This window comes from Bidens hawaiensis, unplaced genomic scaffold (assembly GCF_021521415.1).
Source record: "Bidens hawaiensis isolate Kalapana, Puna unplaced genomic scaffold, B.hawaiensis_p1.1 tig00023639_1, whole genome shotgun sequence".
Classification (NCBI taxonomy): domain Eukaryota; kingdom Viridiplantae; phylum Streptophyta; class Magnoliopsida; order Asterales; family Asteraceae; genus Bidens; species Bidens hawaiensis.
The window spans coordinates 174,034-246,122 of record NW_027493711.1 but is presented as its reverse complement, the minus strand read 5'-3'; the positions used below and the strand labels follow the sequence as shown (position 1 = coordinate 246,122).

The window sequence follows — 72,089 nt, the reverse complement described above, 5'->3', positions numbered from 1 at the left end:
CTCTGAAAAGGGTAGAATGAATTTTATGGCGATGTTCGCCGCGCGAACAGAATTGCGCCAAGGTATGTTTTGCACACTTGTCTTCTTTATTTTTCTTTTGGATTCAGTCATAAACCATTTTTCCTTGTTGATTTGTTCATAGGAGTTGTAGCTGGCGTACAAGTTGCTGGCGACACTCCTGGCGCCGTTGGCGGCGCCGCTGGTTCTGGTCCTGCTCCTGCTAGTGCTGATTCTCCCCTTATTGGGGTTACAAAAGAGCAGGAAGCCGTATTGCGCGCCGAACTGGCGGCGTCGAGACCTCCCTCGCCTCCTCCTACGCGCAGCCCTCTCCGCGAGGCTGGTTTGGAGCCCCCCAGGTCGCAGGAGAAGAGGCCTATTCAAGAAGATGAGGAGGATGAGGGGGCTCAAGCTGATGACTCCTTGGGAGACCGCGCCAGCCCTGCGATGCCACAAGTCTTCGCAGCGCATACTTCTGGTGGAGCTGGCGCTGACTTTTCTGCTTCATCCCCGCAGGTATGTTTTAATTTGTTGCTCCGCTGCGCGTACCTCCATATAAGTATGTTTTATGACTTAGAACATTTCTTGTGTTTTGTAGGAAGGTGACCACGTTTATCGCCCGAGATGGAATATTAATGAAGAAAGTTCCTTCCAATCCATGGGCGTATGCGAGGACTTCTGGGCTCATGCCGTGCCTCCTACTGAAAGGAGGTATCAGGAGGAGCGCACTCGCGCTGACTTGCTCAACGATCACATTTTCGCTGGGTCAGCTTTCTTTGCTGCCTCCCAAGAGCTTCATCGCGATTATATTAAAGTACGCGATGCTCTTGTGGCAGCCCAGCAAGAGGCTAAGGTGGCTGCCTGGAACCTTTCTGATGCTCGCGCACGAGCTGAGAAACTCCAGGCAGAGCTCAGCGAAAATAGAGCAAGTGCCAACACCGCCTATATTAAGCGCGGGCATGAGCTCCAAGCTGCGCGGGAGAAGCAGCAGTTGGCGGAGGCCGAAGTTGCCAAGTACGCGCGTAGAGTGCGTGTCTTGGAACAGCAGGCTGAGGCGCGTGACCAAGCTATCGTCCAGAGTATCACTGAAAAATCATCACTGGAGAGCGAGGTTGCGCGCCTGAAGAGGGAGTTGGCGGCCGCGCAGGCCGATAGAGATGAGGCCTTGGCGACGGCGGCGTCCAGCCAGGAAGCACTTGGTGCTGCGCAGGCGGAGAAAGAAAAAATCTTGGCGGCAGCAGCGTCTGATAAGGAGGAGCTACAAAAGACTAAGGAAACCGTTGAGTTATTAAACTCCCAGGTTCCTGTCCTCGAGACGTCTGTTGCTGGCCTCGCGCAGGATCGCCAATGGCTGGTGTCACAGGGCATAACTCGCTGCGATTTGGCGATGAAATATTCCGCCGAGTTTCAGGCCCTTGTGATGGACTGCAATGCCGCCGCGCGCTTGGTGGGCCGAGCTGAAGGGTTTACGGATGGGTATGACTATGGCATGTTGAAGAAGAACCCATCCGAGTACCCTTACAAGAGCGACGCGGCCTGCGCGGACATGGCCGCGGTGGGGGAAAAGTACATGAATACTCCCATCCCCATCCTTATGCAGGTACCTTGACCTTAATGAGTTTTACTTGACTAATTTTTCCAAGTGTTTTGTACTCAATACTTTTCTAATGATTTTGCAGATAGCTGCGCTTGCTGACCAGCCCGACCTCGGCGCGCTAAAGAAGTTGCTCGATGAATGCGAGAGGGCTGGTGGCGATGATGGTGGCGCGGGGGATGTTGCCCCTGCCAGCGGCTCTGGCGCTGCGAATAAATCTGCTCCTGCCACCGTCGTGATAGAAGACTCCAATGAGGAGGAAGAACTTGACTATGGTCAGTTCGGAGATGAGGAGCAGGCCGCGTCAGATGCTGCGGGAGATGATGAAGGTGATGAAGTGGCTGACGTCGACGTGGAGACTTGAGAAGCCCTTCATCAAATTTTACATATTTAATTTTTTATACTTGTAATTTGTAACTCATCATACTTGTAAATTTCAATCCAATGGAATGAAACTTGTTTTCTCTTTTTCACATCTTGCGCATTTCCATTCATCTCTTCATGTTTGCTTGTATAGATATAAGATATGCTTGCACGTTAAAATAAGAACAAGGTTGTAAGGAAATTATTCACTTAACCTCTGTTCTATTTTGTTTGTGGTTTCGCAGTATCTTGTTTATGCTGACATGCGCGCTAACTTTTCATTATTTCTTTTTTGCGCGTCGTTGTCGCGCGGTATTTATATGGAAGTATGAGTTTAGCCATTACATGTCAGCGTGTGTTATTCAGATATCCACTATGATTCCGCGCGCGACCTCGACCTGAGACCTTAACATGATATGGCATGTACTTTGCCTTAGTTGTGTTTAAGGATTTTTATGATCAGGCTGCGCGGGATGTAAGATGGATGTTTGTGAGTGTTTTGAGCTAAGGCTCTTTGTTTTGGGCTAAGGCCCTGACGTTTTTAGAGTTAAGACTCATTAACGTGTTTGAGCTAAGGCTCGTAAGTTTGGGCTAAGGCCCTGGCGTTTTAGAGTTAAGACTCGTTAACGCGTTTGAGCTAAGGCTCGCGCATGTATGTTTTACTTCGCTTTATTTTGCTTTGAAGTCAATATAGTGTTGTCATATTGTTCCAAATTAATAAAGGAAGTGTGAAACATGTATGCAAAGGTAATAGACCAAATATTGAAAGATAGCGCGACAAATATTGAAAGATAGCGCGAATCATCATTCATGATGGCTTAAAAGCCCTGATTACATATTTGAACTTTTTACATGAAGCATTTTCTAAGTTGTGCCGCGTTCCACGCGCGCGGTATCTTTTTTCCATTCAAATCTTTTAAAGTGTACGCGCCTTTCCCCAAATCTTCTGAAATTTGATAAGGTCCCTCCCAATTGGGGGACATTTTTCCTGGGGGTATTGCGCGACTAGCTTCATTATTTCGAAGGACAAAATCATTTTTCTTGAAGTGGCACTCTTTAACGCGCTGATTATAATATTTTTCCAGCTTTTTCTTGTATCTGGCTTCATTGATGATAGCCGCTTCTCTGCGCCCTTCAAGCAAGTTAAGGTCCAATCTTCTTTCGCGCTCGTTATCAGTTTTGCTCATCATGAGTACCCTATGGGATGGGCATCCAATTTCTGCTGGGATCATAGCCTCTGTCCCATAGGTTAGGCTGAACGGGGATTCGCCATTGCTAGTTTTGCTTAATGTCCTGTGCGCCCACAGGACATTAGGTAACTCTTCGACCCAAGAATGGGATTCTCCCTCCAACCTTTTCTTCAGCCCATTTAGCAAACTTTGATTCGCGCGCTCCACTTGGCCATTCCCCTGAGGGTGGTAGACCGACGTGAAGATTTGGTTGATGTGCAATTCTTTGAGCCAGCTTGATATCTTCCTGTCAGTGAATTGTTTGCCATTGTCGCTCACAATTTCCATAGGAAGGCCAAAACGGCAAATGATGTGGCTCCAGATAAATTGCTTCATCGCCTCAGCTGTGATTTTTGCTAGTGGCTTGGCCTCAACCCATTTTGTGAAATAGTCTATCGCCACTACCAAAAATTTCACTCGCCCTTGCGCTTGCGGCAGGGGCCCCACAATATCAATGGCCCATTTGTGGAAAGGCCATGCGGAGGTCACTGGAATCAAGTTGTTCTTTGGACGCATGGTGTTTGGCGCGTAGCTCTGACATGCCTTGCATTTTTGGATTTCTTTTAGCGCATCCAAGTACATGCCTGGCCAATAGTAGCCTGAGCTCATTGCCTTGGCAACCACCATGCGCGGACCAGCGTGTATTCCACAGATTCCTTCATGAATCTCCCTAATCACATAGCTTGCTTCTTCAGCATCCAGGCATTTCATGAGCGGTCCAAGATAAGAGCGCCGATATAATGTACCATCAAGTAGTTCATAGTTCTGCGCCTTGTGTCTTATCTTTCTCGCCTGTGCGCGATCATCCGGTAACGTCCCCTCCTTCAGGAATTCCATTATTGGAGTTATCCAGGATGAAGGGGTTGTATGAATTACAAGGACCGATTGCGTTTGCACTGACGGGTTGCTCATCAGTTCCACCCTGACATCTTTGCCAAAGTGATCAAAATTAGTTGATGCCATCTTACTCAACGCGTCAGCGGACTTGTTTTCGCTGCGCGAGATGTGTATGATTCTGAAGAAGTCAAACTGCTCAACGAACTTTTTTGCCTGCTCTAGATATAGAGGCATTGTGTTCTCCTTGGCGTCATATAGGCCGTTGACCTGAGCAGCTACCAAGTAAGAATCAACATGGGCCTCTAGCCTTTTAACTCCAAACTTGCGCGCAATGCGCAGACCAGCCAGCAGGGCTTCATACTCAGCCTCATTGTTGGTACTCTTGAAGTCCAACCTAATAGCATAAGTATATTCATGATTATCAGGGTCCACCAGTTTGAGGCCTGCGCCGGACCCTTCGCTGTTGGAGGCTCCATCAGTGAATAGCCTCCAAACATCTTCTTCATCATTTGCTCGCGGAGGGTCTACCTCGCGCTGAGCTTCTTCAATCTTTCCCTCTGGGATTTCTGTGATGAAATCCGCCAAAACTTGACCCTTTATCGCTGGACGGGGCTTATAAGTGATCGTGTGTTCACCTAATTCCAGCGCCCACTTTGTCAGCCTTCCGGAGAGCGCGGGGCGTCGCAAGACTTGCTGGATGTTGTAACCAGTCAGAACTTCAATAGGATGACCATTGAAGTATCTATGGAGCTTGCGCGACGCGTGTGTTAGTGACAAAACTAACTTTTCCATGATGGAATAGCACGTCTCAGGGTCTGTGAGCACCCGACTCACATAGTATATTGGCGTTTGGATCCCCTTGCGATCCACCAATAATACTGCGCCGATCGCGCGGTCTCCAGCTGACAGGTACAATGTAAGGGTTTCGCCAGGAAGTGGAGCTGTGAGCGCTGGCAACTTTATGAGACATTCTTTTATCTCAGTGAAAGCTTGCTCAGCCTCAGGCGTCCACTTGAATTGGCTCTTCTTCAAACAGTTCCTCAAGGTGTTAACGAATGGAGTAGATTTGCTGGCGTGGTTCGCTAGGAACCTGTTGATTGACACCAATCTACCATTCAGCTTCTGAACCTCTTTCATGGTGGATGGTGAAGGCATGTCAAGGATGGCTTCCACCTTTTCAGGGTTCACCTTGAAACCATCCTTAGTGACCATTACACCAAGAAATTTCCCCTCTTCTGCGCCGAAAGTACATTTGCTCGGGTTGAGCTTCATGTTAACTTCCGTTAGGCGCTGAAGAGTTTCCTCGATGTCTTTGAGCATTTGTCTCTCCTCCCTGCTCTTGATCACCAAATCATCAACGTAGACTTCTAGATTTCTTCCGATTTGTTCACTGAAAACCGAATCCATAAGTCTCTGATAGGTTGCGCCCGCATTCTTTAAACCAAAGGGCATTTTTGTGTAACAAAAAACACCCTTGTCGGTTCTGAAGGCAGTCTTGTCTTCATCCTGTGGTGCCATTTGAATCTGGTGATAGCCTTTGTAGGCATCCAGGAAACATTTGAGCTTGAATGGCGCCACGGAGTCCACCTTTGCGTCGATGTTTGGGAGGGGGTAACAGTCTTTCGGACATGCTTTGTTGAGGTCCTTGAAGTCAATACACATTCTCCATGACCCGTTGCTTTTCTTTACCATCACAGGATTGGCTACCCATGTCTGGTATCGGATCGGGCGGATGATGTTTGCGCGCAACAGGTCCTCCACTTGCTCATTCATGGCCTTCGCCTTTTCATCCCCCATGATTCTCTTTTTCTGAGCAATTGGCTCCACCGACTTGAACGTGTTAAGAGAATGTTGCGCCAAGTCTCGCGGGACCCCGGTCATATCGGAGTGTTGCCACGCGAAAACCGACGTGTATTTTGTGAGCAACTTTTTCATTCTCAATCTCGTTTCGTCTGAAATGGTAGCGCCAATTGTGACCGTTTGCTCTGGGAATTTTGGGTTTAAAATCCACTTCTCTGGCGCATTGTCAGCCATTGGAAGTTTCATTCTCCCTTCCCGCGGCGTGCTTGCACTGCGCACAAATGATCGCGGTAAACAAATGTTACGCCTGTTGGTGTAGGGAACCCCAATGCGCCGTGCGCTGGCGACGGTACAACATTAAATTGGGCAATCGTTCCCCTACCCAGGATCATATTGTGGCATGACGTGGTGGGCAAGACCAAGAAGTTGACAACTTCGGCTCGCTTGTGCTCATCATCCCCCATAGTTAGTTCAAACTGAATCTGGCCTAGGGGATGTATGATTTCATTTGAGACACCACAGATTGGTGCGTTCACAATTTCGAGCCGCGCTTGGTCTGCCGGGTCTAACTTTCTGAAACACTGCTCATACATAATGTCAGATTCGCTTCCAGTGTCCACCAGGACCTTTGACACTTCGTAATGAGCAATGTGTGTGGTGATGACGAGAGGACTGCTTATTGAAGGGCCTCCCCTGATTCTTGGGAAGATGACTTGCTGCTCGCGCCAATCTCCGTGGATTTGCGCGCTTCTCTTTTTTGACGTCTGCCCTTGTCGTCCCCCCTCAGCCACACAGATTCTTTTGTATTTCTTGCTGGCAGAGGCTCCTTCCGGTTGCTCATCTTCTATTCTTTGGTTTTTTACCAAGTGAGCCAGCCTGCCTGACTTTACATCCTTCTCGATCGCATCCTTTAAATGATGGCATGCGTCGGTGTTGTGGCCCGGGGACCTGTGAAATTCACAATATTTGCCACTGTTTTGCGGTCCCTTGTAGTGTAGTTGCTTGGGGGGCTTGAATTGGACATTCTCAGTACTTAACACCTGTGAAGGTGTTTTAGTGAGGGGCGTCCATATTCTTGGCAGAGGTCTGCTAGGATCTCTGCCGCCCTCCCTCTTGTCACCCTCCCCGCGATTACGAACTTCTTTTTGGGGCTGGGGTGAGGTTGGTTGCGCTTGTTTTTCCGCGGAAGAAAAACTTGTTGGCTGCAACCTGGACCATACAGAGTTCTGTTTGGCCCTCTTCTCTTTGCTGCGCGGTGATTCTGCCTGATGCGCTCTTTCTCTTGCCCTATCTTGGGCAATCTGTTTCTCATTTCTCGCGAAAACTCGCGATGCCTCCATTAACTTGGCCCACGTGGTGGGCATACCATCTTTGCTTACGAGAGCCCGGCGGAGTTGATCACTGCGCGCGCCTTGTATAAAGGCCACGCGCAGGAGCTGCTCAGTTATACCCCCGATTGCCAGGGATTCCTGATTGAAACGAGTGATGTAATCTTCAATCGTTTCATCATTCCTGCGTATGCAGTGCATGATGTCATCAGGATCGCGCGTGTGCCTGCGCTGCTGTACGAAGTGGGCTTGGAACTTTTCTAATAGTTCCTCGAACCCATCAATTTGCCCTGTCGGCAAGCTCTCGAACCATACCCGCGCTGCGCCCGTGAGGCAGCGAGCAAACATATGACACCATGTTGGCATCGTCCAGCTCTCTAGGTTTCCCGTGTTATAGAAACCTTGCAAAAAGTCATCTGGATCTGTTGTGCCATCATATTTGCCCAGACCACTTGGCATCTTTGTCTTGTGCTGGATGGGAGCCTGCGCGATGCGCGCAGTAAACTTTGAGTGTTTTACCAGGATGGCTGGTCTGTAGGGCGTGGTTACGTCCACTTGCCCTCTGACCGGTGGGCTGTACGGCATGTGCAGATCCAGATCTGCTCTGGCTCCAGGCGCCATGTTCACAGGCGCGCGGAGCTGTGAGCCTCCTGCATGAGTATCCCGTGTCTTCCTCATGCTATGCACTTCTTCATCACTGAACTCAGTGTGTGCAGTGTGAACAGAATGTCCTTCTTCCGGCGCGCGCGGCCTCTTTGTAGTCTGCTTATCAAAAGCTTGCCTTTGTGTTTGGTCGGCTAGCTTCTTCTGCTTGACCATTTCGTTGTACTTTTCAATCAGACGCCGCTGCTCGTTTATGAGCCATTCATTCGGATCATTTGCTTCATCTTCTGGACCCATTGGTCCTTTCAGCTTCGCGCCGGCCATATTTTGTAACGTGAGATCGTCTGGAGGAGTTTCAGTCTGGCCGTGAGGGGTTGTGACGAAGGGACGGTTGCTGGTGGTACGCGTAGAATCACGCGGAACCCTCAGAACCTGCTGTCCGTCGTTAACACCCTCACGTTCAATATCCTCCAGAGCTTGATCAACGTTACGAACTCCAGAAACCATGGTGATTGATTTTTTTTTTTTTTTTATAGATCTGATGAGATCTGATTGCCGTTTGTAACAGTGGATGGCGCCAATGAAGAAACGTGGATCTACTCACTGGTAGCAGATCTACTTTCCTCGGGTGTGATTATATTATTTCACCGATGGTTCTTCTGGATCAGTGTTCTTCCACCTACAAAATGAACAGCGCCGTTACTTACCCCTCAGAAAGGGACAGAGGGGTCCTCTTTGGGGTAACCCTCCGGCGTGAGAATCAGTATATTTGTGGAGAAGATAATAATGTGTGTAGGAGAATCTCAAGAGTATTGCTTAATTGCTCAATGCCCTTTGGTTGTGAGACTGTGTGATTGTATGTAACTGACTGTGAGTGAATGTGATTCAATATGATTGAATGTGTTATCACTGCTTGTAACTGTTAATGATTGAGTATGAATGTGTCATCAAAGTGGAGTTGATGCTGTATTTATAGTGCTAGGGTTACCACCGGTTGGGCTCAACCTCGTTGGCTTCCTCCAATCGCACTGCGCCACGTGTCCTCTGGGACACTTGGCGCTTTCTCGTTGGTTGTAATCACGTGGTAACACATGTGTCATGCTGAGTTGTCGACCTTTCATTTGGCAGCTATCAACATCAGCATATTCTTTCTCCTTAAAAAGATGCCTTCTGGAAGGTTGTCTGATGTGCACAATCAAGGTTGCCCTAATCCTGATTTGGATAAGGACGAGGTTGATTATGTGCACGTATGATATGCGCTCACCCTGAGGATGCGCGGGGTCTTCTCTTTATTCTCACGCGCAGATATTTCATGCGCAGATGTGATATGCACGAGCATGTGATATGCGCCGCGCGCTGATGCGCTGCGCGCATATGTGATGCGCGAGCATATGTGTGCCTGGGCAGATGCGATATACACGGGCATGTGATATGCGCCGCGCGCTGATGCGCCGCGCGCATATGTGATGCGCGAGCATATGTGTGCCTGGGCATATGATGCCTGAGCATGTTTTGTATGCGCCATGCGCATAGGTTTTGGCTTTGTGCCTTCATAATGTCTTTATCTTGTGGGTTGACCCGCCTTGCTCGGTGTTGAGGCGGGTACATACCTCTTCATATAGGTTGAATAGTGTTGTCTGAGGGTGTCTTTTAGCGACCGTAACACATGTGAGTAATCACTAAATATTGTTGTAGCTGCTAAATTATAGCACATTGATTGGTTCACTTATCTTGAAATGAATTCTAATGTGGCTTTTTAAAGCATACTGATTTAACAATGTTCACATAACTTGCCATGTGTCTGTTTTTTGGGGTCATTTTTTTCTCTCGGTTTCTGTAGTTTTAATATGACACTTGAATTATGATGTATCTTTTGAATTATTAGATTCTTTTTATGGGCTATTTTGAACTTTAATTAGATTTTTGGATTTGATGTTTGTTATTGAAGCTTAATTAACTGGACACTTATAATGAGCTACTTATCTACTCCAGTCAAGATGCAAAGATTTTTACCTTGCTTCAATACATATCCAAAAGACTTGAAAGAACAAAGATAAGTAACTCTTGAAATGCATAATTTTCCTTATGTTGATATAACCGTTATTCTATAACCTTTCAAATAGTGGTTTTTTTTGTTTACTGAATGTATAGTTCACATTAAGTACGCGCCATCTGAAAGTCAGCTGCAAAGAACTGGTTGTGGACCACGCAAACATAGATCCAGTGGTGCTGCCAACCGAGCTGCTATCGCAGATAGGAAAGCTTAAGCTGTTCAATTTGACAGTCAAATCTAACAAGTCAATTGTTGTCACTAAAGCAACAACCACTGTTGACAATCTTGAAGCGACATCTGACATTGGCCCGCATCTTGACGTGTTAACAACAGAAACAACCCATGCTCAAATGCCTCCAACAATTCCCGAAAGGCTTCAACATCAGAGCGACTACATTCAAGCACAGAAGGTAAAATACATTTAACTAATCACCGGCAGACTAAAACTTAGCAGTAAAACCTTCTTTGAGCAGGTCCAGATGAATGTACCAAAAGGATGAAAAGAACGACATCCGGCCAAAAAAAACCGAGAAAACTCTTGAGAAGTTTGTACGCCACCTTTAGGCACACCTGCTAGGCTTTTTTTGTGAAAAAATTGTAAATGTTTAGCAGATGATTATATAACTATGTACGAATGTATGCTTGCTGTATTTTAGTACCTTAACAATATTCTCTGGAGTTTTTCATTAATTAAGTTGACTTCTAATAAACCATTAGTTTGATCTTCCATTTCGCTTTTCCACTTTTATGTCCAAAACCCGTGCAACGCACGGGTTATAAAAACTAGTTTTCTATAAAAGGGAAAAGTTAAAATCCAACGGAGACAAAAATGAAAAGCGTGAAAAGACATTGTGGTCAAACAAAAAACTCTTAAAAAATTTTAAAAAGAAATCATAACTCAAAATATAAATAATAACAAAAAAAATTTAAAAAAGCAAATTGTTTCCCCCATCATCCAGTTCCAAAAAAAAAACGCCGTAAAAACACAATGTCGAGAAAAAAGACACAATGCGAAAATAAACAAACAACACAATGATAAATATAAAAAGACACAATATGTCACAAAATATAACATAATGCCGAACAAAATATAACACACTGTTAAGTAATATAACACAATATCAAGAAAAAAAGACACAATACTAAGGGAAAAAGACACAATCAATGACCAAAATAAACAAAAAACACAATGATAAATAAAAAGACATAATGATTTTTTCCCTCAACGTTGTGTATTTCTTTTTTTTTGTGAACGAGGAAGACGGTGGAAACATTTTTGTGTTTTTACATTTTTTTTTAATTTTGAGTTATGATTTTTTATTATTTTTTAGGTTTTTTTTTCTTTTTTTTTGATATAAATCTTTTTCATTATTTTCATTTTTGTCTTAATTTGTAAAATAACCTGACCTTTTCTATAAAATCTTGTCTTTTTAGAAATTTACATTATTTTTATATATTTAATTACAATTCTATAGATATTATATTTCGTTCGTCGTTAAAACAATGCCTCGTGTTCTTTTTTATATGTAAAGACCTACTTTATAAGTTATCGAACTTTATATTTTCTGGAAGGGAAAATTCTTAAAATGTCACATTAATAGAGAGATTCCATTTTTGTTTTCATAAATAAAAGTTTTTAAAAATGTCCAATACAAACACGTCTTTGACGACGTGCTAGGTCTCAACGCGCCTTTCACGACCTGTTTGGCCACCAAACGCGTCTTTCACGACCTGCTAGCTTCCAACGCGCGTCTTCACGGCCTGCTAGTCTCTAACTCATCTTTCACGACCTGTTAGCCTCTAACGCATCTTTCACGACATGTTTGACTTATTAATTTTTTTTAATAATACATTATTATAATTAATTTTATCCATATTTGGTTTTTTTATAACTTGTAATATTTAAATTTATATATAGTTTCGAATATGTCGCTGAAACGTGTTTATTTTTTCTACATGTCATAAATTTACTCAAAATCGAGTGCCAAATTGATATCGAAATGTTCAATAAATGTTTAATAAAATTTGATCAGGCTTGTTTTAAGTAAAGTTTATGCCAACATGTAGATAAAAATAGCACGTTTCAACGGTATATTTGAAACTTTATAAAACTTTATGCATTACATGTTATTAAAAAAACCAATTATAAGTAAAATTAATTATAATAATGTAATATTAAAAAAAATAATAGGGCAAACATGTCGTGATAGACACATTAGAGGTTAACAGATCGTGAAAGAAACGCGTTGGAGGCTAACAGGTCGTTAAAGACGCGTTGAGGTCTAACACGTCGTCAAAGACATGCTTGTAGGGGACATTTTTGAAAACTTTTATATATTGGGACAAAAATATCTCTACATTAATAAGACATTTTGAAATTTTCCCTTTGAGCTTTTTATTTTCACATGTGAAAACCCTTAATTTTGTTTATTTAAAAAAATTGACTTCGTGCAAAAATGTCACCATTTCATGTGTTTATACTTAAGGTTAGGCTTTTAATAAACATACACGGTTTTGTATGGTTTTTGTACATGGTCATAAAATGTTCACTTTAGTCATTTTAATCACATGGAAAGTGTCACTTAGTTATTCTTAGAAACTTAGGTTTAAGGTCAGTTTGTAAGTGTTGGTGCCTTACATGTGATGGTTTTCAAGTGTGTCAATAATGGATGATTACACAATCTTTTGGAGCTTCAAGGTGGATGTTTAAGAGCTTCAAATGATTGTGTTATACTCTTGAAATTTTGAAGACCAACGGGTTTTACATGGTTAAGAGTTAAGCTCCGTTGTTTGGAAGAAACGTATGTAAATAAGCTTGGTTGTCCATGGGTTTTAGCCACTTCAGAGTGTTTGAAATAATTTTATTACCTTGTAATAACTGGTGACAACCCGTGATATCCAAACAACCTTTAAACGTTATTTAAGCACATTTACACCACACTAATTGCCTAGATTGAATGCATGTATTAATCATCAAAAGTCTAGCAAAATTCATTCATGTAAATCATACAGATATATTAGGTAACTAGTGTTAACACCCTCGCGTTGCGGCGGAGGTATAAAACCGTGTATTTACACATCCACTCAACTCGAAAGCATGAAGTTACCACCACCGCAGTCACCGTCATTGGTCATCATCGCCTCTCCCGTGCCAGTAACTTTCGTTAACCATTAAGAAAACCGAACAAAAAGTAGACGTAAAAACGTTGAACCACACACGCTCGTTGGGTCGTGTTAGCACACAAAAATTAGACAGAAACATAAATATAGAACAAAAATAACTAAGTTAACTTAGTTAATTTACATTGCTACGTGGCCGATAAACGGAAAAACAGACATAAAAACGTGGAACCACACACACGCATTGCAGCGTGTTAACTCGTTAAATTTAGACCGAAACATTAAACAAAAAATTGTAAAAATGAGAAGTATAGGAAACCAAAGTTGAAAGTAAAAAAAATGTTTGATATTAAAACTAAAATATATTTGTGACATATTTGTAAACTATAAAAAATGTAGGGGCCAAAAGTAAAAAATATAGATAAAAATAATATCACTAAAGCATAATGTACAAGTATTGATGCATACTATCTCTCACAAATGTATATATATAAATTACATGAATTACCAAGCCACAAACGAAACACTCGACAAACCCGAGCGTTGGTGATAAAAAACAATTTAACAAAAAGCAAAATAAACAATTTCTTAAAGCATGAACTAAACTATCACATTTTTATCAAAATACAAACGTGACATATACGTAAAACTACAAGAACTTTTATTTTAAAATACCGTGTCTTTTATAACTTTATACAAACTTTGAACCATCAAAATAAATATAAAAACACAAATTAAGGCATGAATCACATAAAGGGACAAGCAAAAGACAAAACCCTTCAATCCGCCGCGGATTGAGTGGGTGTCTCCAAAACATCTTGGGTGTCCCAGCAGGACCCTATTCAAATCAAAGTCTTCACATTCGACTATGTCCTTTATTCCTTGCAGGAGGAATCTATAGCAATCTATTGTCACACTCCTAACCTAAGGCGGAAATGTCGGGGCGTGATCCGATTGCTCACAGCTCGAAGATACTATCATAAGTATAAATGGCAATATCTAATTAATTATTTTATTTCAATTATACACACACAATATCCAATACAAAACAAACCAATTCAAATAAACAAATATAACATGTTAAATTCATGTATGTCTTCATTACAACCCTAAAGTCTTTCTAAGTGTCCATACTTCAACTTCAAGCAACCTGCATATGCGTAGATAACAGAGTTTGTCAACAACACATGTTGAGTGAGATGATCACCAATTTTGAAACATTAAATAATAGCATATATATATATAGTTGATAAATGATAAATGATAAATACGCAAACCAACCATGTGATAATAATCAATCAAATCCTTAACAAACCAAACCAAGTTGTACTCGTGTGCCAATGAATCGTTGCCCAAGCGAATCGGGCATTGATTACAATGACTAAATTGTCGGTTTACCTTCGCCAAGCGAATCGGGCTCCGGTTACTAAGACGGTCGTATGATCATACTAATGAGAACCCTCTACAAGGGGATATGTTGGACCTCTCTGAAACGTTATCAAGTAAACAATTAACATGTAGCAATTAGCAAATAACATTCAACTGATATTCACACAATGATTATATTTGCGATTTTGTGTATATATATAGATAGAAAATATGAATAAAGTACGCATATGTCCCCATAACGTTGAAAATAGTGTATAAAAAGGGGAATGATCAAACTCACCTTTGCCATCCTACTAAGTGCAAGTGACGGTTCTACCCGCACAATCACGAAAGAGGAAGCAAAACTTCACACCTATTATCAACCACGTTCAAAGGTTAACTTATCCTCAAAGGATGAGGAAAACCTACACGCAGGTCAGATATGGGTAAAGTTTTGCCATCCTACTAAGTGCAAGTGACGGTTCTACCCGCACAATCACGAAAGAGGAAGCAAAACTTCACACCTATTATCAACCACGTTCAAAGGTTAACTTATCTTAATGCCTTAGAAATTTCGAAAAGGAAAACCTACACGCAGGTCAGATAAAAGTTAAAGTTTAGCCATCCTACCAAGTGCAAGTGACGGTTCTACCCGCACAATCACGAAGGAGGAAGCGAAACTTTAACCCACTATCAACCACGTTCAAAGGTTCTTATTCTAAACACTTGGAAAATTGCTAATTTAAACTAAGTATGCAAGTCATAAGTTTATAAAGCAAGGAACCCAAAGAAGGAATAACAATCTTATACGCAAAAAGATTAATATTTCAAGAATATATTACAAGAATGGCCGGGTAAACTACCCGCCTAAAAGAAAAAAAAAAAAAAAACTATACAAGTCTCTTAGCAATGGGAAGGGATCTTCAGGATCAAGCTTCAGGGCCGCTTCCACTTGGACCCGCTCCGTCAGAAGAACGGGGTGGTTCGAGGAACGCTTTGAGGACAGCTAACCCATCATCAGCAGCAGCTACTTCGTCCACCTTCTCCACCACTGGATGCTGGAAGGCGGCGTATTGGTTCAATGCTTGGTCATAAATGGCTTCGGTATCCACATTGAACAAAGGGAAGTTGGAAGGCGGGACGCCTTTCTCAACAAACCCTAGACCAAGCAAGAAGCCGGCCTTTTCCCCATCCTCATGAGAAGCGTTGAGGGCTGCGGTCATAGCATCATCGTAAGAGGTCTCTGAAAAGACCCGACGCACAACCTACAAAGAAAACACAAGTATTAGAACCTTTTCTTACAAAAGAAAAGCGTGAAGATAAAACTAAACATACCTGAGGCAACGCTTCTCGAAGAAGCCATTGGAGGGCAGCTTGAGCTTCGTTATGGGCGCGTTCGGCTTCGCTCTTGTTAAGGTTGGCAAGTAAAACTTCCTTTGCGGCAGCCTCTTCGACGCCCTTAAGTTTCCGCTCGGTGTGGTCAAGCACCCCCCTCTGGTCCAGGATTTCCTGGAGTTTCTTGGCATCTTCCATTGCCAAGGCATCATGAGCGCGTTGGAGAGCCTCTAATTTGGCCTTGAGCTCCTCATTCTCCACACGCAAAGGCTCAGCAACGGCTTCAGCCTTGGCAGCCCTCTCGGTTGCGTTTCGCGCAGTCTCCCTGGCCAGCCGAAGCTGTTCATTCACAGCTTGGGCAGCCTTGGAGCGGGCCTCGAGTCGCGCCTGAACTTCAACCTCGAGGGCCTTGAAGGCCTTCTCCTTGTCGGCGGCAGCTGCCGCCAGCTGTTGGTTCTCCTCCCGAAGAGCACGCGCCTCAGATATGTCCTTGGCAAACAAGTAACCGTAAGACGGATGCGGGTACAGTGTAAAGGCAAAACCCTTCACATACCTAGCACCCGCAGGGAATTGAAGCCAAATAAACCTTGGCAAACAAGTAACCGTAAGACGGATGCGGGTACAGTGTAAAGGCAAAACCCTTCACATACCTAGCACCCGCAGGGAATTGAAGCCAAATAAACCTTGGCAAACAAGTAACCGTAAGACGGATGCGGGTACAGTGTTAAGGCAAAACCCTTCACATACCTAGCACCCGCAGGGAATTGAAGCCAAGTATTCCTCGGCAACCAAGTAACTACAAGACGGGTGCGGGTACAGTGTAAAGGCAAAACCCTCCACATACCTAGCACCCGCAGGGAATTGACGCCAGGAATACCTTGGAAGTAAAGTAACCGTAAGACGAGCGCAGGTACAGTGTCAAGGCAAAACCCTTCACATACCTAGCGCTCCGCTGGGAATTGAAACCAAGAAGGATCTTCTGGGCAATGCTTGCGGAAACGGAAATAACATCCCCGCATAGCGGGAACGTCGAGAACTACGTTGTTGGAAGTTCCAAGATGGAATTGATGGTTTTAACATAATTGATCACTATGTTCAAAACTACCAAAACCTCATGGAAAATACATACAACTGGGACTCAAGGCTCCTGACTTGCGAGGAGGCTACAGACCTACCCGCATCATACCCAAAGACCAAGCAGGAAACTCGGGCATTCCTGCAAGTGACAAGGACTTCCGCGGAAAGAATCCCCATGGAAAACCTTACAAAAACCTTTTCAAAACCCTTTGCTCAAGTCCAAAAGTTCACCTCACTTTATTAAACACGCATGAGAAGAACATTGGACTGGGGGGACTTGAAGAGGTAGGTCCCAGCAGAGCCCAGTTGGTCCCGCAAGACTCACCTTAAACAGGGACGTCTGCGCAGAGACCAACTGGATCCGCTAGGACCAACCATGCTCAGAGACGTGACGTCCTTACGCGCAGTACGCAAGCTGTTCCCGCAGGAAATGCCTCCCATGGTGAAGGACTCCGCCTGTTCCCGCAGCCTCGGATACAAGCCATGAGGGAAGGCCACCCGCGCAGCATGGCTACACGCACTAGGTACTTAGCTCTCGATCATTCAGTGTCACCTGAAGGAATGAGCAAAGCCGGGAGCAATCCCGCACAGAGGCGGGAGGGGGAATACTCCCGCCCAAATAAGCCAGTCTGTATACTGAAGGACCTTTTACTGTACCTGACGAGGTATGGGCGAAAGATCTGATCAGGGATACGACAGCTCACTGATACAGTATGGCGAGCAGCATGCTCCTGTACTGTATCACTATTAGCCGCTGCCTACTCACCAACTACTGTCATACCACGTGCGTAGCCGGCAGTTGGTGGAAAGGGAATAGTATACAGCAGGCCTGGTCACTATCAGCCGCTGCCTACCCACCAACTACCAGCAGGGCACGTGCGTAGGCTACTGTTGATGAACAGGAACACTGTTGCAGCCGGCCATACCTCCTTGGAAACCTACCTTCGGCTATAAATACCCCAAATGGTATGATCATCGAAACACATTACATTATCATATTATCATCATAATATACCTGATATCTGCTCTAGCAATCTCTTGATATACTTTTATATTTAAAGAGCAATCTAGTCTGATTCTCACGCCGGAGGGTGGTCACAAGGAGAAACCCCCCCCCCCCCCTTCTCAGTGACGAGCTCACGGTGTCTGTTTTGCAGGTTATCAGAAGAACCATCTTCCAAGGGGCTAACCCCTCGTGGGAAACAGCTATCCAACCCCCAGGTTACCAGTAATCTGCCCGGGGTCCGGTTAGTGTTTCTTCATGCTTTGAACAATAATTCTCTTGAAGGAGAACTACCTCCAACATTGAGCAACTTAAGAAACTTGGCTTACTTGAACCTGGATGATAACATGCTTTCTGGTCAACTTCCATATGAGTTTGGACAACTTGTCAATCTTGTTGAACTACGTGTTGCTAACAACACGCTCAATGGTATTATTCCCCAACCACTAGCAATTTGAAGTCTCTCACTCTGCTAGCGTTGAGCAAAAACCAACTCAATGGTTCTATTCCTTCATCACTAAGGAACCTGAGTAGCCTACGCTACTTGTACTTCATGACAACAAATTATCTGGTCATATACCACAAGGAATCATGTCAAGTCTAAACTTGTTTGAGGTAGAAGTGGGCAATAATCAATTGTTTGGCCCTTTACCCGAAGATTTGTGCCATGGAGGAAGGCTTCAATATTTATCACTAAGTCATAATCAACTCACAGGTCCTATACCTATAGGCCTAAAGAACTGCTCTAGCTTAACAATAGCTTATTTTGATTCTAATCAATTTTCCGGAGATATATCAAATAGTTTTGGGGTGTATCCAAGTTTATATCTCCTTGACATCAGCCATAACAATTTTCATGGGCTGCTGTCTCAAAATTGGAGTGATAAATACAAGAATTTAACATATTTAGTGATGGGATACAACAACATCAGTGGTTGCATATATACCACCTGAGTTTGGAAATTCAACTCAACTACAAATTCTTGATCTTTCTTCGAATAATTTGGTTGGTGAGATCCCGAAGGAATTTGGAAAGATGAAAGATATGCAGTTTTTGTCCTTGAAAGGCAACCAACTTTCAGGTGTTATACCTCAAGAACTCGGAATACTTCATAAGATGCAAAATTTTGATCTTTCAACAAACAAATTGAACGGGTCAATACCAAAATACATTGGTGAGTGGGAACAAATCCGTTACTTGAATCTTAGTAATAACAAGCTTGACGGAAAAATCCCATCTGAGATTGGTAAATTAAGTAACCTTACGACACTTGATTTCTCTTGGAATTTACTCACGGAAGAGATACCAAGTGAAATTCAAGATTTAGTAAATTTGGCAAGTCTGAACCTTGCACACAATAGATTGTCTAGTTCAATTCCCAATGCCTTTGGAAGAGTTCATTTCCCACCTCATTTGCTATATTCAAGAATTCATCTGTACAAGGTAATCCAGGTTTGTGTGGAAATGTTACTAGATTAAAACTTTGTAAAAGCCAAATTATGGTGAATAAGCATAAAATTGTCTTTCATCAAAAGCTCATCTTTGTAATAATGCTCCCTCTTTTGGGGGCAATTTTACTCGGGTTATTAATATGGAAATTTTAGTTCCAGAAAAGAGGCCAAGTACAACGTCACTGCCGAATTTTTTCTAAATAATAATGAGTTCCTCGCTCTAAAAAGGTACTCTTATTCACAAATCCAGAAGATTACAAACTCCTTTGAAGTCAAACTAGGCCGAGGTGGCTTTGGATCTGTGTACAAAGGATCATTAAGCAATGGAAATTTAGTGGCAGTGAAGGTTTTAAGTGAATCAAAGGGTAATGGTGATGATTTCATTAATGAAGTTGCCAGTGTCAGCAGGACGTCCCATGTTAATATTGTCAGTCTTGTGGGATTTTGTTTAGAGGGTCGTCGAAGCGCGTTGATCTATGAATATATGCCTAATGGATCCCTTGAGAAGTTCGTATATGGTCGGGATTCTGTAAGTATTAGTCAACTTGGGTGGAAGAAGTTGCATCAGATTGCTATTTGGATTGCTAGAGGTTTAGAGTACTTGCATAGGGGTTGTAACGCACGGATCTTACATTTCGACATTAAGCCCCATAATATACTAATTTTGCCCTAAAATATCTTACTTCGGGCTTGCAAAGCAACTCCCAAAGAAAAAAAGCATGATATCATTGTCTTGTATGAGAGGGACGCCTGGGTATATTGCTCCTGAATTAATTTCTCGGAATTTCGGTCCAGTCTCCCACAAATCAGATGTTTATAGTTATGGGATGATGATCCTAGAAATGGTTGGAGGGAGGAGAAATGTTAAAAATGATGTTGATCATACAAGTGAAATATATTTTCCCGATTGGATATATAAGAAAGTTGAATCAGCATGGGATTGTGAGCGATGAAGAGAACGAATTAGCAAGGAAGATGATTATTGTGGGTTTGTGGTGCATACAAACTAATCCCTTGAACCGTCCGGCAATCACCAAGGTGTTGGAAATGTTAGAAGGTGGCTTAGAGCTATTGGAAATGCCTCCAAAACCTTACATATATTCACCACAAAGATCAGGTGATCTTTCCGCTACAGATTAGTTGCATTCTTATTGTTTACTATTAACAGTTTATAATGCTTGTCACATTTAAATATTATATGTTAATTAATTCCTAATGACTGTTGAGAAATTGTGTGCTTATACAAGCTAATACTACACTTTTGCTAAGTATTACATACCAAGGTTAGTTTAGTTAATCAGGTAGTCTGACACAAATCAACATGAATTTTGCGTAGTTGAATTTAACCAAATGAAGTTTGCTAAGTATTGCATACCAAGGTTATTTAGTTAAATCAACCACATGAATTAGCTGAATATTTAGTCAACCAGTATAACGATTTCTGAGACTTTTATATATTATATATATATATATATATATATATATATATATATATATATATATATATATATATATATATGTATGTATGTATCAATGAAGACAAATATGATTTGAGCGAGGTCAATTATGACCGGAGTCTATAATTTATGTTATTAGAGCACTCATTTAGGCATTTCATCAAACATATATGTCATATGCAATTATACATGTGAATCAACTTACATCAAACATTGTTTAAGTGCTAGTAAAGAGAACTGAAGCATATATACTTTCCGGTAAAAATAGTTTCGAGATTGCCAATGATGATTGGAACGACCAATGAACAATGCAATCGAGAATCAACAAGCACAATTTAGCTGTAACCGGAACGAACATGAATGTTAAACAGCTTTGAATCATAAAAATCTCAAACACTAATTAACCAACAGCTTTGAATCATAAAAATCTCAACCAGATTGTTATAATGAGATGATTTATTATGAAAGATCTAAACTTAAAAGTTAAATCAATAATTATTTAGAGTTTATTTTACCACTGACATTGAAAATAATTAAGTATATATATATACAAAGACTTAACTGCGTGTATGTTTTCGCTCTAATCACATCACATACTGTTTGAGATATTTCTATGGGTACAATATTTCACTTCATTTGAAAATGATATTGTATTTTGGTGTTGAATTTTAGGCAGACGGTGCAATGTTTTTAATGCTGTTGCATTTTGGACAGTGGTTTTTTCTTTCTTTTTTTTTTTAACGGAAGAAGATCCTGCGTATAGACCTATCTTTTTGAGGCTATGTCCAAAGTCCACCGTGATACCATACCACCTGATGCGTGGGAACCAGATGAAATCCGTAAACCTTCGCCCCCAGTCGGGTTCAAACTATGGATTAAAATCCTGATTCGTCCGTTCACCCAGATATTCATGCCTATGTGGGAATTGAACCTTCATCTCCACTGAATTTATTGAGAATTTATTTTTACATATTGTTTGATATTTAATTGATTTTGAAATAATTAGTTTTTTTGTAGTTTAAAAATAGATAAAAATGAGGAAAACTGAAAGGAAAAAAAAACTGTGTTTTTTGAGAAAAACTAGAAAGAAACTGAAAAGAAATGAAAAAAACTGATGTGACACTAATACGACATATAGTAAAATGGAGAAACATAAGACCACTCCCTATGCTCTTAATGGTCTGTGATTTGGGGTTGAGGTTCATTCAATTTTCCCCTAAAACTACTCACGAGGAAATGTGAGAAGGTGCAACGACTTTTATGTACATTTTTATTTTTTTGGAACAAGTTTTTTTTTGTGTGTTTGGTCACAGCATACCATTATGCTTTTATTTATTTATGGAAAATTGGATTTTAATAATCTAAACTATCAATTATTAGCCAATAATAATCCCAACTAATAATCTAACCGGTGACAATCCTAACTTTTAGTTTTGTTACCATTAGCAATCCTAGTTTAACAAATCATTAACTCCGTTAGTTATATTCTTTAAGTTATTATGAAATTTAACAAAGAAAAAAAATACGAAACAATTTAGTTGAGACCCACATAAAATATTTAAATAATTAATAAGATTACATGTAGATTATTAATATAATTAATAAGATTACATATATTTTATTTATAAAAATAGTCTCTGTGTCCTATCATCGTCTCCCTCAACAGGCCACCACCAAAGAATATATCGATACTCAGCCAAGCCCTAAAACCTGACTCAGTTTCATGTTTAAAATTCGTTCTTCATCGTTGTAGTTTGTAAATAAAAACATAGGGCTTTTAATCAGAAAGAAGAGGCGATTCGATTGATATAATACTTACCATGAATAGTGCCCACTTTGATACAGGCGAAGCGTCGCCGGAAAGCTTGCGGCGGCGGCGGTGGACTCGGATAACATAAGTGGCCGATTTTGAGAGGGCAAAGGTGACGATTTGAATTCCAATCAGAAGGCCTGACAGGTCGTAACCGCGTCATTTAGGACGCAAGATTCTGCGTTTATTACTTCGAGTAAACATGACAGGTTTTGGTGATGATTTGCAGTCGATTGCATGGTCGACGGAAAACTAAGATGGCCGGAAATTTGGTGCCGGAAAAACGTGATGTGCAGGGGAGAGGGTGGTTCGACCACCGTTATTTAATATAATTATATAAATATAAACAAAAGTATATTAAATATAATTGATTTAATAAAATTATATATTTCAATGCCACATCACACATCATATTATCAAAAAATCCAAATCATGGCCACCTAATCGCCACATCATTCGACACATCATCAAAAGTTAACGGAGTTAACTATTTGTTAAAGTGGGATTGTTATGGGTAACAAAACTAAAAGTTGAGTTTGTCACTAGTTATATTGTTAGTTGGGATTATTATTGGCCAATAGTCGATAGTTTGGATTATTAAAATCCAATTTTCCTTTATTTAATTATTTTGAAGGGCCAAATTTTATATTTCATAAAGAGACGCGACTGCTATTTTACATAGCATGAGATTAATGTGTGTTCCACCAACCCCGAAACATCTTCAAATAATGGGCATACGTCAACAATATCGATTGCCCATCTTCTATGTAATGCATCTGACGTTGGTATTTACCCATTTCCGATTTCCGCCAAAATTAGTTCACTTTAAGAGGTACCCGCAGGTTTCAATTGAAAAGGTTTTCCTTTTCAACAAACGTTAGGTAGGCAATTCGTGAACCGTTCGCTGGGAAGATCTTTTATGTTCGTTCGTTTAATAAATGAACGAACATGAAAAAAGAAATTTACTTCGATTAGTTAAACACACGAACATGAACAGAGCCCCTGTTTGTTCAATTGTGTTCGTGAATGTTCGGTCATGTTTTCATGAACGTTCATTCATGTTCGTTTGTATATGTTGTTCATGAAAGTTGTTGTGCATTTATTTATTTTATCTGAACATTTAACATTCTTTAATTTATTATCCCTAATGTAAAATAGGAAATCGTATTATCACATTGTTTTTGCATGGTTCCCAATTCTTTTCTCATTATTCACATTGATGAATGCATCAATCTATAACTCCAGGCTTAAACGATTTTATTAGGAAAAAGACTTTATCATGTTCATCATTCTGAGTGTTCCTTTTTATAAGAATGTCAGATTAATTTTTATGATATACATCACCGAGTTTGATTTTGGAGAGGAAAAGAGAAATCACCTACAAGTTTCAGAACTATCGACCCTCACAACTCATAATGAATGGGCATTCGTGAGTCAAGGTTTCGCAAGTTTCTTTTTTTTTTCTATCACTCAATTTTCATCTCATTTCTTTCCGTTGTTGCTATGCTTGATTTTCGTTCGATTATGCTTGATTTCTTTTTTGTTGATAATTGTTGCATTTTTTTTTCCTTAGCAATACCTACTAAATTTATTAGTTGGTTTATACTAAAGTTCTTTTTATATGTCTAATATATAGTGATGTCGATTTTGATTCGGAGTAGTTAAATTGCGGTGTTGAGTTATTCTACAAATGCCAACAAAAATGAGAAGTGTGAAAAGCCGTAATTGATTGACATGTGTCAAATATGGACCAAAGGTAAAAGGGTATAAAAATAATAGTACATATTCTCTCTCTCCATATGCAAGTCACATGTCAATTCCTCCATCATTTAAAACGTCAATAACTTTTTCATGCAACATTATTCTTTTTAAAAGATTTCACCATAATAACAAGCGTTTTTTTATCTTTAATATGAGTATGACTTTGTTATATAAAAATTAAAAAAAAAATTACGTCATTGTGTCTTTGTGTTTTTTCATCATTGTGTTTTAGTCATTGTGTCTTTCTGTTTTTCATTGTGTTTTTTTCGTCATTGTGTCTTTCATATTTGTTTTTATTTAAATGCTAATAATACGGTTGTGTAATAATAATACGTAAATATAATGATAAAATAACAACAAATTATCAAATACATAAAACACAATGACAAATGCATATTACACAATTACATGAAACGTAAAACACAATGATGATACATATAACACAATGACCTGAAACGTAAAACACAATGATGAATACATATAACACAATGACCTGAAACGTAAAACACAATGGTGAATACATATAACACATGACCTGAAACGTAAAGCACAATGAAAACTACATATTACGCAATGACATGAACGTAATACACAATGACTAAAACACAATGATAAGTAGAAAGACAAATGATGAGCACAAAGACACAATGACAAACAAAAAGACACAATGATGCAATCTTTGTTTTAATTGGTATCTTTAATATGAGTATCAACTGATAACACAATGATCAAAATCTATAACATAATGCATTAAAAAACACAATTAAAAATCATAATGAACAACCAATAACACAATATAAAAAACCCACTAATTTTTTATATATATATAACAATATGATACTCATATTAAAGATAAAAAAAACGCTTGTTATTATGGTGAAATTTTTTTAAAAAAATAATGTTGCATGAAAAAGTTATGTACGTTTTAAAATGATGAGGGAATTGGCATGTGCCTTGCATGTGGAAAAAGAAGGTCAACAAAATTGGGTTATTACATTTATGCCATTCTCATCAATTTATTTTCTTAAATTAATCTACACCGTTCAAATCTAAAATTAATGGATTAGATTTCTTCTCACTCTTCTTATTTTTGTTATTCTTTGTATTTTAACTTTATCCAAAATTGCGTCCCATATAAAATCTTATTACTTAATTTCATTATATTTCAATGTGTTAGGATTGTAAGCAAAAGAATTATTTATTGTTGAAAAAAGGTCCCATATATTTAATTATGCTTTAGGCCACTAAAACAGTTAGGCCGCTACTTACCTGTAACATTTCTCTCTCTCTCTCTCTCAACAATGCAACAACCGCCACCACCGAGTAAGTGCATGTCTGAAATGTGATGGTTTTCAAGTGTGTCAATAACGAATGATTACACCATCTTTTGGAGCTTGAAGTTGGATGCTTAAGAGCTTCAAATGATTGTGTTATACTCTTGAAATTTTGAAGACCAACGGGTTTTACGTGGTTAAGAGTTAAGCTCGGTTGTTTGGAAGAAACACATGTATATAAGACAAGTATATATGGGCTCACCCACCGGACATTGGTTGTCCATGGTTACCCACTTTAGAGGGTTTGAAATAATTTTATTTCCTTCTAAGGGAATAGGTGGAGTTGCTTAGGGTAGTTCACTGAACCGGGGAACATCATCGCAACCCCTCCATTTTTGCCGGAGTGTAGTTTTCATGTGTGGTATTCCCCTTTGAAGAGAAGAGGAATGGTCTTAGGGCGTGTGCTAAACGGCTATATATTTTACCCTGTGATTTCTTTTTTACTTTTTACACTTATAAATAACACTTTTCACTAATTTTATACGCACTATTCTACAACCATTTATCAATATCTCTCCAAGCCATCACTTTACATGGAGCAACCAAATCTCCAATCAAATCCCGAACCGATAATTAGGAGAGGGTTACGAAGATGGAGCCGTGAAGAAGTAGTGTTAGCCAGTTAAGGCTTGGCTCCATGTTTTTGAAGACATGGACCCTGTGGACAATGACGAAGCTTACTTAGGGCCGGGGGAGGCCCCGACCCCCAGTTTTTTCGTGTACTGGTATAAATTTACCCGTTTTAGCCTGAAATTTTTTATGCGTAATGCAAATTTAGACGTTTTCAGCCGAAAATTTGAGTCCGACCCCCCATCGTTTGTGAATTTTTGTATACATTTTGAGTCCGCCCCTCCCTGGTATCTTAGTCCAAGCTTCGCCACTGCCTGTGAACCAATGAACATCAAGTTTTTGGCCACAAGTTTGGAACTGCTTTGTTTCAGATGGAGGATCAAGCGATCATACAAAGCACCGTGTTTGAAATGACGAAATATGGTTAGACAAATTAACGCTTGTGATAATGGCACGTTTGAAGTCATAACAAAAGTCCAATGGAATTGGGAATAGTATTTTAATCTTTTTTTTTATTGAATAAAGTGTTCTTTAATTAATTATGTATTCAATTTATATTTTATGCATTTTTATTTATTTTGGGTTTTTACTAAAATTTATAATTTATTAGTTATTTTTAAATAAAAATTAAAATTCTTTAGGGTAGTTCAGCATTGTGCCGCCAACCTTTAGGGTTGTTCAGGGTAAAAATGAGATGGCAGTGCGGGATCGGTCGGCGCTTGGATAGCATTTGGTACCCTTAGGGTTGCACCCCTTTCACTCTAGTAACTTGTGACAACCCGTAATATCCGTACAACCTTTAAACGTTATTTAGTTAAGCATGTTTACACTAGACTAATTACCATAGATCAAATGTGTGTCTATTTAATCATCTAAGAGTCTAGCAAAATATCATAGCATTATTATTATTAGTATTATTATTAAAACTAATTTAGATTATTATTATCATCTTCTATTTATCGTTATGATAAATATAAGTCCAAATTTAAATCTAAACTCTAAAGTTTGCATGAATATAGAAGGACGACACGACTTGTGGGCCAAGTAGTACACAAACGATCATTTAGGCGGTCTTGTTTTTTCTTGTTGCGTATGTCATTCAATCTTCACTTCAATCGTAGTTGGCAGTTTTAATATTTTGTTTGTGTGGACACATTCATGGCAGCCTTGCATTGAAACATTTGTCTATGTGGAGACCATTCATGGCAGCATTGCATTGAAACCTTTGCAGCTTTAATATTTTGTTTGTGTTTGGCAGATGAATTATGGATGCAGTACAATAATAATAAAGGGTAGAAACCTTTGTGTGGACACCATTCATGGCAGCCTTGCATTGAAACCTTTGCAGCTTTAATATTTTGTTTGTGTTTGGCAAATGAATTATGGATGCAGTATAATAATAATAAGGGGTAGAAACCTTTGTAAGGACACCATTCATGGCAGCCTTGCATTGAAACCTTTGTCTGCGTTGACACATGGCAGCCTTGCATTGAAACATTTGCAGCTTTAATATTTTGTTTGTGTTTGGCAGATGAATTATGGTTGGAGTACAATAATAATAAAATGAACCATTACCATTTCATTGTCATGTTTGATTACCATATAGGAATGGAATGACCATCTCTTTATTATTATTATTATTATTAGTATTATTATTAGTATTATTATTATTATTCCGGTAGTAATAGTAATAAATAATATTAATAATATGAATATTCGTATTAACTCATTTTAAGACCTGCGCGTTTCAACGAGACCACTAAAGCGAATAAAAATAATCATAAAATGTTGAATCACACATGCGTGTTATGAAGCGTTGACTTGTCAAATAATTTTAATAATATTGATAATGGTATAATAACTCTAATATAATAATTGTTATATTATAATATAAAAAATAATGATAATATAATAAAATTAATAGCAATAATATAATAATCTGATAATGTAATAATAATTATAATATAATAATAATAATCATATTGTTGTTGTTGATTCCATTTCTTGAAGGAATGAAAAAAAACACCTACTCCTTAAGGAATGAAAATCCTATATTTGGAAGGAATTTCATTCACTATGGAATGGTTTATTTCATTACCACATGACAACCAAAAATGGTTTTTTTCCATTCATTTGGAATGGCACATTCCATTCCGCCTCTCATTCCCTTCTACCAAACGCTACCTAAGGGGGTAGAATTCAAAGTTAGGTTAGCTAGGTTAGTATCCAAAGTTAGGTTAGTTTGGTTAGTGGGGTTAGTTTGGTTGTTTGGTTTCTTAACTGGGTTAACTTGGTGCACCAACGGGGTATAACCTAATCCGCTATTCTCAATAGCGGATTATAGGTTGGATGGTGATCTGTCATTGTCACAAGCGGATCCAAAATATTTTTCCTTCTAATCTGCTATTCTCATTAGCGGATACACCAAAACCTTTTTTTTTTTTTTGACTTTCCCGTTAACCTAATTTTATGCACCTGAGGCAACAGGGATTGGTTTTGATGACTCCACCAACACTTTAAAGACGGTGCTTGTTTTTCTTATGGTAAATGTGATATCGAAACAACTATGGTTCATTGTTCGGGGAGAGAAATACCCCAAATCCCTGCTTATGAAATATGCGGAAGAGGTGTATTTAGTCATGGACGTTTGCATTGGTTGGAAGTGGTTTTTATCGGCCCTCAACTTCCTATGTTGGAAGGGAAATAGTGTGGTTTGATGTGAAGACTGAGACATTTGGGTTAACAGAGCCTCCTCCCAAACCAAGAGGAGGACAAGGCAATTATGATCAGTTGGTAGATCTAAACGGTGAATTGTGGGTGTTAAAGCACCAAGAAGAATGGGTGTTGCACCTGTAGCTTTGATATTCCACTACAGTATAATAATGTGAAGATTTCGGGTTATTGGAACAAAGATGGGGACATATTATTGACCTGCGGTGGAGGGACACAGATGTTTGTTTACACTCCGAAAACTGGTGATTTGCGAAGAGTTGATCGGGCTGATTCATGTGAAGCAGATATCTGTATCTACTCAAGCAGCTTCTTTCAAATCCTACACTAGTGCTTATTGGGTATATTCTTCTCATTATCAGTATGTTACCTTGTTTGTTTTGTTGGTGAAGAGCAATTCACAATTAAATACAATAACGGATCGATACTCAAACTGAAATTCTTGATTAACACATAAATCCAACGGTTGTACATTTGAGGTGATAAAGATAAGCCATGTTCTTCATAAGTTTAAAGTGTTTTCCTTTTTTGTTGTGTGCCTGTAAGACAGGTCGTGGTACAGGTAAGGTAAACAGGGCATTATTGACGTTTAGAGAGAAGAGACACAAATCAATCATCGTTACAGATGAATAATATATAACAATACCTCAAAGCTACAAGTATCTTACAACAGCCAAACAATACAAAAGCAAGTTGGTTATACATCTCATGGCTATACTTCGAATTCTACAAAAGAATAAACCAGCAAACAAAACACTATATACTATTATTTGTTTTACTTCAATTTCAAAAAAAAAGTAACGGAAAATGTAATGGGGCTATATACTTGACCCGGAGAACATCACTTGTTGGACCACAGAAATTCAATTTCAAGATTCCTCTGGGCCCCACTTTTGCTTTGTGGCAGCAATGCATATTCACCCGCCACCGCACCCATCATCACAACACGGTCAATCTGGATCGTCACTTTCCCAAACGATTTCTGCCCAAACAACAAGGGTGTAATGGTCATATTATAGACAGCGACAAATGGAACAGATAAAAAGTATTTAATATAGACTTACCTTCCCCATCTTGCTTTTATTCTTGCATGAGATATGTAGCTTCTGGCCTTTTGGAGGACTTTCAAAGGACCATGTGAAGCTCTCATCCCACTCGGGATTTGGGCCCGTTGATACAATCTGCAAAACATGAATGTCACAAAACTTGGTCACTGATGTTGATGCAAGTACCAGAAACAAAATGTAGAATGTGAGTACAGTTAGTATTAAGTGAATGAATGCATAGGCCTGGTTCACTTTCAGGCCCAAGAAAAGTATAAGAAATGTACCTTGGTTTGCCTTGAAGGAGTATTGCCCAGTGTAACTTTGCAGTATACACTCGGGTTACCAACTGACTGTTTCAGATCATTGCCACGTTTAATCACCACCGTTAATGTGCCGGGCAAACACTGCAACAAGAACTCAGCTTTTTCATGAAACCTAGGAGGGCCCGATTGGATCAAAAACTGTAACAATGGTATTGCATCAGCAGCAGCAGTAGATTGAGCATTAGAGACTTCAGGTGGACAAGCTGACCAAGCTTGCCTCAGAAGAAACAGTGCATCTAAAGCAGCTTCTTGAGTTGGTTCTGAGCCAGATTTAAGGGCGGTTACTAGGTGTGGGATGCTTAAAGTTGCAGGCTCGGTTGCTCTCAGACGTGGGAAATTACCAAAAAGTGCATTTAAAGCTTTCAAATACCCTTCGTTCACTGTTCCATTCGCCCACAAATCCTTTTCAGTAGCAGCTGCAGGTTTCAGATATACAAAAATAGTGTGTGATGAGCATTGAGCAATGCATCTGAATACTGATTAGTTGTCAAAACACTCTTTATTTGGCAAATAATTGAATATACATCCTTATTTTTACAATCAGAATATGACTCAACAAGTACATTATAATCAAAAATTGATATACTGCAAAGAAATTTGGATATGTATATGGCAATTTGTATGTCGGCATTAGAGGTGGCAAAATGTGTAGGACAAAGTAACAGGTCAAAATGGGTAATATTTCAATCAGTCAAAACAGTGGGTCAAAGCGGGTGGTCGGTGGGTTGACCAACACACTTCTTATAACATATATTACTTAAAAAGTAACCTAAATTTTTTTTAGTAATGATTAGGAGGTTTTGTGCATTAAAAGTACACTTTGGGATACTTTTGGCCTATTTCCTTTCAAGCTAAAGTAAATGAGTTGGTATTGCCGCTAGGGGTGTAAACAAGCCATTCAGGCTCATGAGCTCCTCACGAGCCTATTAATTATATAACTTTTTTAATGTATTAAATATATATTTATATAATAATTATTATATATAAAAATTATGGTAAACTAAATTAATAATATATATTGTGTTTCATACAAAAATGTAATTAAATAATATAAAAAAATTAAAAATGTATATCAATTAATTAATAGATGATAAACTAGCCGAGTCCAAGCCGAGCTCGATCTTGAAAAAACGACTCATGAGCCGAGCTCGAGCTTGGTCAAGCTCGGGCTCAACTTGTTGGACCCCTATTTGTCGCTTCTATGTAAGCACGGGTAAGTGAGTTTTCATACATTCATTTACAGACCAAGTAAGATAAAAACTTACCAGTTATAGCTCTCACAGTTTCAATTGAAGCATACTCTTGGATGGCATTGTTAGAGAAAAGATGCTTAATAAACACTGCAGCCTGAACCGAAGTATCACCATCACTTGAAGCAATCAGATCCAGCACCACCTGAACACCGCCAGCTTCTGCCACCGCTCGTTTATTAGACCGACTATTCATCACAAGATTCTGCAAAGCACACATAGCCACCACCCTCATTTCTTCTGAAGGTTGATCTTCAAGCAAATTCACCAAAGCCCTACAAGCTACAGCAGCATCAGTAGATTGAGCCAAAGCTTCATTCTGAAACAAATCCCCAAGAGCAAGAGTCGCCAACAATCTCGCCTGTTGAGCTTGAGTTTGTGGGTCCATTAGATATTGAGACAGTGGTACAATCGCCGATTTGGTAGCTTTAGTTTCTCTGATTTTCACATTATGTAATAAAATTTCTAGAAGTCTCGCAGCGGTCCCCTCACACAGATGGCATCTAAGAAGTTGTAAAAGAGCCTCGATTGCACCACTTTCAGCCATCGCTACTGCGCTGCTGGAATCATCACTTTCGAGAACTAAAAGTGCATTTAATGCACCGATCACGGTTCCTTCTGAGCCTGAATGTAACAATCTGACTAACACCGCAATAGGTACTTCCAAATAGAACTCAGAACTATACTGTAATATACTAGATAAAACAGTAGCAGCTGATTCCCATAAAGGATTTGGAAGAACAGGATCCGCTGATAATATGACTCTTGACAGTTCACTTACACCGCCCTCTTTTGCAATTTCATTAGGCCAAGTTAAAGCAATGCTAACAAGAGCCTTTAGAGCCCGCTGCTGCAAAATTGGAATGCCAGAACCCACAACCCGCATTAATGGACCGATTACTTGTTGTATTATAGAATCTTTCTGGAAGTTTTCTTCTAGAAGCAGGTAAGATAAAAGCTCAGCTGATGACTGTTGGACCACTGTAACAGGGGAATCTAGCAACCAAATGAGCGGTTCAATGGCTCGGTGTGGAGTCAAAGTATGATCAACACGACCCTGCTCATGCTCCAAGATGTTTATTAGAACCCGTAAAGCACTATGCTGACCATCTGGTCCAAGCTCAGGCCTTGTTAACAGCAAGAAAAGAGGTTTGACCACCTTCGCTGCAGATTGACCCTTTGCTATTGCAGCATTATTTGTCAATATTCTGAGAACTTCAGCAAAAGCAGCACATAGAAAATCAGGTGCTTCCGGAAGGATATCAAGTACACTCTCAATGACTCCAGCTTTCACCATTTCAGTCTTTACTGAAGGCCTATCTTTTCCCAGTTTAACTAGAGCTCCACAACTTGCTTCATGAAGCATGTAATTTCGACTCTCAAAAAGACCTACAAGAGGAACAATTGCACCATGTGCAGCCACTAACTCAGCCAAATTCTCCTCATCTAGAAGTCGGTCCAGCGCACGCACAACCGAATGCTGAGCTGGACTAAACTCGGTAACAAGAAGTGAAATTAACGGCTCGATACAGCGACTGGCAGTGACTGTACATCTAATTCTTGAGTTTTCAAATAACACAAAACATAACTCAGCAGCATCGCCTTTCAAGTCTAGTAAACAATCTGATGAAATGATTCTACAAAGAACATCGACTGCATTCAACTCGACATCTGAAGCAGTAAGACCTCTTGATGGATTTCCACTGAGTAGTCTAACTAGTGCACCAATAGCAGCATGTTGTTCTTTCTCCAAACCAGTGTTCAAAATTTCCACCAATGGCTGAATAGCTTGTCTAGAAGATTCTGCATTTTTTATGTGGTCAGCAGAAAACAGATTCTCCAGGGCCTTTGCAGCACTATAGCGCGCACGCCTTCCACCCATACGCAAGACAACTACAAGCTGGCTCACCGCAGCAAACGCTGAGTCGTGCTTTCTTATTTCAGCAGTGCTGAATAGGATTCCAAGTAGGACAGTAGCAGCTTCCTCAGTGGCATCTTGCGGGCCAAGTGAAAGATATTTAGTCAAAGCTTCTAAAGCACCAGACTCAACCATGGCAATCTTATTTGAAGGACTATCTCCTGTAAGCTGAATTAGAAGTCCAAGTGCAAGAAACGGTGCACCGGGCCTGTCCGGGATTGGTTTCAGCAAGTCAACTAGAGCTGGGATTGACTTTCTAGAAGTGGCACCAACTCTGATGTCATCAACCCTGAATAATCTCTCGAGAGCAACTTGATCTGGGTAATGAACCAAAGAAAACTCTTCTGACAGCTGTAACAGATCAAGTGTGTCCACGTCAGCACACCCGAGCATGGAAATAAGCCCGGCTGCAGCCCCTGAGTTGGCAACAGATAGAAGAGTTCCTCTACTTCCGTTGCTTACTAGACTAGCTATAGCTTGTGCAGCAAAATATCTGTTGGCGGGACCCTCTGACCTCAATAAACTAGCAAGGGCTGGGATAGCTTTTGTTGTTGCGCTATTTCGTACAATATCCCTGTCTTGAAATAGGATTGCTAATAGTAGCGTGCATATCCAGATGCTAGTATCCTCATCAGCATCCAACTGCACAAATTATAAGTGATGTGGATTAAATTAATGTATGACAAACTATTTGATCTAACAAATTCATTTAAAGTTTTAAGCATACCTGACTGTATGAAAATAGACGGGAGATTCTTCCTGCAAGAATTTCAACAGCTCCTGCCTCCACAATCTCAATTTTGTATTTTCCATCATGACGCGCAAAATCAGAAAGTAGCCATAAAGAAATACCTGCACCATTTATAACTGATGTACCAGTAAGTTTCTCATCTACGGAACATCTGTGGATACTTATGTCTTCCAAATTGGATAAATTTGGAGAGCTCAGTATTGAAACAAGAGATCGAATAACATGGGAATGCAAATGTGCTTCATGAAGGTCCTCCATAACTCTTTCAATATTTGCCTTTGTGGCACAAACAAGGAGTGCAGTTCCACCAATTTTCACAGTTGGGTTTGAAGAATCAATTACTCTTTTCGCAATTGATGAAATGCAACCGTTGGATCTTGTAATCGCATTTCCAAGAACTATGCATTGATCATGGCAAAGCCTTGACAAAATTTCTATTGCTTTATCTTGTAAGAGAGCTGTTGCCCCATTCATGAATGAAACAATCGGGATCGCTCGGTCAGGATTCTCAACAAGAACTTGCCATGCAGGTTTTATGTGCCCGGGTGAACCTTTTAATCTTGACAAAACAGTGAGTGCATCAATTGCTTCTGATGTGGCAATAGATACACAACTACTGGATTCTATGAAAGAAACCAATGCAAGAACAGTTCCCGTTTGATTCACATATTCAGTTAAACTAGGATCTGTTTTCCTGGAATCAAGAAGCCGAGCAATCGCTGAGGCTGCATGGCTCCTTTTGGTTGTTTTGCCTTCACTAAGAACCCTAGTTGCCGCCATAATAATCTCTTCAGGAGATATCTTATCTGGAACTTCTTTATCCAACGAAAGGGTCGCTAAAGCACTTAATGCCTGTTCTGCAACTTGCAGAGCTGGAGATTTTGCAAGTGTAAGTAATGCACGTAACAAGTCCCTGCCAATAACCGCCACGTCATCATTCTCCCTGATTGATATAAAAATTGCAGCAAGGCATCCACAACACTCTGCCAAAATGCTCTCAGATTCAGAATTTAGAAGCTTTTTCAAAGAGGATAGAGTCTTTACAGCAACACTGCTTTCACGCAAGTCTTTTCTCATATTAAAGATTCCAGCAAGCGCCATTGATGAACTAGCTCGAGTCTCTTCATTTGTAGAGGTTAAAATCTTGATCATTGTTTCAATTGCATCATTAGAAGCACTGCCTTCACGTAGTAAATCAGAAAGTGGGGCAATTGAAAGCAAACTTTTTAATGCATCCAAAACATGAACCTTAGACTCGGGAAGATCACTGGTCAACAGTGCAGTAAGTTGACTTATAGTTGCTGTATCTGACCTTTGAATCAAATGGTTCAATGTCTTGGCAGCAACTTCCTTCCCATTTGAGCTTCCATTCTTCAAAAGCCATAATAGAGCAGGAACTGCATCAGCACTCTCCACACAGTTCCTTATATCTTCACTGTGATTACATAAATTACCAAGAATCGTTGCAGAATCTTCACGTGCTTTAGCAGACCCTGTTTCAAGAATTTGAACAAGTGGTGGTATGCCACCAGCAGCTGTGATGGCCCACTTACTGTCATCATTCTCATTGGACAAAAGACAAAGCAGCGCAACAGCACATTCCTGCTGCTGCTCTGATGAAAGCCCAAGAAGAGAAATTAACATCTGAACACCCTCACGGCCCTGAAGAGCAGTCCATAAATTTCCCTCCTTGTTGCATAAAACAAGTAGTGATTTTATCAACTCATCTTGAACTTCATTGACTGCCATTGTGATCAAACCAACCAGTAAATGTTTTGCGTCAGAATTCGCAAGTTTGCTAGCAAAAATGGAATTTCCATACAAACTAGAAAGAGCTTCTATAGTTCGTTCTTGGACTAAAAATGGTAAACGAGGCTCAAACTGTTTAATTAGCATCTGCTCAATATCAAATGGGTCTGATGCCCGGGTACTTTCTGCTTTGCTGTCGTATATCATAAGAGCAGACGCCAAAGCTCCTAACGTGTCAGCCACTTGTGAAGGTGAAGTGCATGAGTCAAGACTTTGACCAAGACTTGTGATGACATGTGACAACCCACCAGAAATGTTTGCAAGAGCACACATGGCATTCTCCTGTAAAGATTGAGCATCTTCACCTTGCATAAATTCTTTTGAAGGAGCTATTGTAGCATTAATCAAAGAAGGAATGCCATTACAACTTGCTATATCTCTTCTCGCTTGTTTGCTCTGAGCTGAAAGAGACTTCAAAGCACCTGCTGCTTGTGCTCTAACAGGAGGTTCATAATCGGGTCCCAGAAACTTAAGAAGTTGTTTAGTAGTCTCAGAAGTTGATAGCTTTGAACATACAGTTGCATCCTCCATCATCATACATGCCAGGAGAAAGCAAACATTTGCTTGAGTGTTCGGCTGGTCAGACATGAGAAGTTTGACTAGAATATCATCACCGCCAGCTTTAATTGTTGCTGACCAAAAACCTTCGGTGTTGCTACAAAGATTTCTTAAAGCACCAGTCAGCAAACCATTAACCACATGCCCAGATTTAAGGCCCTTTTCAAGCTGCTCCCACAACACGGGCACAACCCCTTCAGTGGCAAAAATTTTGGACCCCACATGATCTTTAGCATCACCTTCAGAAACAGCATAAATGGTTGTTGCAGCTGTGAGTTGACCTTCTGGTGAATTTGACTTTAGAAGACCAAGAAGAGGAGGAACAGAACCCCCCAGTAAAACTTTGACCCGTAGCTCGTTTTCTGTACACATGGAACCCAAAACTGTAGCCGCTAGCATCTTGACCCCGAGTGACCCGGAACGTAAGAGAGAGACTAGAACTGGGACTGCCTGGGAATGTGAGCCGACAGCGCTGAATGCACTTTCACGTGTGTTGATCAGGTCTAGTAACTGCTTTAAGTTGAACTCTTTTTCTTGTGGTGATGATGATTTTTGTCTTAATTGCTCAATGCATTGAGCAACACTTGCTAATGTCCCATCTGAATCCTCCATGCTACTCCTCTCTCTAGAGACACACAAATTAAACAGTTTTAGATAAAAATGGAACTTCAAAAGCATTAAATTGTCGGTCTGCATAACTAAACTGACCTAGAGCCCATTTTTAATAGGGACTGTGGGGTCTGAGGTTCTCTTTCAGGTACACCACTCCCATTTCTTTCCTGCAATGATATTGTGCAACTGTCAATAACTGAAATACGAATATCTATGGGCAACCCAGATGCAATGGATTATTAGGGCAACCAGCCTTTAGTTTTAAATAAGTTGGGGTAGACTATAACTGAAACTAGTTATAATAAAATGGCGCAACCCAAAGGCGATGGATTATTAGGGCTGCATAACGCCTAGATGCCTAGGCAAAGCCGAAGTAACACCATGACAATCATGTAAATAATATTATAACGTTTCTTTCATTAAGATATAGATGGTCTTAATTTACCACTCCAGCTACCCAGCATCATCTAATACACTTGAAATGGCATATAATGTAAGACTAAGTCCACTTATTTAGAAACTGCATCAAGTGTCATTGACTTGTCATGGTCTTTTGTTATGCATGGTAAGACCCTTACGGATAACAATTTTTCATTTTAAAATCCAAAACAAAAAAATTTCAACTTGAGCAAAGGAATTATTACAGAGAGCATGACACTTCAAGGAACATCAGAACACGCTTAAATATCTATGAAGTAAGAGGTAGATCCTGTTGTTCTTTTCCTGTGGTGATTAGATGATCATCTTTTAAGAGCAATTTTCACATACCGTCAATACAAACAACAATTACACAAACAATTCAAAAAGGCGGTCATGCTTCAATGCATGAATGAAGGAATAGTATTTGTTCAAGTAATATGCCAACTTTCCAGCATTGCTTGTGCAACAAAAGTTCTAGTTGGATTATAGAATCTGAACTATTTTTAATATAATAGACAATTCTTATTAATATATGTGTATATATTACTCTAATGGAAGAACATTCACAGTTTGTTCACAATTCGTAGCAGCTATATCAACCTGATCTATACCGCATGCATATCAGGAAACAGATCCAGTCATTAAATAGGATGCATTTTATATTGCTTACATACAAAGCTTAACATATCACAATAACCATAAAATCACACACGTCAACACATTTATTATACCTTAACTATATTAACAGAGACAAATTCAGGTAGCACTTACCTTCCTACAACAGACAAATTCACAATCTATCAACTAAAAGGAGTAACTAACTACCAGATGCGTAATGCCATTGCCATTGCCATTGCTTCCGGCCGACAACCTCCGACTGACCTGCGCCGCCAGCTTGACTCCACTAATTCAATCACTAACTCAAACTCAGATCTACTTCCAACTCCAACTCCAACTCCAACTCCAACTCCACGCCACACTACAGATCGTATAAATCCCGATCGGTTCCTGCAAAACACACAAAACCTAATAAATCTCATCACACTTTCACCTAACTTAACCTAGATTTGTTACAATCAGCAAACAAAACAGTAGATCAACCTAATCTAAATCAGTAATCAGTAAATCTCATTTCGCAATTAACTAACCGGATTACTATATCCAATTCAATTCAATTCACATCACATTCGAACAATTACAACCAGGAAGATATAGATTGTGTAAGAAGCAACGAAATGAATATGAATTTGAACGAATAATATTATGAATCTGAAGAGTAGTAACTAACTAACCAGTGGCAAATGGAATCGGGAGGTACAGATTTGTTGTTTTAGTGCATTTGAGGAATAATAATAATATTAATATGTATGTATGTATGTGAGAGAAGTAATAACAGAGAGAGTGCTTCTTAAGAAACAAGTGTGTGTGTATAATAGAGATGACGGTGGATTGCCAGCCACCGACAGCTCACACCGGGCTGGCTATTCGGCTTACTTGTGGCTTGGCTCACCTTCTGACTATTCCACTCCATCGACAATGTTATCTTTTGTCCCTATAAATCCAAAGATGTCTACATATTTAACGCGTATCATTTAAGTTGTCCAAAAAGCTCTTTGGGACCATTGGACCAACAAGTTTGTTCCCAATTGCCTCGAGTCGAAATAAATCAATTTGTAAATGATTCGGGCTGGTTCGGTTTGCAAACGATTTGAACTAGCCAAGCTTTATATGTTTGTAAACAAAATGAACTTGATCCACGGTAAGCTCGTTCGTTTGGTCTGTCAAGTGCCAGATCGATAATCGAACACCAAGTAAACGAATAACTCTCATTTATATTAATCAGAAAATATAACTCAAAAAATTGATTACAACTCTCAAACCCTAACTGGTTTGACTCTTGATGAACCCTAACTCGGTTACATCTAGATGAACCCTAACTCGGTTACAAACTCGGTTGCATCTCACACATCACAATATAATGTTTAACCTATCTTGGTTTATATAGACTAATCATAACTTGTTAGCCAAGACATTACCAAATATAATAAAGCCCTAATTCCATAGGCCCAATAGGTCCAACCTGATCACCTACACGTGATGGGTCTATCAAATTGGAAATTACTTCTAACAGTCTGCATGCCCGTTAAATACCACTCTAATATTAGTTTTAAATTAAATAAGAAAGTTTTTATTTTAATTTAAATGACTTGTCTCATGTTTTTACGAGTTAGCTCGAGCTTAAATTTCAACTTGCAAGGAAAGCCAAGTTGGTTTGTTTGAGTTTGAACCCTAAGTGAAGGTGGCTGGACTAGCTTTGTTAATCAGCCGGTACTAATTTTTGTGTGATTGGTGTTTTGACAATAAGTACCAACTAAACTAAACAACATGCATTATTATAATATTATATAATACTTTATTACTATTTATATGTATTTATTTTTAATCACGACTGTCGAGATGTCCTTATAAAGCATGTGTTAAGGAACATCAATCAAATATAATTATTTATCTTATGATTTGATATTAAAATAACATATTTTTTATTTTAACTGTAATTTCATTTTCTTTTGAAGTTTTGATATATATTAGTATATTTTATGAATCCGAATACATGGTTATCATAAATTGTTGTTTTATCTATGTTTCGACATAAAGTTTATGCAAAACACTTCCAAAAGTTAAAAGGAAAAAGAAAAGAAAGAAATGATACTATCAGTATAAAACAATTTTAATGTTGTATACAATCTAATATTTTATTATACTAAATTATAAACATTATCTCTTTATTTACATTAAGTTATAAAAATCATTGCTAATAAAACTTTGAATGTAACTAATAAGGTGTTGGTTTATTGATAAACAGAAAGACTCTAAATGCCTAGTCTGAGAGAGAAAGTATTAGGTTCAAGTTTACAGATGATAAATATTAAAAGAAATTTGTGGTTAAAAAAATGTGAATATGATGTTTGAACTTTCTTTTACATTTTTAGTTTTGAAGTACATTTATTGTGGTGTTAGAGCATTCTCAACTCATCCCCTAAAATGATGTGAGTGGATTTTACAAATTATAGGGTGAGGTTGTGAATGCAAGTTATAGGGTAGAGAGAAAATGTAGGGTTTTTTTGTAAATTTGTGAAAACTTTTTTTGCCCCTATTTATTTTTTAATATTGGTTGAAGTGGTTGTGAGTAAGGAGAGAGAAAACCGTAATGACAAAGGTATAAAAAAGTATTATTTAATGAGCATGAGATAAAAATGTAATGTTTTTTAGTGTAATTATAGAGATGAGTATGAGTGACGAGCTGGGAAACTAATACAGCAGGAAACTAAATTAGGATGGGCATGTTAGTCATTTCATAGCAGAAAACTATCAAACTAATCCAATATATTTTCAAAAGAAATAATGAAATAAATTGGTGAAAAACTATGACTTGAAATTCAAAAAGGAAAAACGATGACGGGTGTTATCAATTTATTACTTAATAGTAAGGGTCCATCATGAAGATTTCCATGTATAAGTTCACAAGATATATCATCACTCCATACCTAACTTTTAACTTTAAATATTGGATGTTGTTTCTTGAAATATAAGGAAAACAATTTTCTCTCTTTTCTGTTTTTTTTTTAAACGACAAATTTATTTTAATTTTTGCCATATATAAGACTTGAATCTAAGTCTTCCCGGACCCTTAAATACTTTCTTTGTAAAATTCAAGACTATGATAGTTATTTAACACGGTATATGTTAGGTTGATATGTAATGTCACGCTTTAAGTCAATCTAAATTACTAAGACTAAGTGTTGTTGAAGGACTTAAGGGGTTAGTTAATTAATAAAAAACCAATGAATATTTTAATTAAATAAAATTTATTGAAAGAGTTAAACGATTTGAAAAACCTCTTAAACCATTTTAGTTTTTGTTTTTAACTGTATAAACATGATTGTATTCCGTAAATTCTATAACCATAATAATTATACAATTTCACTATAAAAAGAGGGCTAGTCCTCCATCATTTTCACACCTCAATATATTTTTTTCTTAAGCTTGATAGCACTAACAAGTAAGTTTTATGATTTCATGCATTTTATAGCTTTTGTTTTAATTTTATCTTGAATGTTCATACATGTTCATAAATTGTTCTTCATGATCATAGATATCTAAGATAAACACTTTGATTTTCTAAATGTTGAATCAAACCTAGTTATTTTGCAAGAACAAACATAAATTTTTAGCTAAATCTTATGATCCGTTGATTATCATAAACCTATATACTTTCTTTTAAATAAGATGAATTATACAAAATGTTTTATCTAAATTTTTCTTTAAAATGGAACTAATATACTTGATATCTTTAAATAATTAATTGAGTAAATCAATTGTTTTTTTCTTCAACGTAAACAAACATGTATAATTTCTTTAAAATAATTCATGTAGAAACCTTTAAATTCGTTAATTCGTAAATTAATTTATTGTGTTACTAAAAAAACGAAACGTTTAATCATAAATTGTTTCTAATCTTGTATTTAACCTTAAGTTACAATTATTTATTTACAAATCATTCTTCAGCTAATATCAAATTATTTATATAAACTTTAATTCATCATAGTTACATCCATTAATAAAAAAATCCCTAAGTCCCAATTGTCATAATTTCCTTTCCACTTAGACTCGTTGTTAAAATCTAGTATACGTATTTACCTGTTTAGGATAATCCATCGTGATTCTTCTCCTCGTTCGAACTACCGTCCTCATTTTCGAGGTGAGTTTTTCGTAACTCCTTTCACTTTTAACATTTTGTGGTGTAGCACGTTACTGTCACACCCCAACCGGGGGCGTGATCCGATTGCTCACAGCTCGAATATACTATCATAAATATAAATGACCATATCTAATTAATTATTTTATTTGTAAGGCCCCGTTACCGGAAGCCCTACTTTCGCGTCGGATTTACTCATAAACACAGTTCTTCAAATCAGAGTTTATTAAAACTTTTCGCGGAATATAAAACATCAATCATTTGTTACAAATCATTCAATCTTTTCTTTGATACCATAACACAAAACTTTATATTTAAAACATCTTTACTTCTTTCTTCAGATGCCAGCCGTTCAATCCATGCCGTGTGTCATCCTCATGCTAACTCTATAATCAGCTCACCTGCGTGCATACTAAAAGTCAGCTACGCTGAGTGAGTTCTAGTTAATCAAGCAACTTATCATACAACCACTTCATACAATATATATATACGTATCCGAAGACACATAGTCCACTGTCTAACATGCCACTGTTTAACCACTTAATTACCCCTACAGCTTAGCCACTTAATTACAACGGCACGTATAGGCTTTCCCTATCACGCACTCACGCTATGCCACTTAATAACGAAGGCACGTATAGGCTTTCCCTATCACGCACTCACGCTATGCCACTTAATAGCGAAGGCACGTATAGGCTTTCCCTATCACGCACTCACGCTATGCCACTTAATAACGAAGGCACGTATAGGCTTTCCCTATCACGCACTCACGCTATGCCACTTAATAACGAAGGCACGTATAGGCTTTCCCTATCACGCACTCACGCTATGCCACTAACACCCTTACTAGACTCCTGCTACCTCTAACACACTCTACCTCAACCTGCCTCGGTCACACTCATATTAGTTTAGTATTTACGTAGTGAACAAGTCACATCACATCATTCATACACACTATCAACCACTTGGCAATCGCTATCCTTGGCGATACGTGCAATATCCGAAGATCGTTCACGTACCGACAAGCATTATAAATATATACCTCATATAACATCTATAGCATACACTTACCACTTAAAGTAAGTGGATTCACACTTCACATCGAGTATGCACACAGCCCCGAAAACATAACAAGGAAATGGGGCTAGAAACTCACCTGGATCCTGTTACGCTCGCCGTTGATCGTAATTCCTTTCTTTAACTGGGCTCGGCTAACTGTATAATATTTACACATATCAATTAACTACTACTACTCGTTTTCGATAACTGCCTTAACACATTTTCCATTAGGTTTTTAATTTATTTTATAGACGAACTTCGCTTCAGGCGAAGTTAAACCTTAGGCGAACTTGGAAACAGCTTGGTTCTGGCTTGATTCGATCGAATAGGAACACGTTCGATCGAATAGGAACACGTTCGATCGAATACAACACGTTCGATCGAATAGGAACACGTTCGATCAAACAGGAACACGTTCGATCGAATAGGAACACGTTCGATCGAATACAACACTCATTCGATCGAATACAAAACTCATTCGATCGAATGAGTTGGAGACCATTCGGTTGCTTCCCTATTCGGTCGACTGGACTTGTTCGATCTACGCATTCGATCGAATGGACTGATTCGATCGACTGGTTCGATCGAATGAGTCTGATTCGACTCCTTCAAGCTGGGCGACGGAGAAACCCACGGGTTTTCCAGATTTTCCAGATTTTTGACCCAAAATCGAAGTTTTTGACATGGAAATGCTCGGGATTGAAAGGGCTATCGATTCCTAGTACTTTTAAACACAAAAGCTTGCATTTTGACACCAAAACAAGGCGGTTTTTGACCCGAAAACTCAAGTTACGAAAATAGGGAGTTTTTGCTCGATTTGAGCTCGAAAATGGTTATGAAAACGGATGATTTTCGAGAGGGACTTACCAAAAACGATTAGGAACTAGATTGTGGACTCGGATTTGTGATTTGAGAACTTTCTCTCTCTAGCTTCTCTCTCTAGAAATGAGAGTGTTTGGGTGGGTGTAAGTGAAGGAAGATGGTGAAAATGGTGGAAGTGTCAAGAACTTTCGTTTATATACTACGGGTTTGGTTAGGCTCGGGTTGGCTTCCTACGGGTCGAGACAGGCCGAGTTCATAAAATAACTAAGCCCAAGACCCGTTCCTTACTCGACATTAAATAACTAAAACGTGAAATTACTAAACATAACTTTCTTTTATTTATCAAAATAAAAAATTTCGGGATGTTACAAGTCTTCCCTCCTTAAAGAGGTTTCGCCCCCGAAACCTAACTTATTCCCTATAAACGGAAAACTTCTTATATTTACACGCTTTACCATCACACAACTATTTATTATAACCAACATGCATTCAAGTTAAATTCATAGATCGTTCATACTAAAGCACAAGAAGTCACAAGTACTTCATAACATAAAAGGAAATCATTCAAGCTTGCTAAACAACATAGGTTCAACTGTAACATAAAACACTCTTTAACTACTAAACATAAAACAACTGTGACATGCCACTTATTCTCCTGCAACCTCCTCAGCAGCTAATAGACCATCCCTTCACGCGTTTCCTCTTCCTTCCCTCACTGCCACGGCTTCTCTACACTCCCTAGCTATGTGACCTGACTTACCACACCTATAACACTTCTGGTCCTCGGTGCATTCACGGGAGAGGTGCCCCTCCCTCCCACATCGGTAGCACTGGTTTGGACCAGCCTTGCATTCCCCCAAGTGCATCTTTCCACACACCTTACATGCTCCACTCCCTGCCATCTTCTGTGTCCTTCTCCCTGCATGTTCCACGATATCCCCAGCTCTTTTAGTTCCTTTCCCTTTTCCCTCATCTTCCACTCCCACATCATCCGCCGCCAGATCATCATAGACTATCTCCGCCAACTCGACCGCAGACTCAAAGGTAACAGGTTTGTTGGCCCTGACCAACATGCGGACCTTCTGGGGAAGTCCTCTAACGTAGCACTTGATCCGTTTCGCCTCGGTGTTCACCATGTCAGGTACCAACCTAGACATGCGGTTGAATTCAGTGGTGTACTCACGATGTGTCATCTTGTCCGCCTTTAGATTCAGAAACTTCATCTCGGCCCTCTCAACCTCAGCATCAGCACAGAACCTTTTCATCACTAACTCCTTAAGGTCATCCCACCTCATGGCCTTAATCTCCTCTCGGGTCTTCCTTTGTTCGACCGTTTCCCACCAGTACATGGCCTCATCTTCAAATGACTGAGTGGCATAACCCACTGCTTGGTCAGGACGACACTCGCTAATGCGGATAACCTTATCCATGGCGGTTATCCACTGAAGAGTAGCGATTGCGTCTCCCAAACCAGTCAACTTAGGCGGGTCACAACCTTTGAAGGACTTATAGTTGCAACCGCCTCGGCCCCTCTTCCTTTCATCATCTTTCACAGACTTTACCTCACTCGAGTTATCCCTTTCCCTCTCGTCATTCTCTCTATTATTACCACCTGCCCCTTCAACGGTTCGTTCACGGCTTCCAGCAGACCCTTCGGGATTCAGGTTCTTCACAGCAGCAACTACAGCTTGAACAATGGCTGCTTGAACTGCAGGGCTAAGTTGAACTTCTTCGTTGTTGTTCTGGTCTCCTCCAGCTGCGCTTCCTTCATCTTCGGTGTGGGAAGCTTCTTCCACCGAGGGTTGCCGGACAAGACGAGGCCTGCCACGACGCCCAGTGCGACCCCCAGTTTCAACAAATTCTCCAGCTCCAGCCATCGTAATCTAAAAGGGAAAACACAAACATCATCACTCAAGGATCTATCTAGTACAAGGATAGTAAGGCTAACAGGTAATAACAGTGGCCAGTTGTGATTAGCTGATCACGTTACTTTCCGTGTCCTATACACTTCCCTTTATGAGTCCATTTGTGCTGGTTCTACATAAGCAGTTTGTCAAATCAAACAATCAATTATTCCTATCCCTAACGTTCACATATCTTTCTTTTCTCATTAACATATATCATTTAATCATACACCTTACCTTTACTGATCTTGCTTGAGCGACACATGGCATTCTTGAACTGGCATCTTCTTTCCTTTCTTACTTAAATCCCATTTTCTGTTCGAGTCTAAGCATGTAGGATGCTTAAATCTCTCGAACTTATGCTCTGATACCAACTTGTAAGGCCCCGTTACCGGAAGCCCTACTTTCGCGTCGGATTTACTCATAAACACAGTTCTTCAAATCAGAGTTTATTAAAACTTTTCGCGGAATATAAAACATCAATCATTTGTTACAAATCATTCAATCTTTTCTTTGATACCATAACACAAAACTTTATATTTAAAACATCTTTACTTCTTTCTTCAGATGCCAGCCGTTCAATCCATGCCGTGTGTCATCCTCATGCTAACTCTATAATCAGCTCACCTGCGTGCATACTAAAAGTCAGCTACGCTGAGTGAGTTCTAGTTAATCAAGCAACTTATCATACAACCACTTCATACAATATATATATACGTATCCGAAGACACATAGTCCACTGTCTAACATGCCACTGTTTAACCACTTAATTACCCCTACAGCTTAGCCACTTAATTACAACGGCACGTATAGGCTTTCCCTATCACGCACTCACGCTATGCCACTTAATAACGAAGGCACGTATAGGCTTTCCCTATCACGCACTCACGCTATGCCACTTAATAGCGAAGGCACGTATAGGCTTTCCCTATCACGCACTCACGCTATGCCACTTAATAACGAAGGCACGTATAGGCTTTCCCTATCACGCACTCACGCTATGCCACTTAATAACGAAGGCACGTATAGGCTTTCCCTATCACGCACTCACGCTATGCCACTAACACCCTTACTAGACTCCTGCTACCTCTAACACACTCTACCTCAACCTGCCTCGGTCACACTCATATTAGTTTAGTATTTACGTAGTGAACAAGTCACATCACATCATTCATACACACTATCAACCACTTGGCAATCGCTATCCTTGGCGATACGTGCAATATCCGAAGATCGTTCACGTACCGACAAGCATTATAAATATATACCTCATATAACATCTATAGCATACACTTACCACTTAAAGTAAGTGGATTCACACTTCACATCGAGTATGCACACAGCCCCGAAAACATAACAAGGAAATGGGGCTAGAAACTCACCTGGATCCTGTTACGCTCGCCGTTGATCGTAATTCCTTTCTTTAACTGGGCTCGGCTAACTGTATAATATTTACACATATCAATTAACTACTACTACTCGTTTTCGATAACTGCCTTAACACATTTTCCATTAGGTTTTTAATTTATTTTATAGACGAACTTCGCTTCAGGCGAAGTTAAACCTTAGGCGAACTTGGAAACAGCTTGGTTCTGGCTTGATTCGATCGAATAGGAACACGTTCGATCGAATAGGAACACGTTCGATCGAATACAACACGTTCGATCGAATAGGAACACGTTCGATCAAACAGGAACACGTTCGATCGAATAGGAACACGTTCGATCGAATACAACACTCATTCGATCGAATACAAAACTCATTCGATCGAATGAGTTGGAGACCATTCGGTTGCTTCCCTATTCGGTCGACTGGACTTGTTCGATCTACGCATTCGATCGAATGGACTGATTCGATCGACTGGTTCGATCGAATGAGTCTGATTCGACTCCTTCAAGCTGGGCGACGGAGAAACCCACGGGTTTTCCAGATTTTCCAGATTTTTGACCCAAAATCGAAGTTTTTGACATGGAAATGCTCGGGATTGAAAGGGCTATCGATTCCTAGTACTTTTAAACACAAAAGCTTGCATTTTGACACCAAAACAAGGCGGTTTTTGACCCGAAAACTCAAGTTACGAAAATAGGGAGTTTTTGCTCGATTTGAGCTCGAAAATGGTTATGAAAACGGATGATTTTCGAGAGGGACTTACCAAAAACGATTAGGAACTAGATTGTGGACTCGGATTTGTGATTTGAGAACTTTCTCTCTCTAGCTTCTCTCTCTAGAAATGAGAGTGTTTGGGTGGGTGTAAGTGAAGGAAGATGGTGAAAATGGTGGAAGTGTCAAGAACTTTCGTTTATATACTACGGGTTTGGTTAGGCTCGGGTTGGCTTCCTACGGGTCGAGACAGGCCGAGTTCATAAAATAACTAAGCCCAAGACCCGTTCCTTACTCGACATTAAATAACTAAAACGTGAAATTACTAAACATAACTTTCTTTTATTTATCAAAATAAAAAATTTCGGGATGTTACATTATTCAAATAATCTACACAAAATCCAAATACAACTAACAATTTAAATGTATAAATATAAGCTCAAATTATGATTATCTTGATTATATCCTAAGGTCTTGTCTACGTGTCCAACTTCAATCTTCCATACAACAACCTGCATATACGGAGAAAATGGAGTTTGTCAACAACACATGTTGAGTGAGATGATCACCAATTTTGACACAACAAATATATATATATATATATATATATATATATATATATATATATATATATGATAGGTGACTGATAAATGATAAATGCGCAAACCAACCATGTGATAGAACATCAATCAAATCATAACAAAACATGTATATTACCAAATCGTGCTAGTGTGCCAATGAATCGTTGCCAAGCGAATCAGGCATTGATTACAATGATTAAAATTGTCGTTTTACCTTCACCAAGCGAATCGGGCTCCGGTTACTAAGACGGTCGTATGATCATACTAGTGAGAATCCAAGACTTGATGGATACAAACACACTTAAACAAATAGCAATTACCAAATAGCATTTAATTGATACAACAATACAATGATCCTGTTTGCGATTGTTTGAGATATATATATGATAGAAAATATGAATAAGTACGCATATGCCCCCAAAACGTTTGAAAATAATATATAAAAAGGGGAATGATCAAACTCACCTGATCGAATAAGCCAAACGGGAATGAATACGACAAGAAAGTGGAAATCACACTCTTCGAGAATTATCGACAAGAATCCTAATTAAATAACATAATACCATGAATGAATTATAAATGATGCAATACATATAATGAGTTTAGGATTTCGATTTGATTTGAGTTACAATTATGATTAGCACGTTATGGATTGAACGATTGATCTCTACAGATTATTGCTATCATTTAATTATAAAAATCATTGTTTATCGTATAATCGAACTTGCAAATAATTAGTTTTAATAAATGATAAACTCTTACTTATATAAAATTTATATTTTAGAATCCTTAACGAAACCCAACGATAAAAATATAATTAATACATCCAAGATGTTTAATACATTTATTATAGTTTTGTTTAACGAATAATACATATACATATATAACTATATATATATATATATCTTATTAATAAAAAACCAATATTATTTTATTAAAACCCGACACCACTATTGAGGTTTCTCGAACGACTTTGTAAAATTTCTCGTATTTATTATATATATATATATTATATATGTATACTTATATACTTATATATATATACTTAGGGTAAGGTTAAAATGAAAACCCACTTGAGTTGTGAAAACCTGCGAAAATCCTATGTAACATCGTTTTTTTTTCTTTTTGTTACATGTAATATATGTTGTAACATTTAATACAAAACATCGAAACATAAAAAAAATGTTTTGCTATTTTTTAACATTTTTTTACTAATTTTTATATATATTTTCAGGACAGAGAAATAGTTATATTTGTATTTACATTTTTTATTCACTTTAATTATTAATGGTCGACGAGCAATATAGGTATTTCAATTACCTCAAACAATGATGGGAACAGGGAGAACGGCCACTCCGTCGCGGCGGCAATAATAAGGCTCGAACAGAGGATAGAGGCCAAAACTAATACAATTAAGTTTAGGGGTTTTGGTCGTTGGGTTATATAGATGGTGCAGACGCGTTTAATTGAATTATTATTATGATTAGGTAACAATTCATGAGTTGGGCCTAAAACGGATTCGTTTATTTTAGAATTACAATCAGTTTTTGATATTCTTACCTAATTATATTAGGTATTAGGACGGTTTAAATCGTAGAAACGATATAGGAAAATCAATTTTGATTATAGAGCGAAGATTAATGATCAAGCAACCATCGGGTCATGATTTTGGTAAACGGATACGGGTTACGGGTCAAGGACCAAAAGAGTTATAAAGATAATATGCAGAAATTGCAATTTAATCCTTGGAGATCCAAGGTGGGAACAATAAGGGTTTTAAGTTTAGTTTTGGGCTAAAAACGTATATTTTCCAAAGTTATATATATATTAAATTAATATAATAAATAAATATAAATTGTATATAAATTCCTTGATAAACGTGATACTTTTATTGTTAAAATTTCTCGAACCATAAAACGGGTCGGGGAATAGATATAAATTTATATGTGAAAAACCCGAGTTGTTACAGTTACCATGCATCTCGTTATTTTATGATCATTATTTACAAACAGATTCTCAATTATCTCATGCATGTTAATAACATTCTTTCATGTTGTTTATGATTACTATACGTATATGATATGCAATGTGTTTATCGTTTTATAGTTGGTACATCAAACATCAAAGCAGGAAGGTTCGATATGACGTACCTGCGCTACCTATTGATGGTTTGGTAAAAGTTAGTTATTATTATATATTAGTTAGTTAATTTTAGATAAATAAATGAATGAATATTTGTACTTCAAGCATTGTTACGTGTTTCGGGACATTGGATGCATTGGAAGCTTATCCGGATAATTTACGAGCTTAGAATGAAGACTTAGAAGAGCGGGAATGGGAGTGCACGCATCACGAGGTAGTTTAAAGAAAAGAAAAAGAAATTTGCTGAAGTCTTTTGTCCTTCGTGCGACGCGAAGGATTGGAGAGGAAACTTCGCGCAACGCGAAGTTTAGGAAATCAGTGCCCAACTATTTTGTCTTTCGTGCGACGCGAACCGACTTAAAACCGAAAAAAATTAGGGTTAATCACTATATAAACCCATCTAAACCCCCATTCGTCATATCACTAATTCAAGAAGCTAAAGAGGGATCCTAGGGCGACTTTTGACCATTCCGAAGCTTCCGGTTCATCTCGGGTTTGCATGTTCATCAAAGATAAGTTATTTGAATAATATGTCGATGTTTGGCTAAACGACTGTGTTCGTTCTAGGTTAAGGTTTTGTGTAATTATTCTTGAGACCAGATTCATTGTATTTAATGTTAAGAACTTGATTTAGTTTATTAATTTTATCTTGTTCTATTATTGCTTGGTTGTTTAAACAATTTGTGTTTGTGATTATTGATTAGTACATCACTTGTTTGGTTTTATTCATCAACACTTAGGGTTAGGCTCTTGTGTCATTGAATTAATAATCATAAACTATTGTCACTTAATTAGTTTTCATAAAACATAAATTGGTAATTGGGTAGATCGAGTTCAATTGTGTCAACAATTCGGTTAGGGTATTGTTTGTCATCACAGTCAAACTAATAGGTCTAGTAATTACTATGCAATCAAGACAAGTGAGTATGGGGTTAAGTTTAATATCAATTATCTAAACCTAGAATGAATACCCTTTATTAATATTGTTCACAAATCTTTAAAAGTAATCGTTTTAGTTTTAATTAACCTTTTCAAAAACCGCTTGACATCGTCTGTCCGCCTTAGTTAAATAATTAATTTAGTTAAAATTATAAAATATTAAATTAGCACTTTCCTTAAGTTCCTGTGAAGACGACCTTACTTACCCGTACTAGCATAGGTATTTAAATATTTAAAATCAATTGTTTGAGTAGACTGCAACAGCCTACGTCACCTATCCTTCAACTTCGGTTGTCAAGAATGGTGGTATCATGATCATTCCCCTAGGTTGTGGCGTTATTTTTGGTTGTGTTCCCTTTACTTTATGTTTGAATATATTGCATTCGTGACAGGTGAATCGACAAGCATTTTACACACACACATATATACACTATATATATAATATATAACTCATGAGCAAATTAAGACAATGAATTTTTAAGTAATTTAAAACATTAAAAGCATGATATGCATTCAATAAAGCATGTAACATATGGACAAAGTTGTCCAATAAAAAATATGTTAAAAATAGTTATAATATTGCCCCTTAAACTTTACTAACCTTTTGTAAATTTAAGAAATGGTTACAACATTTACCCTTTAACTTTTAACCATATATCCTTTTAAATTTCATTTTTAACCCAACTTCCACCAACGATTTTTAAACATTCATAATTTTTTCATATGCTTGTATTTTTTTAAAAAAAAATTACGCCATAAAAACGAACATTTTATTCACTTTAATTTGTGTATGGTATTGCTATAGTTTTTTTTAGTTAAAAAGAATTAACATTTTACGCAGTGGTCTTTGCGATCCGATTTTGATAGTTTTTAAATTAAACCGTGAGCCAAAACGTTAGTGACGCCGAAACTGAACCATTGAAAATTGAAACTGAACCATTATTGACGGTCTGTGTTTCCCGCTACATCGGGGTGCCTAGTATACACACACACACACACAAAAAACCTATGAACGTTCACCAACATGTGTTGTTGACAAAAAAAAAATATTGTTTTAAATGTGTTGCAGGTTGAATTCAATGATGTGCTAATGACGAAGATTATTAATCGACCTTAGGATATTTAAATAAAGAATAATATCTGTTTTATTATGATGTAATGTTATTTGTCTTATTATCAAACTATTTGTGTACTTGCGAATTTGTGAAATAAAATTATTACATTGTCACTATTAAAGTGTTACGAGCTTATGAGTGATATGTACGTTGCACCCGAGCGTATTCCGCTTAAATCCGTGGTGTTACCAAAAACAAATCAATGAGTAACATCACCATGACGGGTGGCGGAAGGTCACATGCATGCACCGGCGGCAATGATTCTCACCTCGGATCGTTTACATGCTCTAGTGTATCAACTTTAGTCAGGTCAATGGTGCGGAGCAGTGGTTCGAATCTGGCCACCACAAATCACATACACGCACTGGCGGTTCAAATTTAGCCATCACGGACCACACGCACGCTCAAGCATGCCAAGAATCCGATCATGGTGGATCATATGCCCGCTCAGACGTGCGAGGAACCGGCGACTGCAGGCCGCAGGCGATTGATGTGCTAAAAGTAGTTTAATAAAAACACGCTAATCTAGACAGTAAGTAATAAATTCTAGACTCTTAACTTAACTAAAACTACTAACCGGCAAGTGAACCGATCGACTCTAGTACAGCTAAGTAAGTCCGGATATCGAACCCACAGGACTCTTTAAATTACGTCAACTAGCTAATTAGACTCAACTAATACTGACACGACTATTTATTTATATTATTGGGGGGGTTTTACTAAAAACTAATATTAAATTAATCACTAAGACTTAAAGATGACTTAAACCTAGACTTAATTCAAATGATGACAAGCAACCACCTAGGCTAGAATCCCTAATGTATCAATTATCAAATAGTTGGAAAATGCTAAGTTATGGAACTGGGATCTTAAATTATTCACTTAGAAAAACCCGAACAGGACCCCTGACCCTTCTCAAGAAGACACCTATGGACCTGTATTAAGCTCTTAAAAACACCAGTTTAATTAGAATCGCTTACGGTCACTAATTATTTTATGACAAGTACCTCTATAAGAAATCCTACCTTACAGCGCGGAAATCAAAGGTAGTTTAAAGTATTCACTCGACTAGATAAACAAGACTGAAAAATCAAACCTAGACGGACTCCTTACGAAGAATTAAATCTAGCAATATTAAACAACCAAGACTTATCATATAATCTATCACCTTACAGCTATTTAGATTAGCAGCACACTTAGGTCTACTTGATTAATTAATATTGTTCATATGGCTTTATTGCAAATCAACCATAAACTAGTCAAAAACACATAGCAGATAACCTAACAGAATTCTATCATATGGCAGACAATCACCAAGGAAACTGTGGAACAATAAAACCTGTCAAACAATCCTAAGCACACATATGCATCGAACAAATAACAAGAACCTCTTACTTAATCATAAACCATAACAAAAGAAAAATCCAAACTAAAATCCAACGTCAACAAAAGTTCATCATAAAGCCTAGGTGGTCTAAGGGTTTAGCCAACAACCATACTCAAGAACAAAACAAAATAAATAAATTCAAATAATGAGTTCATAAAGAAAAAAATAAATTCGAACCGAATAATAATAATGTTTGGATGAGTAGGTGTTGAACCCAAACACTCTCTGCTCGAACCAAGGTGCTCTTCTCTCTTATTCTTTTCTGATACGAAAAAGTGGCTCCAAGTGGCTCCAAAATATTCTTTCTTCGATAACAGCTTTTCTGCCGCTGCTGCTTGTGAGGGCAGCCTCTCTCCCCGAATCCCACGTGAATTCTTCTTTTATAATATTGCCCACCGACCAAATTATTTTTGGCCCAAGTTCCTGAGATCCCTCCAAATTCCATCATAAAATCCTTTTAATGTTGCGGTGACCCAATCTCAAATTCAATCCAAACTTTCTACGGCCCAGCTTCTTTCAATTCCAATTATTAGCTTTTAGGTTTAGGCCAATTAATTAAATAAGTTGAAAGTAATATATTTACTTGAATTATGTTTAATGCTCCAGGGACCAAATTGGATTCATCTCTTTTCTTTATATATATATATATATATAATTCTATTTTCTTTTATAATTCATTTAGAGTGGGTGCTTGAAAGACTTTCATTTAACTCGTTAATCGGTAGAACTTCTTTATCTTGTCTTTGACATAACACCATCTTTTAACGCTCGTTGCCCTCGTAACCTACAAAAGATAAGTATACATACTAATAAAGTATTGGTTTACATCAACTTCCAATAAAAGTTCATATTTTAGCTTGTAGTCTCTTGAAACCTTAAAAAGTCAAATAGAAGTATTTTCAATAAAAATATGACTCAAAAGTATCTAAAAGTATAGGAACTATTTATATAATAATATGTATAATTGAGACCACATCAAATATCCCCACACTTAAACCTTCTTCGTCCTTGAAAAAGCTATTTGCAATGGAATCATAATCGGAAAATAGATTTTCAAAACATTTAGGTTACTTTAATTAATAATAGATAAACGCAAAAACCGCGATTGTCGATATTGTTGTCCACTTAAACCCAACCACCAGCCTATCAAGCCCTCAAGCACATTAAGCAATTAAGTTTAAGTGATATAAAAAACCTATGGGTGTCACACCTTTTGAGTCAAGATTCACCCACCCCATCTCAAGCATAGTAAAGAATAAAAAATTGAGTTGAAGCAAACTGGTTCAACATATCACCGTAAGATGAGAACCCCTTAATGGTAAGAAGAAAATACACTTAGATGGAATTTTTATGGATAATAGGTCATAAGTATCTAAAAGTCAAATATGAGCCAAATAGAAGTATTTTCAATAAAAATATAGCTCAAAAGTATTTAAAAGTATATGAACTATTTATATAATAATATGTATAATTAAGATCACATCAGCGATCTCCAGCATACCAAACCTAGTCACTGCAGGCCATATGCGCGCCATCAGACGTTGATCCGCCGTGCTAAGCCATCTACGCTAGGCGACCTGTTCCAAACCCGCAAGGTTAGTTGAAAGTCTCATATCGTGCTACGATATCTCTGATGAATCTATGTTCTAAATTATGGAGCATGCAGGCCTCGTTGCAGGGTGTTAAAGAAAAAAGAAAGTTAATTATTTCACAAATTTCAAAAAAATCCTTTCAACTTTCATGCTTATTTAATTTTGGAGCTAAAGATGACTAAAGCAAGGGTTCACAATAATTACATGTTACCTTCTACATATAAAGAAGATATGCGTGTTGTTTCCACGCATCCCGTGCGTCAGCTCACGGCAGACACCTCTCGCCCATGATGGACACGCGCCTCAATTTTGGGATCATATTCATTATGGTCTTAAAATAACAAAGGGGTTTGAGTTATTTGCGTTCTATCCCCTCGCGTTACAACAACATGTACTAGAGATCGAAGTCAACTATGGAGGATCTCCGCAATTAAATGGTGTTAGTTCTCAAAAAATATGAGAAGGGTTGAATTCAACCATGGAAGCCTCCCTCGTTCAGATGGTGTTGGTTTCTAAAATATAAGTTTCACAACAACCCTTCAACTTTTGGCTTATATTTATTTTGGCCAAAATAAAAAAAAAGAGAGAAAAGTTTGAGCGTAAAAGATTTGCATTAAAAAATTTCACAAAAAAGTTGAGTGCTTATATTAATGCAAAACATACAACTACCAAAAAAAAAAGAGAAAAGTTTGAGTGTAAAAGATTTGCATTAAAAAATTTCACAAAAAAGATGAGTGCTTATATTAATGCAAAACATACAACTACCAACATACGGCTACGCGCCGAACATAAGGTTGGGTACCTCTAGATACGCCCGATGATGGGAACCTTATAATACATCCATACAGCCACGCGTCGAACATAAGGTTGGCACCTCCAAATACGCTCGAGGATGGGAACCTTATAATACACCAATACGGCTACTCGCCGAACATAAGAATAGGCACCTCAAAATAAGTCTGTGCGCCGGACATGCTCCGCTCAATACGGACACTCTCCGCTCAGTACGACACGCTCCGTTACGCCCAAACTCGCCACCATGATTTAAAACCTCTTAAAACCCGAAATAAAGTGGTCATACATGAAAAAAAGTACATGTGGGAAGCACTGGGTCGAAAAAACCATTAATCTTCACTCCCAAGCACTCAGAGCTCCACCTAAACGCTTGCACGTTCAAGAGCAGCATTGGACTGGGGGGGACTTGTTTAGGTAGGGTCATAAATTCCCGGTACGCCCTTTACTTATTACATTACGTATTATATTTGTTATATTATTATTGTTTACTAACCAAGTCCCAACGGGTCAGGCCGAGGGTTGTGGAGGTAACCCCTAACCGTGCTTGGCCCACTAAGGCTGGGATTAATGATGGTTGTCATGGAGATCCCTATATAAAGGGTCTTCACATCTCATTTTAGGGGACCATTGGCCTCCACCATATTTTTATGTCTGTAAATAAGAGGAAACTCTTGGCAGTCACCTCCACTCCCCCTACTCTTCCATAGCAGACCTCGAGTAAATCGGATAAGAAGATCGAGGTGTTGGTGCGTTCATCTTGAAGACATGAGAACATCCATTCGACTCGACCCGAGGTTGAATCCACGTCTCTTCAGCGCGTGTTGCAGGTTTGCTAGTTGAAGATTGGGATGTTAGAGAAGACATTTAGTTTGATTTTAGGTTATCAAATATAAAGCAATATTGTATAATGAATTGTTTTTGTTTTTCTTGTGATGTACTTTGATTTATGAAATAAATTAATTAGTCATTGTCATTATTATCAATAGTGTTTTGTGAGTTGCTGCACAATCATTTGCGTCCCGACATATTCCGTCGTAGGTTGGGGTGTGACACATGGATCTTCTGCTTTGATTTAGCTAGAGACCATATTAGGTTGGTTTTATCGTTTCAAACCCCGTTTACAAAACTGATTCGTTTTATTGGTTTAAAACTTAATTTCCATTAGAATATTAAAATATAGATTGAGACGGTCCGTATCATAATGAGACGGTCTTTATAAGTGTGCCAGGCTGTCACATAAGGATTTTGACGCGTATCAATTATTAGAGATGAGATGGGCCATCACACGATTAGGCGGTCCGTCTAATCCTCCTGTTTGGCCCATTAAGAGTAAAAATCATTTTGATATTATTCTAACGCCCGTTTATGTGTTCTAAGACATTATACATGCTTAAAACACTTAGCATAGTTTATGTAATTACCATGCTCGAGCTTTGATCGATAGTAGCTTGGATACTCGCTTAAATATGATAAACGAACTTAAACGAGGGTTAGAACGCGCCTACCTTTCTTCCAAGCTTATACACAACCTAGTAATGACTTGTTATATCCTCTAGCACTACTGGAAAGTTATCAGAGCTTCGCTACAACCTTGTATTACCCTTGCTTGACTTGTTATTGCTTAAGAACTTTAAAGCACTCACTGATACTCATTTAAAGTGTTTGGTATTGATTCTTGATGTTGTGTGATGGAAATGGCCGAGTTAAGGGTGGTATTTATAGGCCAAAATGCTTAAGATTAATCATAACTCGTTTATGGAACGTTAGGATCTAGTTTGCCACATTTTGCTAACTCAAAGATTGAGAGGGACCGTATAATGATGAGACAGCCCGTCTCATCCAATGGTAGGCAGATGAGATGTGACAACTGCCCAATCCGACCCGACCCAGGTACCCGTTTTCGAATCCGATTCTTTTTTTTATGATTTAAAATTTGATTATTAATCTTTGCAAATTTAACATTAAATAAATTATATATATATATATATTTTTATATTACTTACTAATAATAATAATTCCTTTCCGCCGTTCCGCCTTCTTCTCTCTTGTCGCTGTCCCGCCTTCTTCTCTCTTGTCGCCGTCCCGCCTCTTTCTCTCTTTCGTCGCCGTCCCGCCTCCTTCTCTTTCTTGTCGCCGTCCCGCCCCTCTGCTTAACCCCTAAGCCTTGAACCCCTTTTTCTCTTCCTTGCTTGTCCTTTGGTTCTTCCCGCCTAAGGATGTCTGCGCAGCTCCACGCGCCAGACTCTTTGCAAGGAAGCCTGCGTGAAGACCGGCTGTTCCTGCGATACGCGAGACGAACTCTTCTCGCAGCGCGCTAAGAATTTTAGTTCTTCTCGCAGCACGCTAAGAATTGTAGTTCTTCCCGCGACGCGCTAAGAATTTTAGTTCTTCTCGCAGCACGCTAAGAATTGTAGTTCTTCCCGCGACGCGCTAAGAATTTTAGTTCTTCTCGCAGCGCGCTAGGAATTGTAGTTCTTCCCGCGACGCGCTAAGAACGGTAGTTCTTCCCGCGACGCGCTAAGGTTTGTTCTGTCTGCTTTCGCCCTCGCGCGTGCGCTCGAGTCTTCTCGCGCTATACCTTAAGTCTTTTCTTCTGTTTAGGTCAGCCTGTATTCTTTTGAGATATCTTATCTTTTGTTTGAACTCTTTAAGTCAGTTCCAACATCTGTCCGAAAAGCCACTTTCGGCGCAGCATGCGCACCAATCCTATTGGTTGACAGAAAAAGTGACTGACATTATCTTTTGAAATCTTCTTTTGCATGCCTTGAGCAGTGTTTTATCTGACTCCTCCCATGCTTGACCTGTAACCTGTCAGCTTTCCCCCATCCCCTGCAGTTGCCGGCATATCTTTTTAATATCTTTTGCTTGATTTGATAAGATCTTTTCCCCCTTTTCAAGGGATTGTGTTCCCTAGGGTTTTCCTATAAATAAAGCTATTTTCTTGTTAACACTGCACACACTACACTTAAACACTCCCCAAATATCTCTCCCTTTGCTCTTTGCCGAAGATCCTCAGCTCCTCTCTTTGCCTCCGTCTTCTCTTCTGTTCTGCCCAGAATCTCGGTAAATATGAATATATATATTTTGTTTTAATTTGTTTAACTAACAGGAATCGATACTTAAGACATAAAAACCAATCGTTAAACCAATAACCTCTTATTTATAGGTTAACTTGTGCTTGTTTAAAAGTTGGTTCTTGCATTATCTTTCTTCGCGCCGTTTACAAGTGAGTAATCTCGTACTTAATCCCCTTTTATTTTTAACGTTTTGGGATGTTCATGTGTTCGTACAACTTGAGACTTAAACTTGTTTATGAACTTTATGTGCGCAAAACCCCATGTGTTATGGACGTTTACTTGGCTGTTTATTTGTATGTGTGACTCATTAACCGCTTTGACGGCCTATTCCGAAGTTTTCATGGATCCATTAGATGAACACGGGAGACCTATCGTTTACGGTTTTCTTGTTTTCTTACACATGCACGTATGTTTTCTTGTTTTTGTGCTCAATTGGGAGCACGGATTGAACTATGAGCTATGATCTAAGGCTTGATCACAATCTGATTACACCCTATGTTAAACCCCAGTTAAGCACATGTTGCGCGCAGTGTTTGTTATTATCTATTTATATCTATTAAACTTGATTTCTCACCGACACGCAAGTGTTGACGTTTTATTTTAACACATGTTCAGGTTTGCTGTAGCTGCTTTTGGGAATCTCTTGGACGCGTAGGATGTTTTCTTTTTGTTTGGACCTAGATTAAAATGTAACAAGACAAGTTATGTTATTTGAATATTTTAAGTTATGATATGATTTATGTTACTTTATGTCGTGTTCTGCGCGTGCGCAATGAAATGTATTTATTAAATATTGACACCCAAATAGTGTCACGAGTAATGAAACAATACGTGGCACCCCGATGTATAATCCGCCATCGGTCGGGGTGTTACATGAGACACCCTATCTCAAAATAGTAGGCGGATGAGACACCTCGTCTCAAAAGATAACTTAATACCCAAGTTAGTGTTGTGACGGGTTGCCTAATAATGAGATGGTCTGTCTCATATGAATTTTGAAAAATTACAGATTAGATCATGGACTTTAATTTTGACAGAATGACAATTTAGTCCCTCAACTTTTAAAGTTGGCAAATTTGAGCCAAAATTTTTCGGATGTTAAAAAGACGCGCTGAGAGCAAATATGTCATGTAAGATGCGTTTTACATTTCTGAAAACTTTTATTTATGAGGATAAAAATGATAGCTCTCTCCATTAATAGAGCATTTTGGGAATTTTCCCAATAAATAATATTTCAGGGTATGGAATGACTAGCGAGAGTTATCGTTCGCATTACACCGGCGAATCATGGATTCAAGAAGTTTGATCTGAAGCCGTAGCCCTAAATTAGCTCGCCTGAAATGATGTTGGAGATCGCCATATCCTGACTAACCGTCGCGCCCGACAAATAGAGATACAGCAAGAAATCTAAAACCCTCATGTAACCGGCTCAACATCTCCTCGCTATACTAGGGGCAATGGTTTTAACTACGGTCGAGATGGTGGTTTATGGGAAAGGGGTGGAGAAGGATGAGGAGACCGCAGATGCGATGATGATCATTGAAGTGGGTTTGTCGTGGTCGCCGAATTAGGGGCCATGTTGTCACCGGTGATGAAGGGTCGACCCTTGACAGGTGAAGACGTTAGTCTTCATTTTTTTCCTTTTTTTAATGGGGGACATTTTGGTATTTTCATAATTTCACAACTAACGAAGTTAATGTTCTGTTGAAGTAAGATTATTACCGGTAATAAAATTGAAACTTGAGATTGCAACTAGTTACACTATTGTTAGTTGAATTATAAGTTAGGACCTAGGTTACACAAAGCCGACCCGTTTATGTGACGAGTTCGTGGGTTTCAACCAGAAGTTGATCCGAAACCCACTGTCGCCTGCTTCCATCCTGTTGTGTTGAACATAACCGAACCAAAGCTTTACGCAATCAAGATCCAAATGGGTTACAGGAAGTCCAAGAATCATCGTCACTCACACGCTCAATCCAGCCGAACCCATCAACCAAATCGGTAATAATAATTTCATCCCTATTTATTTACAAACCCATGTTTACAAATCCATCATGTAGCTCACAATTGATTTTATTTTACCTTTTGTTCAGTGAAGATGACTCTCTCCCTGCTGACCCTGGTACTCTTCTTAAGCTAATATATGCTTACATATACTACTAGTTTTTTTTGTGTGTTTAATACGTTTTGTTAATGTTTTAGAATCCGAAGAAGAATCAGTAGCAGTATCAAAAATCCAGCTAGCCATGTGGGTATGTTTGTATTTGAGAATCAGTTTCTTATTATGTTGTGCTTCTAAACTAAAACCCTAAATTTTGACTCTCAGGATTTTGGTCAATGTGACGTTAAAAGGTGTACAGGACGCAAGCTATCAAGATTTGGATTACTGAAAGTAAGTATATTGCAGTGAGATACTTTTATCTCTTCACCTAATTTATCATCCTTATATTAATATTGCGTAGGAGTTGCGAGTCGGAAACGGTTTTGGAGGCATTGCTTTAAGGTATCTATCTATCTGGTGTTTTTTTTATTATTCTAAGAACAGTTATTAGTTGTATATAGTTTTGTTTTTCATGATGGTTTGTTTTTGGGTGTTTTGTTTTAATTTTGCTGATTTTTCATTGTTACAGTCCGGTTGGACAGCAGTGCATTTCAAAGGAAGATTCAGAGCTGATCAACAGGAAAGGTTTGGCAGTTGTAGATTGCTCTTGGGCACGACTAGATGATGTACCCTTTACAAAGCTTAGATGCCCTGCTCCTCGTCTATGTAAGAGTTATTAACAACATAAATAATTGCATGATTTTTTGAATGTATGAAATTGGTGCATATGTATTTCATGGAGTATGCGAGTATGGCCTTCATGTATTTGATGATTTTAGTTAAATTCAGTTGTGTTGCAATTTTTCTTCTAATTTGGTTGATTGGTTGCAATGCAGTGCCGTGGTTGGTGGCTGCGAATCCAGTAAATTATGGTCGACCCTGTGAGCTATCTTGTGTTGAGGCGTTAGCTGCAGGTTTAATTATATGGTAATTGCTTCTTAACCCTTTGGTGAATCTGTAAGATATCTATTGTCATGATCAAACCTGAGTGTTCAACTTATAGTACTATCTTATAGAAGTAGAGGTAAATTTGGAAATTGAACAAAAATACATATGATTCTAGGGGTTGAAATTGATATTATCTCTATGATGCATTCCGAACACGTTTTTCCACATGTATTCTTATGTCATCTGAGGTCATTTTAGTTAGTTCAAACATATAGAATCTGTTTCTGTCCAATATAAAGCAAATTTTACACATACCATGTGAAAAGACACGGTTTACAGCATGCTCGTCTGTGTTATGTAGTAATATATTATTTTAATTTTTTCTTATCTGAGTTTTATTAAATTATACGATTGAAACCATACTTCAAAAGGTCTGGTTTTTATTTAGCACAGAGGAATATATAGTTCGAAATAAAATTTTAAGGCCCAACATATTGTATGATAGTCTTATAATATGTTTCTATATTATTTGTCAGTTCTTTGTTATTTATGATCCGTTTTAATCGCCTGATGCATGAAGCCTATGCTATGCAATAATGTAAGTGCATCTTAAATTATTTGTAGATATGTAATTTATTTTTTCTTTTTCAACACATGTTCCCAACAGTGGTGAGGCAGAAAATGGTGAGTTGTTGCTATGCAAGTTCAAATGGGGCCATGCTTTCTTGTCCCTCAACAGGTATTTTGAATATGTATATATTGTATGTATATGTATAATGTTAGTTTTCTCATTTAATAGTATAAATTGAGTGATTAAAAATTTGAAATCTCTAAACCGTGCTTGCGCTTGCTTTACAAATGATCATTATACTTGAAATGTAAGTAAAATGATGATGCATTCACTTTTGAAAAAATAATAGCATAAAAAAGTGCTATATATCCGTGGTCTTCTCAAGTAAGAACGATGCTGGTGTTACATGAATTCATCTATTTGAAAATAGTACGTGCCACTACTTGATTGCTGATGAGGTTTTGCAACTCAGGGAACTTTTGAAGGCGTATGCAAAATGTGAGAACAGTGCTGAGATTATTGCGGTCCAAAATTCATGGTTATCGGAGCAAAGTTCCAAAATCCCCAAGGTTTTCGAAAAAGAAGGTATTTTTCATATAAAGAATACACACACACGCACACACAAATATGTATGTAGAGAGAGAGAGGGAGACCTGACACTTGTTTTGTCGACATGTTAGTTGTTATTTCCCTACAAATACTGATTTTTGGTATCCTGCTTTTACAGAGGCAAAGGAAGCTTGCGATAGTGAAGATGAAGGATCAGATGATGACTCTGAGGATGATGGACTTCCACCTCTTGAGAGGAATTTAAACCATATTACTTTGGAAGAAAGTGATACCGAAAGTGAGTAGCAGCATTACTTGTAGTTTTATATCCACACATAGTTTTTATTTATGTCTTTATTACATATGAATCAAATCATAATGCTATTAGGTGGTCTTCATGTCCAAGTTTTGATTCACCCTATCTTCTTTTGAAAGTTCAATTCGGTTTTTTCTTTTAACTGTGTTTTATTTTATGGTTTTATTGGTTCTGCAACCTTATTTTAAAAAGTGCGAACGATGCATGAGTGTTAGAAACGGTGATGTAAAGTTAAAGCACTTCAAGAGTTCAGATGATATTCATTTGACATCAAAATATAAAACAAGTATTGATTGACTTTATATTAATATTTTAACTTCACTGAAAATATGTTAAGAACAGTGCATTACAGGGATGATTCTTATGGGTATTGTATGTTATTTTAGTTATTGGTGCTATGATACCGAATCATCATAATAGACTATTGATTGCAATAAGTCTGGGGGTTGGGCGGTCTAAACTGGTTTGGACAGAATATTAGTAGCTTAAATAGGATTTGAACTTGGAAGTCTCACAAGCCTTTACCAACTCTTCTAGAAAAGTATTAGTGTTTCATTTCTACATATATCAAAAGTTGATGCCCTTTCCATTACTTAAGATGAAGTTTGCTTGAAAAATGTTTTCATGTTTTGTTTTTTAAACTAACAATACATTTATTCTATTTTTTTAAAGTATAAGTCAAATAACAACATAGCTATACTAAACTATTTAATTAGATATAGTATTAAATTTATGTAATGTTTGAACACTTTTAGATTAAATATGATGTCATTGGGTTTATGATCCCGCTCTGATCGGTCGGATCAGTCCGCCAGTGAACTAGTAAGACGTCCGGTTTGGGTCATTAAAACATTGCAAAAATGTTTTCATTAGTAAACATTTGTGTAACTCAAATGTCAGCCCACAATACGTACACGTCCTCCTCACTTTCCAATAGCAGCGCCAAGCCTAGATTCAGAAATTTATACCGTTATTGAACAAGTTATAAGAGTAGCTTAGGATAAACGTTTGTTGTTTTTCCTTCTTCTTTGAACAGCACAAGAATTGTTTGTAATAGATATGCTTCGATGGGATCTTTGTTTTTCTACAAATCATATAAACTACCTACCAAATGACATCTAACCCAATGGTTAGGGCATAAGAGAGGGGGCTGTTTGAAATTCCTTATTTTACCATCTTATAACTTTTCATTAAGTTAATAAATTATAATATTATAACTTATGAAACTTTTTTTCTCATAATATAAGCAATCCCAAACAGCCTCTTACTTGATGTGTTAATGTGTTATATTTATTTGGCCCTTCCTATTTACTCATAAATAAATAATACGTCTGATCTTTTCTACCAGATGAAATCAATATATATATATAGAGAGAGAGAGAGGAAAATTAACGTACAAATGAAATTAACGTGCTTAACGTGAGAATTAATTAGAGTAATTATAAATGCAAGTAGAGTGTAATTACTCTATGATGTAATTACATAATTACTCTACTTGTATATATAATTACTCTACTTTATTATCACGTTTAGCACGTTAATTTCATTTGTATTTGATCCAAACCCTATATATATATATACATATATATATATTAAATCCATGTGAATGATTATAATCCCCTTTATATTTTTGAATTGGTCAATTTGCGTACCAGATTCCATTTTTCATGAATGTAAAAACCAATCCTACCGAAAACAAAGTTATAGTTCCCTCGGCGTCGATAAGTTACTGTGCATGATCTGCTGAACTCTTTTAAAAAAAGTAACAGCTTCAGGAGCAAGGGACCTAAATGTATCAAAAGCAAAAGGAATGAAGACGTGTTGATTCTCAGCACTTGCTTTCTCGTGCTTAGCAATTTTTTCTGATTCCGCCTTCAATACGGCTGGCCTAACAATAAACCCGGTGTCTCTAAGCACGACAAGGGGGATACTCATGCAAGGTCTACACAAGTGTGCTTCTCCATGCCCATCCAAACATAAGAACGTTCGCAGACTGGATAGTAACCTCCCTTCAAGTGGATCTGATAGGAAATTCACAGGAAATTCTTTTTTTGTCGAGATCCCGCTCGTTTTAACACATCACAAAGGACATACCGAACCAAATCATGTTTATATTTAAGCCCCAAAAGCTCTTTGCAATGAACCGCATGTTCACCAAATTTATCCAAACAAACTTTACGACAAACCTGGTAGGGCTCATCAACTAGGAACAGTGGGATCATTAAACAATATTTAAGAATAGCCCGGTACTCCGCTGTTTACATATGCTGGCCTAACCCTTCGATGGGAATGACGGCCAAGAAATCTTGAGCATGAGGAGCCTGAAGACATTCAAACACCGCTCTCTGGCTAGTGGATAAGCTAAACTTCTCTTCTAAACTTTGAACGATTTTATATAAAGGGCACTCGCCAAAGCATCTTGGGCTTTAAGGGGGGCGGTGTCCGTATTAGCGAACCCACCAAGATCAAGATCGGGAAGGGAACTATGCAACCAATCAAATGCACACCCATAATCTAAATCCAACTCATCAACACCACAATCTCGTAAAATGTGGTCTTGTAACTTCCAAGATTGTGCCCTCGATGCTACGAAAGCATAGGTGAAAAAATCCTCAGCTGATATAAGCCTAAGCCCCCAAAATGGATTGGAAGATAAGCTAGTCACCATTGAAAATCCCCCAAAAAAAGAACCCTCACATACCACAATATCCTCGATCGCCTCTCGAAGCCCTTTATCAAAAACAGAGACAACATCCCAAACAAACATAGGCTGGAATGTATGGAAGCATGACCTTAAAGCTCCCCTTTAGCTATACACATTCGTATCATCGTATGAATAAGCGCGAGATAATACAAAATAAAAAAATACTTGATATTCTTAAAGTTCTCAACGACATTTGACCAATGTTTCATTGTTTCAATACAAAGAGACGTAACACTTAGCTTAAACAATTGGAATGGATATGCAAAGTCACTAACTTTCTCATAGTAAGAAAGAATATCTTCATGTGACTGAATTCCAACATGATAGTAGGTATATGAAGTATGAACAAGGATGAGAGTTTTGAGTGATATAGCATAACCTTTTGTATTGGGAAGAAGATGAGTATTTATACTTATTCCTAGTTTGAATTGTGCCATGTGTAATTTTGGACAGTTGTCTATCATAATATCATAATATACTATTGGTGTAAAGTATTTATTATAGTAATGCGTGGTGCATCACGGCATCACCACCATGCGTGTGTGCTACTTAGCATGGATATCATACACTTATTGTTTTGTTGATGTTATACATTACCAAAGCTTGTGCTTGGAAGTGGAGTCTGGTCCTGAATATTATGGGTCTTGATTTGCGTAAGTCTTCATCAGCTAGACCCCTATGAATACAAGAAATACATGGAGTATGAGCTTTGGCGATGCGTATGAGTCTTTTGTGAGATTTGAAAGTGGTTAGGTTAATGATTTTACTTTTTTTTAAGGCTAAACTTTTGTAAATATATATATCCAAATCTGGAGCTTTATAAGCTGTTCTTAGATAGTTAGAGCTCCGGCTTTGGATAAATATGTGAGTTAAGTGCCATTTTAATGTATGTGGTTTGTCCAATTATGCAATTTTAGTACCGTTTTTGAATTATTGCAAATGGTTATCTCACTTTTCTAAAACTTGCAACTTTAGTATTTTTTTCTAACCCCGTTTATTCTGTCCTTTAAGTCAGGGGCAAATTAGTAATTTTGATTATTTATTTTCTCTTTTGAGCTAAGTGTCAGTTTCATACATGTGGTTTATTCAATTACGTAACTTTAGTATCTTTTTTTGAATTTATTACAACTAGATACTTTGATTAGTTTTGGATAGATAGACAAACCAAGAGAGACATTATATATTATAATTAAAAGATAATCTCTAACCCTAAATAAACAGATCACCCCCCTCCCTTGGCGCCCATTGATCCTTCAAACCCTAATCATTGTTCATCTTCAAGTTCAATGAATTACGATATATTGTTTTGCCTATGTGATTCATCAACCGTCGCTCATCTACAAGTTCAATTGATGTTATTCTAAGAGGTGCGAAGTTGCGTGATTGTTATTTGGCTTGATCTTCCGATGTGTTAAAGAGCTACTATTATCATACCCGAACTTTTGAAAAAAAAAATCAATGCACATAAAGAAAATGCAAGAAAAATGGCTAAGGTAAACTCGAATGTTGAGCTACTAGAAGTAAATTAGCAATCAATAACAAAAGGCTAAAAAATATGTTATATATTTCATGTTGTTTTTCATCTTCTATCATGTATTTTAGCTACCTTTAGAGAAAAAGGCGCGTGTGTGACGTTGAATCAGGCGGTTGAAGAAGAGACGATAACAAAAGTACGTGTTAGAAGGTAACTGGCTTATTTCATGAACAACGTTTTATGTGTGATAACTGCAATATGGCTTTTAATGTATATATATATATATATGTGTGTGTGTGTGTGGGGGGGGGGGGAATATAGAATGAAAACCCACTTGAGCTGTGAAACCCGTGAAAACCCTATGTAGCATTGTTTTTTTTTACACACGTAATATATGTTGTAACATTTAATACAAAACATCGTAAACTAAAAAAAATTTTGTTTTGCTATTTTTTAACATTTTTTTACTTATTTTTACATATGTTTTCAGGTAAGAGAAAAAGTTATATTTATATTTACATTTTTTATTCACTTTAATTGTTAACCATAAGATTTAAACTTTAATTAAAAACATGTGGTTAAGAATGAGTTTCTAGAGTTTTCACAACTCAAGTGAGTTTTCATTCTAACCCTTCAACACACACACATATATATATAATGTCTCTTTTGGTTTGTCTATCTGTACAAACTAATCAAAGTATCCAGTTTTAATAAATTTATAAAAATGTATCAAAGTTGCGTAATTAAACAAACCATAGGTATGAAAATGATAATTAGCTTAAAATAGAAAATAAATAAAATAATCAAAATTACTAATTTGCTCCTGACTTAACGGACAAAATAGACAGGGCTAGAAAATATACTAAAATTACAAGTTTTAGAAAAATATAGTAGCCATTTACAAAATTTGAATAGAGTACTAAAATTGGGTAATTGGACAACCAAAATTACTAAAATAACAATTATCCTTTAAAAAAATAAAATCATTTTTTCTTTGGGTTACACCTCTTCCGCCTATCTTAAGAAAAAGAAAAGAAACCCTAATATAACAAATCACCACTTCTTCCTCCACCGTTCTCTATCGCCACTACCAACAACCCACCATTACAGCTTCTTCCTTCTTATGCTCAAAACTATTTTTTTTTCTTAATTTCCAAATCATAAATCCTGTTTTCCTTTCAAATATATATATATATATATATATATATATATATATATATATATATATATATATATATTTTTGGTTTTTGTTAATCGCGATTCGTGCCCTAATCCATAATAAATTACTCCCCGCTAATAATAATAATAATTTGTTGATGGTTGTTTTTGTGTGCTAGGGTTTCACTTTCAAGCCTACTAAATTAATTTAATTTCTATTCTTCCAAGGATTCGCCTTATCAACCAACCAACATTGTGATTTGTGAGTACTCTACTTTACTTTACTTGTAGTTTAATTGTTGATTACAAGCTTTGATTTTGAAATGTTTTAATTCGCATGGATAAGGCTTTAGAATGGAATTTATTCACTTAATCGTAACTTGGGGGTTATATGTAAGTAAAAGTTGAGGCCTTTTAACCTCCTTGTCTTATAGAGGATGTGTTTAAAGTATCTTCTGTATGATGATAATATGTCCATAACAGAGGAGTTTTATTAAATTGAAAGTAGGCACTTGTTAAGACATTTTTGTTTTAGGAATGTACTGATGCAGTTAGAGCAGGCATAAATTAAACTTACGGATTTACTTTCTTTTTCGCTGTTCAAGATTTGTGTTGAAATCCATAGAATTTTTTAAATTGGTGTTTATTTTATAAGCTCCTTTTGATCTTGTTCAATACACAGTATAAATTGTTCAATATGCTTTTATATAAATGGTTTTGTAACACAGTAAAGTTATAGCAAGACGGCACGTTTTTTCTGTTTCTGAATTACATATGCCCTTTTATAAACTTGCAAAGTTACATATTTCCCCATAGCACATCTTTTTAATGCATAGTGCGCAATGCTTTTTAAGCATGATTTGGGGAAATATCTGGCCAAGTTTACAGGGGGATTTATGAAATTGCTTCTTTTGAATATGGTTTATATTTCTTTACATTTGTTGGATGTACGATTAAGCTTTGCTATATGGTTAATGTTGTGTTTGATCTTTCACCACAATTCAGGTTTGAAAAATGGGAGAAAAATCAGATAGCAAAAAAGCATCTTCACCGTACGTTGTCCTTGAAAACCGACCCCTTGACCAATGGAAAGTTACCGAGCTGAAAGAGGAACTTAAGAAACGGAAGTTAATGACAAAGGGGTTGAAAGAAGAACTTGTTAAACGGTTGGATGAAGCTGTACGGGCTGAAATGGATGAAGTTAATAAAAATCTTGAAGATGACTTGAACATCAAGGCCCAACCTGAGGTTCAATCTGATAACGCAGAGAAGACTGCAGATGTTACTGATGACACCGAGGGCAAAAATGAAACATTAGAGAAAAATGATACTGTAGAGGATACGGTTCATACAGATGATGGTATGCAGTCACTAACTGAAAAAATGGTTACAGAAGGTGAAAATGGTATTGGTTCTACTCAAGTGGAAGCTATTCAGGTGGTTAAAGAGTTTACGGTTGAAACCACTGTTATGGTTACTGAAGTGTCTACTGATGATCTGAACCAGCTGCCAAGGTCTTCTGAACAAGAAAGTGCCGAGCCGGATTCATCAGATCTCATCAGTGGCAAACAGGTAGAAGAGGTCAGCAAAACACAATCTGATTCTATTTCTATTGATACTGTGTCAATTACTGAAAAGAATGAACTAAAGGATAATGTAATTGCTGATAATGTTAAATTAGAAATAGATGATAAGCCTACCAACATGATCCTAGATGATAGCAAATCCGAATCAGTTGAAGCTGCTGAAGAGAAAGATGTCAACAAAGCTGAAAGTAAAGAACTTTCTAGTGAAAAAGATAATGTAATCACTACTGATGTCAAATTAGGGTTAGATGCTAAGTTTGAGAATGATCCACTCAAGGAAAAGGTTGACGAAGCTGAAAATATTGATATTATTAAGAAAAATGACAGTGGAGATGTGGGTTCCTCAGAAAAGTTAAACTTGGATAGAAGTTCTGGTGACGATTCAATGGAAGATGATGCTTTAGAAAGCAAGCAAATTGATTCAAAGTTTAGTTCCGATGAAGTCGGAAATAAAAGTGAGAAAATTGAAGTGAAAGAAGGTATTTCTGTTGATGTTATGGTTGAAGATGCACCTGCTGACAAGGATTTTGTGGCTAATGAAGATAAAACTCGTCTTAATGTGACCTCCACTAAAAGAAAGCCTCTTGGTGAGTTTCATATCATCTGTCTTAACTTGATTCTGAAACTTATTTATAGTTTAACTTTATAAATGTTGTAATAACAGACCAGGAAAAAACAGTTGAAAACAGTGAAGTAATAAAAAGGCAGCGCAGATGGAATTCTGAAAACCTTACATCACCCAAACCAACCACCAATCACTCTGCTTCAACTACACCAAAAGATGCATTTCAGAACGCAGCCAAACATGCCTTTTCGAGATCCGAGTCCACAAAAAGTCTAGATTCACCCAAGGAAAGAGTCAGTAAGCTATCACCTGCCATTGATTTTCTGCAATTTGGTAATATTTTTCTAATTATACACTGTGATCTCTAAACTTTTTTTTTTTTATGTATTTTTAGTCCCGC

The 72,089-nt window shown here is 38.0% G+C and overlaps 3 protein-coding genes and 1 pseudogene across 3 annotated transcripts in view; 3 read left to right on the top strand and 1 right to left on the bottom strand.

The window, feature by feature from the left end:
* Positions 1 to 18,054: 18,054 nt before the first annotated feature.
* LOC143567809 (LEAF RUST 10 DISEASE-RESISTANCE LOCUS RECEPTOR-LIKE PROTEIN KINASE-like 2.5 pseudogene) lies at positions 18,055 to 20,331 on the top strand (annotated as a pseudogene).
* Positions 20,332 to 29,424: 9,093 nt separating this feature from the next.
* On the bottom strand, positions 29,425 to 38,857 carry LOC143567803 (protein CELLULOSE SYNTHASE INTERACTIVE 1-like). The gene is made up of 8 exons (XM_077054117.1): positions 38,801 to 38,857; positions 38,334 to 38,516; positions 37,185 to 37,255; positions 34,086 to 37,101; positions 31,456 to 34,000; positions 30,152 to 30,606; positions 29,886 to 30,002; positions 29,425 to 29,803 (listed from the first exon to the last, which is right to left on the bottom strand). The coding sequence occupies exons 3-8, from the start codon at positions 37,193 to 37,195 to the stop codon at positions 29,663 to 29,665; spliced, it is 6,285 nt and encodes a 2,094-aa protein (XP_076910232.1). The 5' UTR covers positions 37,196 to 37,255; positions 38,334 to 38,516; positions 38,801 to 38,857; the 3' UTR covers positions 29,425 to 29,662.
* Positions 38,858 to 61,814: 22,957 nt separating this feature from the next.
* LOC143567808 (uncharacterized) lies at positions 61,815 to 64,243 on the top strand. Its single transcript, XM_077054121.1, has 9 exons — positions 61,815 to 61,899; positions 61,980 to 62,029; positions 62,104 to 62,169; positions 62,240 to 62,280; positions 62,408 to 62,544; positions 62,715 to 62,805; positions 63,434 to 63,505; positions 63,810 to 63,922; positions 64,065 to 64,243. Exons 1-9 carry the CDS (start codon positions 61,815 to 61,817, stop codon positions 64,190 to 64,192), a joined length of 783 nt encoding a protein of 260 aa, XP_076910236.1. The 3' UTR covers positions 64,193 to 64,243.
* Positions 64,244 to 70,552: 6,309 nt separating this feature from the next.
* LOC143567807 (uncharacterized) overlaps positions 70,553 to 72,089 on the top strand; it is a 2,560-nt gene continuing 1,023 nt past the window's right edge. The window contains exons 1-3 of the mRNA XM_077054120.1: positions 70,553 to 71,711; positions 71,789 to 71,986; positions 72,084 to 72,089. The exon at positions 72,084 to 72,089 is cut by the window's right edge and continues 146 nt beyond it. Of these exons, the coding sequence (XP_076910235.1) occupies positions 70,553 to 71,711; positions 71,789 to 71,986; positions 72,084 to 72,089 (1,363 nt within the window). The remainder of the gene's footprint in view (positions 71,712 to 71,788; positions 71,987 to 72,083) is intronic.

Coding starts and splice junctions, on each gene's coding strand:
- LOC143567808 (XM_077054121.1), top strand. CDS start 61,815: ATGTTTACAAATCCATCATGTAGCTCACAATTGATTTTATTTTACCTT. Junction 62,030..62,103: donor AAATCCAGCTAGCCATGTGG/GTATGTTTGTAT, acceptor TTTGACTCTCAG/GATTTTGGTCAATGTGACGT. Junction 63,923..64,064: donor CAAGGTTTTCGAAAAAGAAG/GTATTTTTCATA, acceptor CTGCTTTTACAG/AGGCAAAGGAAGCTTGCGAT.
- LOC143567803 (XM_077054117.1), bottom strand. Junction 30,607..31,455: donor AACTGTGAGAGCTATAACTG/GTAAGTTTTTAT, acceptor TGAAACCTGCAG/CTGCTACTGAAAAGGATTTG. Junction 30,003..30,151: donor CTCCTTCAAGGCAAACCAAG/GTACATTTCTTA, acceptor CATGTTTTGCAG/ATTGTATCAACGGGCCCAAA.